This window comes from Athene cunicularia (assembly GCF_003259725.1).
Source record: "Athene cunicularia isolate RWA chromosome 11 unlocalized genomic scaffold, athCun1 chr11_part1, whole genome shotgun sequence".
NCBI classification, from domain to species: Eukaryota; Metazoa; Chordata; class Aves; order Strigiformes; family Strigidae; genus Athene; species Athene cunicularia.
In genome coordinates this window covers 8,708,024-8,780,112 of record NW_020799113.1, presented here as the reverse complement: position 1 = coordinate 8,780,112, position 72,089 = coordinate 8,708,024, and the positions used below count along the sequence as shown (strand labels likewise).

General features: G+C 45.2%; 1 long non-coding RNA gene across 1 annotated transcript; it reads left to right on the top strand.

Moving 5' to 3' along the window:
* Positions 1 to 29,473: 29,473 nt before the first annotated feature.
* LOC113484426 lies at positions 29,474 to 47,412 on the top strand. The gene is made up of 5 exons (XR_003399216.1): positions 29,474 to 29,560; positions 31,818 to 31,949; positions 32,163 to 32,419; positions 41,716 to 41,958; positions 47,268 to 47,412. It is a non-coding gene; the product is annotated as an uncharacterized LOC113484426 (long non-coding RNA).
* The last annotated feature ends 24,677 nt before the right edge of the window (positions 47,413 to 72,089 follow it).

Sequence of the window (72,089 nt, the reverse complement as noted above, 5' to 3'; positions counted from 1 at the left end):
CCAAGACCTCATTTCAGGAAAGCACTTCTCCATCCAGATAGCACTAAAGTAAATTCCTGATTTTAAGCAACCACCCAAACGCCATTGGCTTTTTATCTCTTAAGAAAATTGTTTAGTCAAGTGGATGAAACAGGTCAGAAGCAAATATGAAGCTGAAAAAAACAATCAATTTACATTGCTTATAACCAGAGAACAACACAAATGCTTACTAAGGAAGAGAGCAAGTGTTGAAAGTTAAACTGGTCCTTTTTTTCAGCAAAACTCTTTAATTTAAATAACCTCAAAGTTACAATTAGTATAAGAAGTATGGATGTGATATTATTCATGTTCCTTTATGAATATCTCCTCATATCACACTTGTGTGCATAAAGAATACTGAAAGTGAGTTATTCAGTGAAGACTCTTAAAGAATACCTTACTTGACAAGGGTTCTCATTTTCTTGCAACTTTAATAATTAATCCAGCTATTGTATGAAAAGGGAAACTGTCTATACAGGTTCTACACAACATGATTTCCATGCCTATGTTTTGTAACTTTTTAATTAATTTGTGTTCTTGAAGTACCAATATTAACATAATTTGTTGCCGAGATTTAATCACATATGACACTTTAGCTACCCAGACATTTGTATTTGAATAACTGTATAAGGTTACTCATTAGAGCAAGATCTCCAAATATAACAGACTAGTTTTCCTTCACAGACGTCTGTCCTCGAGTAGCCTTTTGTGATTGTTCGGCAGTGTGTTGAATTTATAGAATTATGACCATATGAAATACAACAGCATTTCTGAAGGAATAATGGAGAAATTGCCTTCTGTGCCTGATTTTTCAATAGGACACTGGCAGCTCAAACATGCCTTTTTTTCCCTAAGGTGTTGTGGCTCTGAGTGACCCTGGGCAGGGGTTGAGTGTGCAGCTTAGATGGGCTCAGACAAGCAGTTGTGCCAGGGCATGACATGGGCGCCAGCACTCCGTGCTTCACACAAAGCTATGTCTTGTCTGCAGACCTCTGGCTTTAGAAATAAAGTTTGTGGCCACCAGATCCCATTCATGAACAACACAAGAGCAGAGAGTTGATGGCCGAGACTCCTTACCACTGCCAATGACTTAGGCATGGTTCTGGCCAAGTTAGCTGGATTTATACAGCTCCATTTGTAAAAGAAAAGTAAATACAGCCCAAAGTATTTTACTGAGCTCGGCTGAAGTGTGGTGATGTGCTGACATTAGAGAACATGGTGCATAATGCAATGAAATAAAGTGTGCAAGTGCCCAGAATCATGACGATAGGCTTTCTCTGAATAAATGACGTAGAGATATCAGTGTTGAATTTTGATTTGGTTTTGTTCAAAGTACACTTATTCAATGAATTTTGTACAAATGCTTTTGCAGGCATTCTGGCTGTTGTCAGCATTTACATCTGTAAATGTGAAAGTCCAAGGCATAATTCAGTGCGGCTAATTCTCATTTCATTTCATGGGAAAAAGAAACAGAACAAGGAGTTAAGTGCGCTTTTTTTTTTTTTTTTTTTTCCCCTTGTGTCAATAATCCAACCGGTTTAAATGTATATTTATACTATGTTTGAAATAATGCAAACTATTCAGAATGCTATGAGAGCTATGAAAAACACAGGGCTTGGAAAACTGGCAGTTTTTGTGGTTTTGGGGTTTTGAGTAAAGTTTCACAACCAATCAGCCCAGAATAATGTCCGGTAAAGGCATTTCTGCTTGTTAGTCTATTTATTTATTTACTTTGGCTTTGTGAGGCAAGGCAAGACACATTTAGAGGAAGGTCAGTGAAAATACTCCAGATCTGTCAGAGGGTCTGATCCTGCAAACTGCTGAGGACCTGCTGTCATTGGGGAGGTGCTCAGCACCCCTCGGAGGCAGTGCTGCTTGCTCAGGAGCAGGCTGGAATGCAACCTGCTAGCTCACGCAGCGTGGGTGCTCACAGCCTTCCTGAGGAATTTGCGCAGAAAGTAAAATCAATATTGGATCCATTTGATGCTTTACTTTGGCGGCCACTGGTTTCTGTGTGTCTCTTTCTCTGCTGGTGGCCCTGATCTCATCTGCCTCACTGGAGATCTACCCTTTGGTTGATACTGTGTGTCTTCCAGCAGCCTTCCCACCCCAGCACCCAGCCTGCCAGTGGCGATGCCTGAACTACTAACTGAGCACTGGCAGTGGCTTCGAAGGGAGTGGATGTAGTCTGTGGTTCCTGTTCCCCCCTCCCCAAAATGTGTTAACGTGTGTCATACAATACTGTGCTCTTGGATTTACATCCCCAGGATATTAGGATGACTCGAGTTCTGGAGGGGAGATTTCTCTGGGGGAATGTTTGCTCAGATCATTCTGGGGACTTTCAACAGGAGAGGTTATCCCCGCTCAGCTGTCACCAAGGGGCTGCCCAGGGAGGGCTGGAGGATGGCTCCAAAAGTACTTAGGTGTTTCCTGAGGAGCGTAGGCAGTCCTGGGGCTCAGGGTTAGTTGTGCCACTGTGCTTCAGCCCCTCTTGTCCACGGTGGTGCCAAGGCCCCAGCACCACAGGGAGCGGAGTTGCTCTTCTGCCAGCGGAGCCCACCGAGAGCCTCCCTGCACAGCCTGTGCTTCAGCGTGTGAGCAGGGGGCCTTGTGTGCAAGGTCCAAATCAGGGGTGCTCTGCGCCTTGTGTTTGTGTCCCTGAGCGTGACAGACAGGTTGCAAATAGCTACCACCAGGAGGTCTCTGGAGAGGAACAAACAGTTTTGAAAAGTAAAGGCTGCTTCTCCATCCTGCACAGTCCCCCAGCCACTGCCCCACTGGCTGGGTCACTGAGGGCACCCCCACAGCCATAGGCCAAGGGAACAGTCACATCCCGGTGAAGATTTGTCATTTCCTTGCGCCAGCCCCCAGCCTTGCCAGCTGGCCTTGTGGTGCACCCGTGCACCAAGAGGGACACATGGGTGTAGGGGCCTGGCCCCGCTGTGGCCATGGCATGGCCGTGCCATGCCAAGGTGACAAGCAGCAGCAGCCTCTCTGGCTCTGGGAGATCCCGGAGGAGAAGCTGTGGCAAGTTTCTGAGAGCACTGCCACCTTGTGTCAGTCCATCCCACTCTGCGGTAATGCCACGTCCTGGCACAGACTAGCAGATGTGCTGTCTACAAGATCAAGAGCTCGTTTCATGGCCCGAGGTAGCTGTTTGACACTGCTGACTGTCCTCTGTAGTGGCGTTGTCTCATAGCTGCAGGAGCAGAGCCTGCCTGGGCAGCACTGTACACGACACTCCCATGCGTGACCCAAGGGTGACGGGGCGAAGCAGCTGTTTCCCTTTAGATCCTAAATGTCCACAGCACAGGCTTGTTGTCCAGACAACAAAAGTAGCCTGGAATACCATCAGCAGTCCCATCTAATAGCTAATTGCTCTGTGCAATATGGGAAGAGAGGCCGAAGGAATTTTTTGTTGGTTTGTTTTTCTTTTTTAACCTGAAAGGTCAATTCTAGTTCTCCCCATCCTTTCCTCTGTGCCCAAACAGATTGTTCAGAGCTGCATGCTTCCATCGCGCACATTCTGCACTACATTAGTTTAATGGCACTGTCACTATGAATTGCAAACTTTCTCAGCTCCCCCCTGTGCTGGTGAAACATGGCAACATAAGGAACATCTGTTCTCTTACCCTTTGCTGGAAATGGGAAACATCATATTGCATTTTTGTTATTAGCCTTATTTGGATGCCAGTGGTTTTGTTTCTAAACACATCAAGGCAGCTGAATAACCTTAATTGAGTACTACAGAAAAAGCATGGTTTCATGCAAATACAGCTGCCAGCGTAATTATTAGGACAATACTGAACTTCTATTCCTGAGATCGGTTCCAGTTCCTTGGTTTTTATATTGCTCCCTTGCTGCTGAATTTCATTATAAACATCTCCACACAAACCGATCTATAGTTAGGCAGTAAACAAGCTAAGTCCTTAATTTTTGACGTTAAAAAGCCAAACCTAATGATTACAATGTGCATTTGAGCCTTTATTTATACACAAAATTAATTACCTAATCTTCACTAGGAATACCTACCACAGGTAAATCTCTGTCTTACATGACTTCAAACAGTCCCCAAGATTTCTAGTGCAATTTCATTAAAGATAAGAGATTCCTGCAGCTTCTATGGAAGATGACAGTATGTGTAAATGGAATCAATTAATAATTCCCATATTTAATTATAATAGATTCATTGTTATTGCATGATCGACCACAGCATGCAACAGGCAATTAAGCAAAGCACATATATGCAATTCTCTAGTCCACCCATTATGTAGAATCACTTCATTATTGAGCTTGAGGGCAAGTCAGAGACCAAGAATATAGCAAGGGCACAAAAAGTGGCAGAGCCTTTTCCAGCAATTCTGTAGGTGTTCTTCTGCGTTGCAAGATACATGCATTCTTCATGATTGGCACACTTTTAATGAGCCTTCATGAAAATATTTCACTTTAATCTTTTCTCCTTTACCAGCTTACTGGAGCATTCCAGAAAACTGTTAGCCAGGTGTGGCTTGCTCAGTTTTTGGTAGGTTTGCCTAGGTTTGGAGAAGTCTTTGGTGAAGCCTGAAAATCAGGCTTCTGGTGGGAGTGTTGGGGGGTCTTTTTACCCTGCAGATTTAATTAGGTTTTATTTTCTTTTAGACCCACAGCAGAATTCAAGGCTGCTTTGGATCGCCCATGAAGTATGTTTGGTCTAATTCCTAGGAGAGATGTGCTCATTGTCACAGAACAATTGGATCTAGTGTCACATTAGTAACAGTTTCTCTTTAAGAAAGGCAGACTGTAAGACCAGCAGAGGTTTTGCAGGTCAGGATTGTGTTGTATCAGCAGAACTTTTGTGGGGAAGCTTGCACAGCACGTGCCTGCCCTGTCTGGCTCAGTCTGTTGTCTTCACAACTAATAACATTTACTCCAAATTTAAAGAGGCGCAAAGGTCAGAAAACCAAATTTAGTCTGGGGGTATCTTTACTGAAGTCAGTAGAGCTGATAAACTTGGCCTGATATTTGCTGTTGGGAGAGTGAATATGAGAACAATTCTTCAAGTGTTTATTTTAATTTTTACAATCACAGAACAAGGAAATTTGAATCAAAATGTTGCATGCAACTCTGCTCTGAGAGCGTAAGTCACAAAGGATGCCAGACTCAGTTTTTAGTTTAATTAATACTAGAAGTTTCTACCATGTTTGTGCTCATTTCTGTCTCCCCCAGTACCTCCTCTTTGAGAAACAGACTCCCTGGTCTGATCATCTGAAGTGGGAAATCTGTACTGATGGTATGTACCAAGGTAGTGGTGGTACATACTTAGCTTTTGTTTTCTAAAACTCATTTTCCACTAAGATTTATCATATTCCCTGGTATTACTGCCCAGTTAGTATAGTGTAATTAAACACGTGCCTGAACCCCAATGCAGTCTTGCCTATACCTCTAGCAAATAAAACAAAGGGAAAACTGCCTGTGAATTTTTGGATGGGCTGATATTAGCCAGGATAAAAGTTACACGTGCAACTGAAAAGACACAAAGACTGTGAAAACAAAGAATGAGCGCCATCCTGTTGAGAGAAGATTGGTATGGCAGAGCTTGTTCAGTGCTTTGCTTGACCTATTTTATTCTATTTTAACAAATCTGCATTAGTAATTTTGCAGTGGTTTGTAGTTTGAGTACAGTGTGTGCTATGCTATATTTGTGATTTGTTATTAGTAAACAGTCCTGAATGCACTATTCGCAGAGCCTGAGCTGTTTGTTTTCCACGCAGTCCAGCATAGTATGTTCGCCATCATCACATTTGGAGCTCTGATGAAGAGAACACAGAAGCAAGTCCTCTTGGAGTTAAAGTCTGCAGCCATCTGTTTTATGAATCAAAGAGGAACACTTCAATGCAAGAAAAGCACTCCAGTGTTCTGAGACACCGAATTGTTGGAGAATCCCCATTTTTTTAAATCTTTCCAAGAAGATTCATGTCTCGGGGATGGATCTGAGACCCTTCTTCTCCTCTGACCAAGCCAGTTTCTGGGAGTTTGCTTGGGTGGTGACTCATGTGCTTCCAGGCCAGCGTCACTGCTTGCTGTACGTGACAGCCGGGACACCTCTGACTTCCCCAAGCCAAGCAGGGGTGACAGGAATCTCACAGAGCAGCTCCCCCACATTGTGACAGGGCGGTACCCTGGCACCACATGCTCCCTTCCCCTTTGCAGCCCAGACCAGGGGTGCCAGGATGAGACACTGACTGCCCCAGCAAGGGTAGCTGGCACAGCCAGCACAAGTTGCTCCATCGCAGAGTGGGGAGAGAACAGGAAACAAGTGGTGACTCACAGTCCGCACTCTCCCCAGTTGGCTTTTGAGACAGCAGAGCCATGCACAGCCCCTCACTTGGCACAGGCTGCTCAGGCACAGGCTAGTCCTCAGTAAAATTCACTGCATCTGGTGCTGTTCATTTCCTTTCAGTTTTTATCTAGTCTTTGTGGGCTTCCTGTTAGCACCTAATGCCAGGCGGGACAGCACAGTGACTGCTGCCTGCTGTGAGTTTGCTGTGCAGAAACCAGTAGGAGCTAGTGGTTACAGCAAGGGGCTGTGATTCAACTGGTATGAGTTTGGGTGCATCCTTCCTGTGCTTTTCCATGTTCTTGCTCTCCCAGGAGGTGTGGTGCTGGGGATGAAGAAGAGCTGGGACACTGAGGGAAGTCTCACACACTCGGTGAAGTCTATGAAATGGATCCTTTGTTTCTCCCAGAAAGGGCTATGGGAGGCAAGCAGCAAAGACAAGAAAGTAATCTGTAAAATGTGGATTCTAATTTTTCCTTCTCACTTGTCTCTCCCTTTGATTATCTTTCACGCATGCTGATATAGCCATTCACTTCAATATTTTCAGATTTTCTCAGGCCTGTGAACTTTTGTTTTTATAGGGTGAACTTGTTTGCCAGGCAGGTTTTCCTCAAACTCTGCTGGTGCCAGTAATTAAGGGATTATCATAATTACCTCACTGGTGCAGATATTGAGTATTAGTGCTTAGGCTGAATGTGCCCACTTTGATTTCTCTATGGTGACGCTAGGTAGGCTGTGGCTGAACTCTGCTCTAAATGAGTACAGTGTCATTAATGACAGCACTCTTACAATGGGCACTTTTGTGCTTAAGAAGCTTTCTATACCTTAATCCAACCTGATGCAAGCTACACATGCAAATGTATTACAGGTACAATTTACTTCATGGCATTAACAAAACATAAAAAGAGATTCAGACTGCACTGTGAAGCGTTTAATGAGCTGTGGGTCAGATTCTTGGAGCTGGCTGAACTCCACCAGCTGCAAGTCAGGGCGTAATGCTTTCTTTTCCCTATCCTGTGCCTGGCACTAGCCAGAATGCTTTGCTCCTCCTAGGCTTGAGAGTTCTTCTTATTTACATGGGCCTTCAGGGGTCACAAGGAGTTGAAAATGCAGACTCTGTGTGGGTCCCTTTCCTCCACACATCTGCAGCAAGCATGGAGTGGCATGTTGTTGACTGCCACTGTGCTGTGGTCCAGGTGCAGAAGAGGCCACAGCCAAAGCACACGCATCTGCCGCTCTGAATGGACACAACACACCAGCAAATGTACTTCTGTGAATCCTGAGCAGAGGCCTCACCTCGGACTGAGTGCTGGGAGGGAATGAAGCAGCTCTGCTGAAACTGCTGCTCGTGTGGTTCAGTGCATCCAGCACGCCTGCCTTTCCAGGCCTGTTCTCAGGGACTGCTGTGCTTTCCCACATCTGGCTCTTTCATGTTTGGCCTGAAATGGCCTTTCTCCTAATGGCAGCTTTTCCATTGCACGCAGGCTCCTGAGGTGATGATAACGTTATGTTTCCCTGCAAGCTGTGTATGAGAAGTCGTGTCTTATTTTGCATTTCGTCTGCTATAATTAAACTGGCGATGAAACCATTCAGGACCTGAATACCCTTCCCCTGTGGTCGATACGAAGCTCTGACATTCATGGGAATGAAGTCTGATCCTCAAGTTCCCTTGCAGATCATTATTCTTCATTCTGCGCTTTGCCCTGCTCCCTTTCTAAACAAGCTATAAAAGCATTTGTGCTGTAAGGCAAACTGTGCCTCATCTGCGTCAGGAGAGAGCCCATGCTCTAAGTGTGTGCTCGTTGTTTACAGATGACCAGCCCAAAGCAAAATGATGCCCAGAGAGAAATAATCTCTAACATTTCTACAGCCTTTAATTTTTGTTTGTCTTTCTGCCATAGAGGCTCTATGTTATGTATGCCATCTCCGCTTGCTTCCTGTTCCTGGCCAGCTGTGGATTGATGATAGCATCTTCAAGTTGTTGGACTTCCTCTTCTTGTCTTTAATCTCTTTTGGTTTCAAAATGCCCCCCCCCATTTACAGTTACCAACCACAGCAGGCAGATAGCAGCAGCTGGTAGCCAAGCAGACAACTCTTGACTACATTTTAAAAACAAAAAGAGATCTGTTCTTTAGGTTATATAACAGGATTTACTGCTAAGATTTAGTGAAACTCAGACTAATTTCTGAAATGTTTGGCAGTTAATATCTTAATTGTGCTAATTCTTGACATTTTCAAATTCACATTTGTTACCATTTGACTCAGCTGTACCTGTAGGAACAATGATAGCCAGTTACACATTTATGCTGCATAGTGTATAAATTCAAAATGTAGCGACTTAAGGAGAATTTTATACTGCATAATCTTACTTGACTTGCTTGCAATAGACTCCTATCTGACCATGCATTTCTTACCCTAAATCTATAGGCTGCAGATCAGAAAACCCACACATTTTCTTTAGTTAACACCTGTATTCAAAGCCAGGCTAAACCAAGCCTAATGTAACCATCCAGTTCTTCAGAAGCAAAGCCACAGGTGATTTTGCTTCCTCTTCCTTTCCTTCTTCATTAAAATCTGGTTTCACAGGGCACAGAGCCTGACTGAGCTGCAGAGCAGATGTTTTGAAGTCCTGGCCAGAAGCCACTTTGTGTTTGTTTCTGGTTGGTTTTGTTTTAAGATAGAGAGGGACGTGTACCTTATTATGTGTAGGTGTTTCTTCCAAGATGTATGAAAAGTAAAAACAAGTCAGGAAATGCAGAATTTCTTGTCAGGTGCTACAGACCTCCCCAGCTAGGAGTACAGCCAATGTACAACTTATATAGCTGGAGCATCCTCATGTGTCAAGGTCATGAAGATAAGAGGAATTGATCAGTTTGCTGTTAGTATGCACTATTAATTACAAGTTGGTTTTGAACTGATTTTTATGTTACAAAAACCTGATTTTTATGTTATGTTATTATTTTATAATTCTACATCAGAGTCTAAACCTGGGCTGGTGGTAGCAACTTTTGCTTCTGAGATTTCTTTAACCATTACCCTATCAGTGTGCCTTCAAGACACTGCAAGTTCTCACTTTCCTCACTCCAGTAACAATTCCAAATTGCAAGCTGTTCTACTTAAGTGTTTTACTGTAAAAGTTTTATTTAAGGCTGTTATTATCTGCTCAATGTATTTCATTGGGAGGGAAGTTGTGTTTATCATTTGGTAACTGTGTCCACAACCAGGAGACTTATATTCAGTTCATGATGTTTCCCCAGACATTTTACCTTAAGCCTCAACGCTGTAGGGTCTGAGTGCCTTGGGCTAAAGCCGGTTGGAGGTTGCTATGATCAGTATCATGGACTGGTGGAGGACGGTAGAGGGTTTATCTCCTCTAATCTGTTATCTCCTCTTATCTCTTGCTTCATTTATAAAATGGGGACTCTGTCGTAAAAGTTCCTCTATCATCTTGGCTTTAGGGTTGTTAGAGCAGCTTTGGTCCTAACCATCTTCTGTTGAAACCCTCATACCTTCTGGACTTGATCCAAATTCCAAACAGGACAAATCAGGCCATACTCCCTCAGGCTCTGGGGAGAGGCTGGGAAAGATTATGCTGTGCAAATCTGATGGCCAAAATGTCCTCAGTTTGCCCCAGAGCTAACCAGCAGCTGTAGCGGGACTTCCTGCCCCGGTGTGCTTGCAGCATAGCCAGGCTCCCAGGCTGAGGATATGAGATTCATCCTGTGTAACTCTCATCTAACTCCTCTTTTGACTCCAAGAGCCATATATTGCATCAGTAGGTGCCTCTTGTCTGATGCTGCCTTCTGACAAAATAGTTCCTGCATCCATTTCAGCCGATTTTGCAGACCAGCCCACCCAGCAGGGAGAACTCTCAGCCAGGCCGGTGTGTGTGCTGAGCCCACACCAGTCACCTGAAGCAAGGTCAGCCACTCCAGTGCAGTGCATCACAATGACACCCACCTCCCCGGCAGGTTGCCGAGTGTCCTTTGCTGCTGGGGCCTCTGTCCTTAGACCTTTTGTAGAATCAGCACATCAGGACAGTAATCCAGGAGGCGAGAGGCCAGTGCCTGAGCGGCTGTGCCCTGCAATAGCAGCGAGGAGATCAATGCGGTATTGTTAGCATGGGCATCACAACCACTATCTCATCTGTCTAGCCTTTAGTAAACACCCTGTGTGTTACACAGTCATTTTGTCTCCTGGCTTTACAGAATCTCCTGACTGTCCAGGAAGCACCACAGCTGCCAGCCAGGAGTGGCCAGCAGCTGCCTTTGAGTGCATCTGGGATTTGTTTTTCAAAGGGTTACTTCCGTCCCACACCCCCAAACTCAGGACAGGGAGACGCCAACCAAAGGGGAAGGAGACCGTGGACAGAGAGCTCAGCCTTTTCTTATTGGGCTGACACATACACTCCCTCTGCCCCAACCTGATCTCTGTGACCTGCTGATGCAGAAATCAAATTGTCATTGGCAACAACCCATGCTGGCCCAAAAGCCACAGATTAGCTTCTGAGAAAGCCTGACGTAACTTTTCATTCTCATTACCAAGTCTAGAGGGAAGACACCCCCCATACGCCTTCTCCCTCCCCTTGGTTCAAGGATTTCAATTTCCACGTAGTAGGTGGTGATGGTGGACATGATACATATGCTTGAATGGACACATTTAGACATGAGCCAGGGAAGAGCTAGTCTCTCCAGGATGCCTCATCCTTGCTTCCCCATTGAGATTCTGCATTTGCACAGCGCTGATTTTTCAGAGATGCTGAACCAATGGGAGCTGTAAAACCTCAGCTTGCATTTCAGCCCATATGTACTTTGGTTGCCACTGAATATTGCATCAGAAAAATATTTAATGGTAGGGAAAAAAAGAATATCCCTTCTCTGATATGAGCAATGTATTCTCAAGAGCTCAAATCTGCTACCTTTGCTTAAGCTAAACAGTACTGTGTTGTGTTATGTTATGTTGTTATGTTATGTTATGTTATCAGAGGCTGAATACTGATTTTTGCCAAACTGGTTTAAGTCCAGCCTTTCTCTACTGGCTTCAGGAAAGACAATCTGGATTTATCCCATTGATTGAGAGTTTCAAAACAATCACAGCTTCACACTTCCAAAGCCGTTACATTTAATCTCATCAATATGAACACGCAAGCAATGTATGAACACTAACAAATGGGGAAAGTCTGCCCTGAAAGCCCAGCAAGACCTGCCCTTATCAGCCCAGGACATATAAATCACTTTCTTTTCCAGCTCATTTAACCTTGGCCAGTGGCTTTATGCCTCAGTTTGCTCTGTTTCCAAAAATGTGTCCAGTTCCTCTATTGATGCATGGCTAAGGCTCTCTTCTATCGCTGACTCTGTCAACTGGGTAGTATCCCAGCCCCTCCTAATTGTGTAATTCTGCCTCAGTTTAAATATATTATTCCCCTTTTGCTTTCAAATGAGTTATCTCAGAAACGGCACTGGCACTGTGAGGTCCCTTTAGCTTTCTGGTTTCTGTGTACCTTTCCTAGTGGAGTTCTAACTTTTTACTAATTTATATCTCCCTTATACTCCCCACCATCACATGTGCAGCTGCTGTTAGAGTCCACAAAACACACATGCCAGAGGGAAGGAGAGACCCTGTTGCTCTTCAATGTGAAAAAATCAGAGCTCAGTCCAGTGAATGGTGCCAACACTGAGAGAAACTGCAGAGATGCCTATGGTTTAGCCTTATGGGTTGGGGTGGGCTGTGGATGCGAAGCACCTGTGGACTCTTGCAGCCCATACCCCAGCTGTGGTTGAGGTTTGGGATTAAAGTGTAGCAGAGGCTCTGCCACAGATGGAAGCCACAGGAGGATGAGCAACAGGAGGGAAAGGTCTGTGACTGAAGGGACTTCCAAGACAGGCTGCTGGCATTGACACTGTAACGACAGCTCGACTGAGCTAGGCTGGTCCAGGGTTGTGAATGTTTCAGTAAAGAACTCTTAAAAGGACTAATTACCATTAAACAAGCTAGATTGCTGAAAATTAAATTAATGCACTGTGTATAGGGATGTTACCTCCATAAGGAGATAACCTATGTCATGCTGAGTCTCAGGTCTGCTGTGAGCGGGACACGGTGCTGCTGTATAGTCTCCACATGTGCGTGGTGGGGAGGGCAGAGCAATGCATTCCTCCTGGTGTTTATTCTTGCATAGGAAGTGTGAGAAGATGCTATGATTAGTACTAATGTGTTTTAAATGGATCCCAGCGTACCTTAGGTGATCAGCGCACATATTCCAGCACAGTGGGCTGTACGGAGTAGATGGCATCATGTAGAGTGCAATTATGCAGATGCGTAGTGTTTCCATAATATATTGCTGTTCTCAAAGACATCATATAAATCTCTGGGTTTGCTGCAAAAATGTCCATTTTTGCTGTCACTTCCAGCTTGCCAGTCTGTTTCGTCGTCTGTTCGAAGCTTGTTAGGGCTTTGGAGTGCTGTGCAGGAAAATCTCTTGGTGAGATGTGTGTTATGAATTACAGCCCTGACAACTGTCAGAGGGTGCATGCTGAGGTGTAGCATTAATATTTGTTTGGGAACAGATGTCTTGGCTATTAGCCACAGCAAAACCTTGTTGTGTTAGTAGTTGGGGGAAAAAAAAATTCATCCCTGCCCCTAAGAATTCAGTGTCTCTATATAGCAGCTATTAAAAATATTGAATATCATTTTAAACACACAAATGATTTAAAGGAATAGGTAGAATAAAAGTGAAGGGTAGCTGGGTTTTAAGTATCCTTTTTTATTCCAATTTTTTACACAGATAAACCTTAGCTGTAAAATAATCTTATTTTGCTTATACATCGATAAAGATGTTAAGTAAGAATTCTTAAAACATTTTCCTGCTCTGTAGAGACATGGGGATGTAGCAATACCATATTTAAAAATATTCCTTTCTCTTCCTGGCAAGATTTCTAATTCCAGTGGAGCATGACAACATCAACTTCTGCTTTGATAATGTCATGCATGCATGCGCCTGCTGTTAGTTGCAGGACAATGACTTCACACCAGACACAAATGGGCAACAACTGGCAAAGCCAAAATACGGCTCTGGTTATGTTGATAATAGCTTTCCTCTCTGCTTTGTGTGCTCCTTCTAGTGGAGGAGCTAATTCCAGCTTTGGACCAGTTTGCAGCTGATCACCTGCTGGGGATGGCTTTTGAAGTCATGGTGTGCTGTGGAGTTAGAATATGTACAGATTCTCCCAGTGCTGTTTACAGAGGTGAGCAATAGCTGGCTTGGCAGAGTTTGACACTCCTGAAGTGCTGTGTCACAAATCATTGTGACGAGCATCCAAGGGTTAAGCTACACACTTTTCTACATCCTCTCTTTGCATGTGCAGCAAGACGAAGCTTGCCTATTTGCTTTTCTAAATTAAGGTATCTTCTAGCAGGGCACCTCTCAGGAGCTCACAAAAATACCACTTGATATCAAACACACTGGCTGTGAGAAGCCAGAGACTGACGGGTGTTAACACATGTTCCCTAAAGATATGTAGACATGGTCTCTACATCTAGGGTGAGGGGAATGTGGAGGTGCTTACAAGAACCCTGCCCAGTGTCCCTTTTCTATGAGCAACGACTTTAACGTTTAGAATTAGAGGCCAGACAAGAAAATAACTCTTTATAATAAGTATCTGCAGAGCATGTGAATGGGGAAGAAATTTGCCCAGAGCCCATGAGGCTCAGTCTTTCACTGTGATTACTGGTGAGGAGAGAGTGAGGAAAAATCATATGACCTTCCCTGACGTCCTCCCTTTCCACCAGGAATGAGGGGTGAGAGGAATAACAGCCTTCCTTTGATTCACCAGGTTAGTTCATCCTCCCCAGAAGAAGAAGTAAAGTGCCATTTCAAACCTTGTAGCCCTAGTAAGGAAGCTCTGGTAGTTTTTTCCCCAGGCAGAGCTGCATTGAGCTCTGTGTGTCAATGTTGATGACAATCCAACAGAAAGCATAGAGAGCAGAGGCTTGACTCATTGCCATGGGTGCAAGAGCTTTTTCTTTGAACCCACTGCACTCATGGGAACAGCTTTCTTGGAGAGGTGATTCATCACTGGGGAAGTCCAGGATGAAGTATGGACATCGCCTTCCCAAAAGGGACAGCTGTGATCTCTTACACGGACTCCTCCCCTGATTGTCGTAGCACTGAAAATGACTTGCTGCTTCTGGGAATGAGCCACGTGGTGCAGATCTCAGGGACTTGTCTCCTCACTGTCAGTTCTGAATTACTAAGACTGGGCCACTACATGTATGTCCCCTCAGAATGAGGTCTTTGCCAATAAGGGCTTGCAGGCAGTTTAATGTGTCTTTCTCAGGAGCCAAAAAAGATTGCACGGGGATTTCCAGGAAGACCTATAGGATTTTGTCTTTTTCACATTTTGCAGGAATCCGATGTACATTTAATCCACATACTTCAGGAGTGTCACACACTCTGTGGCCTAACATGGGTTACACAAGATGACAGAATCAGAAGATTGGTCCATCACTTCTCATCAACAGTTCTGCTACAAATAAATCAAAAAATTTCGGGAAATTCAGATAATCCACGGAGATTTTGGGGGGAGCACAAGTAAACCTCAGAGAAGGGCACCAGCCCTGGACGTAGAACCACAAAATGAAGGTTCAGAAAGAACTGGTGGGGGTAAGGAAACATGGAACAATATGTGTATCCTGGGACAAAAAGGTTTTGAGAATTTGTAGCATGGAAGAATCAACTTTCAAGTGATGGACAGTCCCAGCAGGTGACTTTGAGCTTTAGGCATCTTCATCAGTTGTGGTAAAGTTTGAAGGATGGGGAAGAAAGGAGGAGCATGTAAGACTAAGGGTAGAAAATTCAGATGAACATTATGGAGGGGCATACATCCAGTGTGAAGGGGGTGAAGAGTATCTGGAGGGCAAATAAATAAAAGATCAGAAAAAATAAGTCCTGAAAGAGCTCAAGGATTAGGGGAAGCACAAGGACTGTTGAAGGATGCAACCCAGGGCAGCTTACAGGGCTCTAAGTACATAAAAACATACTCCGCTCCAGAAATTTCTAATCTGGAGATGGTTGGCATCTGGGAGAGCACTCAGGGGAAATATTGTATGTGCTTACCCTGTGCTCATACTTTTCCCCAGGCATTTTGCTTTTGCCCACTGTTGGAGACAGAAGCTAGATGGACCTTTGGCCTGGCCCAGTGTGGCTGCTCTTATGTTCTTGTGCGCTCATGTTGTGAAAGAGTTGGAGTCCTTGTGGTAAGTCTTGCGTTCTTTAACACAAACTGCAGGACAAACTGCGCTTATCACGGCGCCATTGCTCAGTCACAGAAGGGATCTTGCTGACATTCCTCATTGCTTTGCGCATGACATGCTGAACATATCATGAGGAGAAGACTCTGTTTCCTCTGAACAACTGGGCTCTTGACCAAAATAACTTTTGTAGGTACAGCAAATTGCTGCTAGTGTTCCTATCTCCTTCAGCTGGGCTGCTCCAGCCCTAGGCTACGGAAGGGTGGCAGCAGCAGCTTTCTGTTTTGTTGCTGTTTGGGTTTAGCAGCCAGGCTGTTGGGCTGCTGGGGCTGCCTGGGGAGCCTCTCCTGACGCATTCCTCTCACCTCTGGCCCACTGTGGCCAAGTAGGTTGCCCACAATGTGTTTGTGAGGCTGCTTTTGTTCCCCGAGGGGATGGAGGGGTCGGTGAATCCCATCGTTCCCCTCTCTTTGCTAGCATCGACAGGAGAGCTTTCTGAGCTTCGTTTCTGGACCTTTTGGCTGTCTCACTCCTCCCCCACTTCTTTGGCTTGGTACTCCCAACTCTCTTGAGATTGTAATTATCTCCCATGAGTAGTGCTGTCCTGTTTTGTCTATTAGGGTTGGCATTATCAAGAGGGATCTCCTTTCTTCCAAGAATACTGTGGCACTTTTTAAAAATAAGTATCTCTCCCAAGGAGGTGAAGATAGTGTTAGAATCTCCTGATAGCTGCGCTCACCTTTTCCTTTCTGCTTTTCCTTGTTTATTCATTCTTATTGTGAGAATGAAAATATTTCTGTCTATTAACAGGTAGGAAGAAGGGGAATCTGCTTCCAGAGTAAATGGGAGGATAAGGAGGGTCAGAGGGTCAGAGCAATGTTTATACACATATACAGTAATTTCTTGCTCTATGTATGTGTACGTATGCATGTGAACTCCATATATCAACAGTACATTTTTCCTAAGGTCAATGTTTTTCTCTATAAAGCCCAGACCCCACTTAGGGGAGAAACAAGCCTTGCCAATAACTGGATTCAATTTATAAGAAACTAGGTGGAAATAACGATGAGGAAATGAGAAAAATAAGCTTTTGATGAAATAATTAATGACTAGTTGTGACACAATCTCACAGCAGCAATCCAAGGCTCAGGGAGATCAGAGGAGCCCATCCGCTGCCAGACAATGCTTACCATGCAAAGCCAAGTAGCCTCCTGTTTGCAATTTAAAATCATAACCATATACATGAACTGCAGTTGGTGGCGGCTTGTTTGTTTTAAGTTCTCTCCTAACAAAGTAAGAGAACTCCCTTTGCGTTGCATCTGAAGGAGGAATGGACCAGCGGGCTCCAAGCAGTTATGTAGCGTGTAAGACAGGTCCAGCTCTAAAGCAGCTAAAGCCAGGAAATGAACGTTTCAACATGTGTGAATTATTCTACTGCCACTAAACTGAACAGAGCTCTGCTGCTTGCAGATCTGGTCCAAAAGACTGAAACCAGTGATTCTTAGCTGGGGATGTCTAGGGAAGGGAGGGACTTCTGAAGAGTCTGCAAAAGGTGCAAAGGAAAAACAAACTTTTGGCAGCAGGCTTGCATTTGCTGTCACCAAGTCCTCACCCCCACTGGTGATATTTTTATGAACCCACAGGTGGACAAAGTTGAAAACCACTTGGCCCAAACTATTTTGCGAAGGCTCAATTCTACCCTCAGAGCCAATGTTCCTTACTTCCACCATGTAGAGCTGCAGGAGAGCCTGTGGCAGTGGGTTGGCTCAGCTCAGGAGCCACTTTCAAAGGAAATCTCCTGTTGTTCCCACTCACCTGGTTCTGTTTGCACTGCAGAGTGGTCTCAGCTGTGCAAACGGGATTGATCTGCCTGAGAGCAAACGGGCAGAGGCGCTCCAGGGGTGCACCAAATGGGCTCCGACTGCTAGTGGGGGTGTTGAGTCCACTCAGCCAGGCTACAGTTACTGGGAAACCCCTGAAATCACTGGATACAGACACCAAGATGGCCACACCATGTATTTCACATCACAGTCTGCTTCTTTGCAAGGCTCTACATGTCAGTGCCAGCAGTCACTGCCACCATCCTTTGCTCTGCTCCTGAGCCAAAGGCAGGCTGATTGAGGAGGTGCAGAGCCACCATCTCCCTGCTCAGCTCTGGGTTTAGCTCCTTTCACTGGCCTGCTCTGCCTATCTATCGTCCCAAACAGATTAGTGGGAGAAGGCATGATGGGAGACAGTCCACTCCTAATCGCTTCCAGAGGTCCTGTTTCCAGCTCGGTCAAGGCACTGCTGAGTCATTTTCATGCAGAATGAGTTATGGATGTGTTTAAAACCTTTTTATTACCCTTCAGTAATCCAGACCTCAATCTTGCGTTTTTAATGTTGCTCTTCTAAAGGGCAGATTTATATGTAAAACACTTTACACTTTGGTTTCCTCCTAAATAATAACTAACGTTGTTCTTCTGAGTGCTTTATGACATTAGCTAACTAGTCCTGACAACACCCTGGTTTTCCATATGCACAGCAGAAAGCTTGGATGAGCTTCTTAAGTCTGGTGTTTTCAATTCTCATGATTTTATTGTGAGTCTGGGGTGGGCTTTTTCTTCAAGTCTCAGCTCCTGGAAGCACATGATCACATGACTCTCTCACTTTTTTTTTTTTTTAACAATAAATTTCTAATTCTTCCAGTTGCAAGGAAAAGCCTGAAAATGTGATCCAAATGAATCCAAAAAAAGCAAGGCTCAAGAAACCAGATGCCAAACAAGAAGCCAAACTGTGTTGCCATTTTTAAATCTCTGAAGTTTTAAGGCAATCTAAGCATTCTCTGGGTCTTCACCCATGTTTTCTGAGTGTGGAGGCGCTTGGCAGTAAATAAAACTTCACATTACAAAGAGGAAAAGGCAAATAAAGTCTTCAGGGATGCTAATACTCCCCATCTCCCCTCTCTTGCTTGCTTGTTTCTGATTCTTGTCCTGCATGTGCTTTGCTTTCCACATTGTGAGTAGTCACGTTCCTCACAGTGGTAAAGAAAAGCACACCAATAAATCTTTGCTGGAACAGAGCAAATTTTAAATAAAATCAAAATTTTACAAACAAATAGGATCAAGGTTTTAAACTCTTCCATCTGTTTTTGTGTACTTGTAGAGTGCAACGTGCAGCAGGCCAGGGCATGTGACTCCCAAGGCTACTGTAACACAACAACCATTACTGCTGCTGCTGCTGCTGATAATAATAATAATAATAATAATAATAATAATAATAATAATAATAATAAAAAATAGAATTGTTATTGTTAAGTAGAATTTGTAATTGTGATCATCTGCTTAGAAAGGTGCAAGAAAGTGTGAAGCAGGCTTTTCTTACACTGTAGTACTACAAAGCAGCTATTTCCACATTGTAAAAAGAGCTGGACAACAAAAAGTGATCAACACATTGATTTTGTGTCACAGATTTTTGTGTTTCTTCTACTTCCTTACTGGTTTTATACTGACCCATTTAATTTCTTCCATCTGGTCACAGATCAGAGACCGTAGCTGGCTGACTACGGGACTGCAGTTCAGATTTGTCTCACTAGTTTTCAGTCCTGTATAATTGTTGCTCTAAAAGTGCCGTTGCTATTTCATGTATACATTCTGCATGGGAATCTAATACTATTTTATTTATTCTATGCATGTATTTATTCTTTAGCTTTTAGAAAATCTCTGTGAGACTTCAAAGTCCAGAGCTTCCCTGAAGGAAATATTTCCCAGCCTGCTAGATCTTAGTGATACAAGATCATCCTGATATTTATTATAAGGCATACTTTTCTTCATTTTTGCCCGTGGCTTCCAGACAAATATTTCTGTGGCTCCCTGAACAAACCCCTTGTCCCTCCAAGTTGGATAGTTGCCTCCCTCTCACTTCTGCTCAGCTGAACAGTATCTTCTCCTTTAAGCATTTTAATAATGGTTGCTGCTTTTTAAACCATTCTCCCTGCTTGCTCACATGTTTACATGCTGAGTAGAAAAAAAAAGTATTCCAGGTAGAATCAAAAGAAGCAGTGGTTTCCATCTTGTGGCACACAGTTAATATATTACCGCACCTTCACATGACAGACTGCCAGCAGAAGCCACGGAGGAGCTCTCCGTGCCAGCCGCGTGGAGCTCTGCCATAATCAGTCTGTTGTAAGAGCTGATGGGAGGGCCAATTGCTTGTTTCAAGTGTTGACCACAAACTCATTTAGACAGGTTTTGTCTAGGAATCTAGGGATTCCTGTATTGCAGTCTTCCTGGGACCAATTCTCTGCCCACTTCCCTTAGAATAAATCTGCATAAGTAAGGTTACTTTAATTTTGCAAATCTTTATTTTTGTTTCAGTTTGGAGCGTTCAAAAGCAGACAACCCTGGTTTATGTTTGCTCTTGTGAAAGGCAGTCCATGCTACGGGCAGAGCAGAGCAAGACCAACACAAAGTGCTTCTGACAGTCCCCTTCAGAAATGTAAGAGAGCAACCACAGGAGCAGAGTCATACTGGAAAGAGAAGAGCCTTAATATGTGAGTAAAAATTAATGAATGATTCTAAAATGGCTGTACTGAAATTTTGCACTGAGGAAAGTGACCAAGACTCCAGATGATGAATTTGCTCATCAAACAAGAGAATTACTAACAAGCCCATAAGAACTACTAATGGGTCCTTCCCATCAGGGAACTGACTCCCTGCTAGACCCTTTCCTCTCCACTTCCAACAGTAACAACTCCCTTCTAAGAGGGCAAGAGTTGCTGTTGAGCTGAGCTGAGTCATTGGCGTGGCTACCTGGTAGCAGTGTGATGGGTGCCTTGGCAGTGCCTTTGCAAAGTCAGCCTCTGAGCAGGAAGCAGGATAACGTGTTTCTTGGACAATACAAAGCAAGGAGGAAGTCAATTTACATAGAGATTGTTTAACATTAAAATTAGGCATCTCTTCCGGTGGGCATTTTTTTTACACGCATTCTAGCATAGGAAAGATGGGATATTAAGTCAAAAGGGTGTGTGATGGTTACATCATGTGGTCTGATAACAAATTTGTGAACCGATAGATACATGTTGATATGCATCAGATGACTGACTGCTCATTTTTATGTGTGTATGCTCAGTAAGGGGTACACAGGTTGAAAGACCTGTGGATGGCAATGTTCTTCTCCAGACCCAGACAAGCATTCAGTCTTTCAAGAAGGAAATACAAAGGGGAAGGCTCAACTGGAGACAGGGCTGGTGTTTAGATGCCTGTTATTTTGACAGCTTCCTAAATTAAGGCCTCAGCTGCCGGTATAAAATGGGGATAACGTCAGTTCTGTACCTCACAGGGTTTCTAAAGAGAACTATGTTAAGGGGTGTGAGATGCATGGGCAATCTAGTAAAGAAAGTGGCTTGTATATATAAGGTAAACAGCTAACGCAATAGGGTAATGATTCCAGAAAATATCTTGCATGGGAAAGGGACACATACAATCCTGATTCAACGGGCTGTGCTCTTCTGTGTCATTTCTTGATAGATTTACCATGCAAATTTGGTTTGTTTTCCCCTCTCCAGTCCTTCAAAGAATGATTCCTGTTGTGATGATTTAACACACGCTTTACAGTATAGCAACTCAAGACAGTGGATTGAAATTATGTTGTGGATTCTGCAACAAATGCATCAACGTGCTTTCAATGACTTCCTGTGTTATGCCAAAATGGTTGGTCAGAGGTGTCTTAGTGAAAGACAAAGGCAACTCAGAGTCATACCTGGGCATGAGTTTGATCCACTGTGTGTTGCATGCCCTTGTCTTTACTGCAGAGGCAGTTTGTTTCACTTACAGCTTTGCTCCTCCAACAGCTATTGAAGCAGTTTAAATAAGCTGCACTGCAGTATTTGGACATTGACCTGCTTTTTACTTGTTTGTTTAGTGAAACTGCCGCCTAACTGACCCAGCAGAGGCAGGAGTTATAAACAAACTTTGACTGCAGAGTGTGTGTTTAGTTCAGCTTTCACCTTGACACAAAGCCTTTGCTTTCTGGAGGAGCAGAGACGCTCTCCACAGTACATCGGCACAGTTCATAGCAACTCCCTTCCAGTACAACGCAACTAGAAAAAGACAGCAAACCCCCCCATGTCATGCAGGGTTTTTTAAAACAGAGTGTGTAATTAACTTGCAATCTATTTGTTAATTCATTTCAATATTAGGCTTATTCATACCTTTGTGAGATATAAAGCTGCTGTGAACAGATTGGCCTATGATCTCATTTATGTCACTGTAAATCCAAAGTAACTCACTTGAAAACAGCACTTACAGTAGGTCTCCATCAGCGTCCCTAATAATTAATTTGTCCTACCAAAAACGGTAGGTATTTGTTCTTTACAAATGAAAGTGAAGATTGTCTTGTTCGTAATGTGTGATTTTTTTTTTTTTTTTTGTGGCAGAATTATTTGCAAAGACTTTAAATATTTAAATCCATCTAAATATTATAGAATATAAATTCTGCTCTATCAGATATTATAATCTGGACAGTACCTACCTTGAAAATGTAATATAAAGTTTATAATCTCTAGTTTAAACTATTAAAAGTAGTCCAACTAAAGATGGACAAGAAAATAGTTATGGTATCAATTCTGTGGTCTATGGCAAATAAGTGACAACTGTAACTGAATGACTAATATCAATACCAGGAAATGGCCACCATCAACCATACAAAGTTAGCAATGCCTTTCAGAAATAAGTCTTTCAGGAACTTGTGGAGGCTTCTTGTGACTTGGAGGAGCTTTCAGTGGTGAGATGTCTGCTTGGACAAATAGATAAATCTTTAAAACTGTATGTTTGCAGCAGTAAATTCATTCAGAGACGTTTTTCCTTAAGGGATTCCCTGCAGGGGAGCTATTATACATGTTCTAGCCTGAAACTTGAGATGGCCAGAGAATGGAAATTGTGTTTCACAGACAATTTTGAGATTTTGAAATTTGTTTTCATTCCAATTCAGAACAAAACCTCAAAATGTTGAAATTCTCCACAAAGGAAAATTCCACAAAAATAAATAGTTTGGGCTTATTTAAATCATTATAACTTTTAAAAACACATATATTATATAAAATTAAAAAATTTAAATGTTTCATTCCAAAAATTGTTGGCATTTTTTTTCCTAAAAAAAAAAAAAAGTGGGTAAAAATAAGTTTCACAAAGCATTTTGATTGTGACAGAATGACATTTTTGAAGGAAAGCTACTCCATTAAATAATTTTCCATCTGAAGTTCATTACAATTCCTATTGCCATGTTGTCCAGACCTTCTGCTCTAATGCAAAAACTCTACAAATAATCTAGTGCCAGAACCATGGTCTAGAATGCTGCTACCTGTGGACTTCTTATTGCATGTTTGTGCTATGGCAAGACCTAGAATGTACACACAGATGTCTCTTTCTCCTTGGCAAGGTGTGAGCAGGAAGGAAAGAGCACTCTTTCTCAAGAAAGCTCTCAAGCTGTGACAGAAGTGCCTTGAAGCTGCTCTTGCTGCCCCCAAGCCCCCTGACACAAGAAATCCTCCCCCTGGCAAGGGAGCTAGCAAAAAACCCAGCGATTGACACCAACACTGGCTCCTTCCACTCAAATGACCCACACAAGGAAATGTGCTGCTTCTCCATCACTAACAATCAAGTCCATGGTGAACAGACTCTAGGACACTTTAACAAATAGCAGTGTCAACAGCCTGTATCCCAGAGCTCAGAAGAGGCAGTGGTGATGTGCTTTCAATGCCTCTGCTCAGTTTTGGAAGTCTTGTGCTGTTCTGGGGTTATCTGAATGGAAGGGAGTTTCATTTTTCATCCAAGTCCAAGTATGAACTATTTGACACCATGAACAGATGGAGGATGTATCTCTAACTGAAGACTACCCAAAGAGGAGCTTTTGATAGTATCATAAACATCGGCCATACAGCACTGCATCAGTACAGCAGCAAGGGAAAGAGAAGCAATGAGGATTGCACTGTATTAAGTGCAAATGCAGTGAAGGCAAATACCCCATTGTGCTGGCTGCCCTCCCACCCCTCCTTAGAGACTGGGACAAAACGGATGGAGCTGAAAGACTTTATGGGTGCTGCTGCCTCTTTGCTCCTGATAAGTGAAACATATTTGGTGTGTGTCATGGGCAGTGACAGTGGCAGGTGATGAGGTTATTGGATGACAAACCTGGTCACACAGGTCTAGTGAGATTCTTGCCCTGCATGCTGTGCCCAACGAGGAGGAGCAGCATTTGGGTCCCTATTGTGTATGTACACAAAGCCAGCATGTTGTCTGCAAGTGGGACGTTTGGGCTTGGAGTGTAATTCTGGAATATGTTTTTCTCCTTGGGATATTTCTGAACTGCAGTCAGCGTGCTCCCCACTAGAAAGTGACATGTAGGAGCCACCCTCTCTTGTTGAAAACTTGGTAGAACGTCTGTACAATATTATGGTCACCAAACTATGTCTAAACCTAATTGGTTGCATGTGGGATTGATTGCTTTAATATAAAGAACTGAATGCACTGAAGACCTGCCAGAGGTTGTGGAAAAGATCAAAGAAGGTCAGATAAAAGGCCAAATGCAGCTCTAGTGAGAGCAATTGTAATTGCAGCGCTTCAGTGGAAGGGCTCCTTCCAGCTCTGAGCTGTAGCTGTGATCCTTTGTTGGCTGTGTGGAGATAGACCTTGATAGGGCCCGCACTTGACAGCCATGTCCATCCTCTCATGGAAACATTATGGTCCAGGCAGCTGCATGGCTTCATCTTCAGCTGGAGCCAATAACTCAGTGTAAAGAGCTCAAAATGTTTCAGTCCTCTGGGAAGTAAAAATATCTCTAGAGAAATTTATAAATTAAATGTCTTAAACAAATGTCAGAAACTCCATAAGAGCATCAGGAGAGGCACCAACCTTCCTGGTAACACCGCCATCCTCCCATTTCCCCAAAGACTGTAACCACTGCAGAGCTGTTGCCATCACGTTGTGCCCCTGCACAATGGCCCCACTTGAAGGCCAGGAATTCACTGTATTGCAAAGAGAAACCATTACAGTTCAAAAACAAGACCCCAGGGTGCAGAGCCCTCAGGGTTTTGCAGAGGACCTCACTTACCTCCAGAGCCTGCTAGCACATAACTGCATGATGCATCTCCAGCACTGCTCTGTCAGGTGTAGATCTGTTTGGGGAACAGACTCAGTGGAATCCTGATGGAATATTTGCTTTAATGTGAGATAGGTTTCTTGGCCAAAAAAATGCCATGAACTTATTTTTCCATCAGCTAATTGTATCAGCTGTTCTTTGTTGGTTTGCTGCCATCTCAGAGATGTAAAACTGTTTGGTGTTCAAAAGCAGTGAGTGTTGATGAGTCTGGAACAAGGATGGTTTCAGGGTTTCAGTGAAGAACTTCAACAAATGTCATGAATGAAAAGCAAAACCTCAGCCCCTGCCAGGGACACAGCCAAAAGAAGCTGCCCTCTCTGCAGGGCTGCACATTACCTGGCCAAGGGCTTACACAAGATCCAATAAGCTTTTACGAGGCTCAATCTGTGCAGTGAGAGATGCAAGATGGAGCTTATTAGACAACATAAGATACTGCCAGTAGGCACACACAAAGCAAAGGATCAATTTCCTCACAGACTTGGTCTCCATTTAAATTTTTGCATCCATAGCTACAATGTTCAGGAAAGAGGAAGGTAGCGCACCTCTAAGCAATGTAGCTACGCTGGCAAGAAGCCTTGTGTAAATAGCCAAGTCTCCTTTGTGTTGTGTTGTGCACCCCCCTAGCAGACTGGGGACAGTTGCCCAGGAGTCCTCCCCAGCATGGCTGACTAAGCCTGTCCATTTCAGGTTGGCACCTTCAAGCTTGCCAGGATATCCCTAACTGGGCAAGGCAAGGAATTGGGGCCACACTGAAAGCTGGAGTGGCACTGGGCACCCTTGTGAGGGAGCTTGCCTGCATCTCTACTCCCACCTCATTAGCAGTCACCAGTGAGGCAGCAAAGAGGCAAGGGCAAGGTGCAGAAGCAGAATCTTGCCAGACATCAGGTTTGATGTAAAGGCTTTTGGGGGATCTTCCCATCTGTCCAAATGACTCTGTGCCTGGTCCTGGACAGTTTAGGGCTGGTCTTCTCTGATGGGCTCTGGGTGAATTATGCTCTCCTATTACTTGTACAAGGAACTCTTGAGATATGCCTAAACACAAGCTCTGTAATTATGGTGTGTGTGTTAGCAAATTAGACCAAACTGAGCCAAAAGGCCTTACCAAGGTATTAGATGACGCTGTGTTGCATGCTTGCTTTCTGCAGCTGCCTGGTCCGAGGGGACACTGCAACAGTGAAAAGCCTGGCAGTGTGCGGGGAGGGCAGCTGGCTGGTCACAGTGTCTACATCCCTGCACAAAGCCACTAGAAGTCTAGGGAGATAAAAGTTGGATGGACTAAGGTAATTTGAACACAAGCACCCCTAACTGAATTCATGAGCACCTTTTAAAGCCTTTTATTTCCTCAAAATAACAGTGTGTATTTAGACACCTGTAAAAGTGCTATGCCTACTTGGCACTTGCCAGCCTGCTGCAGCTCATTAAGAGCCTGCCTGGACTCCTGGCAGAGGCCAGGGCTGGTGCCAAGCACTCCAGAAATTCCTCTCTAGCTCCAATTCTGTTTGATTTATCATCTTTGCAGAGCAAGCCATCTAAAAGCTGCCTTCTGAAGGGCCCCATGTTAAAAAACACCAAACACTCCATGGTGCTAAGTGGTGACTCAAACCAGTGTTATTTTTCCCCCGTGAGATACTCGGGGAAGCCGAGGCAGCGAGGCTAGAGTGTCCCTGTGACCTGTGCTTGTGACTTTGAATGGCTTCGACCTTCTCAGCACAGGACAGAGATGCCAGTGCCTCCAAAGTGCTGAGAGAGAAGTCCATTATGAACAGAAGCCATGAATTTGTTAGCCCTTTTTTTAATTAGTGTTTCATTAATTAGTATTAATCAAGCAAATGAGTGCCATGATTAGCTTGATTAAGAGTAGAATGGGGGGGAAGGTGTGGGATATTGAAGGGTCTGCTCTGGTTGAAGTGGGGCTGGGTAGCAGCTGTCCTGCAGGGAAGGAAGATGGAGCCATGGGGCTGGCCAGGACTGGTCAGCCAGCTGCTACTGTCTCTGCAGCATGTAGCCACTCTGATCAAATCCCCAAAGGCAGTGCACTTCAGGCTGCCAGCCCTCTGCTATGAGCAGGGCGGCCACGATGGATTGGTGTTCATATACAGCCTGTTGTAGAGGCTGGCAGAAACCTGCTGGAGAGAAGACTCTTGTTTTTTATGGTGGGGCTAGGGGAGCCTGAGGAGCTTTTGACTGTGGTGTCCCCTTGCAAACAAGTAGTGTGCAAGTCAGACACCTTTAGAGACTGTTGTGGCAGCTGCAGTGTCCGAGTGACATTCCTCATCCCCAGTTTCTACCTGCTGCCATCAAATCCCTGCACCCAGCCTTCCTGTGCCCTTGACACAAACACCAGGATCCCCCCTAACTCCCAGGGTAGAAATTTAAGTACAATAAGCAATTTTGCCATGGCCTGTTTCCACTGTGGTGCTGCCTGATTAGAAAAGAGGGCAAAATCTCTGTGTGGGAGCTTGGACACATCCCCTCCAAAACTGAGTCATGGAAACCTGCCCCTGTGGCTGGGGCGCTCCAGGCATCAAGCAAGATTGCTGAGCACCCTGGTACTGCTGCCCATAGGGTGGCCCAGGCCCCTCCAAGAGATACAGCTCCTCCAGTGCCACTAAACCACGTCAACTTCCCTTGAGCAAATTTTCCTGGTTTTAGCACAAAACATTGTCGCAACTAAAAGCTGCTCAGTTGATGCTTGCATGTATCTCATGGACTGCTGCAAAGTCCAGTTAAACTAAGAAATTCCTAGCTGAAGTAGTGGTCCAGGGGAAGCAGCAATTGTATCTATTGTCTGATTGCTGCTTTTTTGCAGCAGGGATGACTCCCTGACATTAGGCCTATGGAGTCTGCCCGTTAATAGTAGTTTTAAATGGTCAAGAGGTTACAGCAGTAAGGAATGTTAGTAAAAAATGTCTCTGTGGAGTTTAAACAACCAGTATTTTAGGCAGGGCTTGGTGGGTTACTGTCCCTGCACAAACAACTAGAATGTGAGAGTCTGGGCTGGGAAATACTTAAACTGTTTGGAAAAACTTGTTTTGTGCAGCTTGAGAGTGTCCCTGGAGGCTGTGGCCCAATGCCATGACTCCTGGTAAAGGCTGGGCTGCAGTAACAATGAAGCTTTTATGGGGAAGCTGGAGTACAATCAGAAACTTTTCGGTCCTGAGGGATTATGGGGAGGGGAGTTCCTGGGTTCAAGATGTCTGGCACATTATGCACATTTCCACCAGGATTTGGGGGTGTTCTATGGCATGCAAGGTATGCAAATTGCTAAATGTGTTTTCAATTTTGCTGTGTTGTGCTGCCTTTGTTGGGTGATCATTTTCTCTTCAGTGTAGCCAGAAGACAAGATGGGTTCATAGCACGAGAGGAAAAGTAGTTGTGTCACAAGTAGTATTGACCTATGAGGAGCTTGTATTTTTGGTTCTTCAGCACGCTTCTAACTAGGTGACTGCGGATTATTCACCGATTAAACCTCCTCTAGTAAGAAGAGTCCTGAACATCTTTGATGGACCACTCCTTACCAAAGTGATCAGAAGCGTGTGCATAGAAGCTATCTTGTTCTTGTTGCTGTTACTTAATCATTTGTGTGCTGTATATAGCCGAGGTCAACAGGAGGCCTAGCAAGTTACTGGAGTATCTGTTCACTCAGTGTTATAGCACCAATTCAGATTTTCTTTGAAGGCATCACATCACACTGCTGCTAATTAATTTGAGGGCTTTGTTACAGGGGAGAAGGCATTTCCTATTAGATGTAGATTTCCGTTACTGATGGTGTTAACTGCTGGAACAAAAAGGCCAGGATGGGCCCTACAAACCAAAAGAGAAGATAAGGGGCCATTCCTGACCACTGAACTATCACTGCCACCATACATCTGTTCCAGCATCTGGTTTGGGAACATTAAATCTGATCCAATGCCCATTGAAAGAAGTGAAAAGCTTCCTGCAGATTTTGGTAGGCTGTGGAAGGGACCGTTCAGGGGCTGAGGAGCAGCTAACCCAGCATCGCAACCACAGTTGTCTTCTTGTCAGCCTGCAGCGTGGGACGATGGCCATCCCTGTGCCCCGCACACACGTGCCACACATGCCAGGGAGCGCAGGGCTGGCCAAACCCTTGTTCGCGCTGTCAAGGGAAACAGGCCTCTCACAAACAGACCCTGGGAGAGGAGAGGTTGGAAGTAAATCTCTTTTTGTAGGCTACAGAAATGTAGCTACCAAGCTGAGACTGCCCATTGGATTAAATGGTATTTATTGCTGCTGTCTTTCTTTATTCTGGAGTCTCAAGGAAGTGAACCAGTGACAAGGGGGCTGGTTTGCTGGTAGGGTTCCCCTGCCAGGGCCCCCTTTTCCCCATTTTGTGCATCTTCCCCCTTCACTTGCTGAGGTTTAACCTCGGGCCTGCCTCCAGTTTGGAAACACTGAATGGCCCTTAATGACAGCAGCACAAACAAAACCCTATAAAGGCAGGATTTGTGATTTACATGGGGTTAATTACCACAACAAGCATGTTTATTCACTTCTCTAATAAATCCTTAAGACAGGAACAAGTATGAGCTTGACCAGATTCATCCTGTGCATGTATTTTTCTTGTAGCCATTTTTGCAAATCTGTATGCGCAGGACAGAAAAAGACAAAATATCTCCCATCACTTAAGCAATAACTCATGAGCTGTGTGTTTTTCTGCCCGTAATGGGTTCAGCATTTTCTTCATATCTGATACAAAAGAGACTTTATCATGACCTTTGCTGTCTTGTCTTTTTTTTAAAGGAAATGAGTTCATCATACATGCATATTAACTACAGCAGTGTCATCCATTGTTCTGACACCTGCTTGCCACAGGAGGAACATGAGGTCTACGTTTGTTTCTGCTAAACTAATAAGACCTGATCATTATATTCATGAGGTTAAAAACCTTCAGTGACAGGTGCTGGTGCATGTCCCGGCTCTGTGGTGTGAAGCTCTGCTTCAGCAAGGGTCCTACAAAGTCCATAATTTGCATAAATATTACTGATGACAGCAAAGTGAAGATTCACACCATCGAATAGAATGGATAGCTTGGTTTCACTGATCTGATTTACAGAAGTGGTAACTGATGACTAGTGGCTTTGGGAACCTCTGGGTTTAGGTGATGGATCACTTGAATGACTTTATGGGGACCAATATTATTAAACACTGCCCCAATTCAATTGCATTCCGATATATGCAGGTTGCAGGAAGGTTTTCTTCAGCTGTTGATTCAGCTTAACTTTAGCTGTCTTCTAGGTTTTCAGTGGCCACACATGTGTAGGGTTGACTGCAGTGTCCCTGATTTGCCAGAAAATTATTTGCAATGGCTCAGCACCGTACCAGACAGGCCCCCCTGCCATTCTTTAGGAATTTATGTCAGACAGAACATTTTGTACAATGCAGAAGATTTTGTCACCTTGATTTGAAGGAAGTTGTTTGTGCTAATGCTTAAAGGTAATGTGAGACAAGGCAAGCTCTTTACTTTAGAACACACGTTGTGCCATTGATGTACACAGTACAGTAAATATAACAAACAAAGAATCCACTGTATTTACACTGACCACAAATGCATTTGCAAAATAGGATTATTTGCAATCCAATAAAATAGTACTGCTTTTAGGCAGAAACCCTGTGTGTTCAGTGAAGTGCGCTCCTCAACTTTTCTTACCATTTATCAACCCAACACATTCCTCTCCATTTTTTTTAATGCCTTCCATTAATAGTTAAGAAAAACCTAGGGAAAACAAACACTCTATTCCTGATTGTTTATTCACCAGTCTCTTAGGAACCATAATTACGTCTCGCAGGAATTGTGTGTTTTATCATACTGTATATCTTAAAGAGCCACTTTAGGTAAAATAACAAGGAGTGCCTTATGAAGGAAAATTGGATTCATTTTAAGACTTTTTTTAACCCTCCAAAGAATGGCTCTTTGTTTACTTCTTTAGTGCATGTGGCAACTTGCCCAAGTAAATACTATGCTGCATAAATACCAGAGATTGGTATTTATGATATTACATAAACATACTCTGAATAATGACTCATTGTTGCAGTGAAGAAGAACACAAGCAACATACATTGCAGTCAATGCATTATTTCTCATCACAGTATGAAGTGGCGCTGAATCGTTGTAGTACAAAATGATACTGAGATTAGAGAGGAAAAGTCCTATAGCATTGTTTAGCACATCAGAGTTTACTAAACAATATGGAAAACAGCCAAAACAGGAAGGTGATGAGGATAAGAAACACAGCAGGTTAGTCATCAATATGCAGGGGTGAGGAATCAGTGGTTTAGTATATTTTGGGGTTGACTGGCAAAAGGTTTATTGCTCTTTAAACTAAAATCTCATCCAGTACACCACAGTTACAACAAGGAGCTGAGCCCTCAGGGTTCATACTCCCAGCCTGCAGTGATACTCAGGTCCACTTATGGCAATAGGATGTTGATACCAGTTTTCCACTCATGGAGGCACACTTTCAGGTGGCTTTATTTCTCAGAGTCTTAGTTTATCCATCTACAGTTTCATTAAACATTTACCTGCATCTCACCAAAATTCTGTGTGTGCAAGGATTTGTGTGAACAAAAATGTCACCATGTCACAACTGACAAATGTTGGCTCCCCTGCTACATGGGGTTCAGATCTGAGAAATCAAAATCCCCGAGGGAAAATGTGTATGCCAAACCTTCTCTTTGAAAACCAGTGGGGTATTAACAAACTGTTTTTCAGATCCATGGTTGTAGTCTGTCTTGTCCAAACAGCAAAAATAAAATAGCTCAAATCCTCAAAGGTCCACTGAACCACCCCTTTAAAAAGGATGATTAAAATTGTCACCCATAATAATGCACTAGCCTAAAAGTGTGACTTTTTGAAATTTTTCCCTTTCCCTGAAGCAGCCACAGCCCTTCAGGAACAGCAGAGGAATCCCAAAGGCAGAGTATGTCCACAAAACGGGTGGTTGATCCTCCTAAAATGCAGAAGTTTGGGAGGTGCTCTGTGCTGTGTTCACCTTACCTCATGAATGCAGGTTTGCGTGTTGTGACAGAGGGGTGGCTTCTTGTATTTACTGTGGTTTATCATCATCAGACATTTCCTCCCTAGGTGTAAATAAAGGGATGAATTAAGGAGTACCACTTCTTTGTTCCTGCTCTCTCACCTGAGAAGATAGCACTGGATGTTCCCAGCAGCCTCGCAAAATTCATGGGTTTACAGAAACCTCTGCACTACCGCATGGTTTGTAGCTGTTTATTGTGGTTATTAAACTGTACCTTATTCCTCTAATTTTTACTAGTTCCTCCTTTTGCTTCTTTAGTCAAAACCCACTGTGTTTAAGCAGAGCTGTGTTTTGATATCCTGGGTGCCATCTCTTACGCATCCCATCTCCTATGCAAGGTCTTACTGGGTAAATGGAACACTCACTGGCTTTTTCATCCTTGCACTTCACAGTTTTTATATGGAATAGGAGGGAACACAGACGATGGGAGAATAGAAGGCTGCTGGTCTGCAAGGAGCAATGTTTAGAGGATGTGTCCTGGGCCACAACCGAAATGCATGGCCGTAGTTAGCTGAGGTTCTGCTAGCGAGCCTGGGAATGGCTGTGGTGCCCTCTGTGCTGTTTTGGATGACAGAAGATTTATGCCTGGGCCACTTGCAGAGAGCTGCCTAAAGCACTGCAGGTCCAGGCAGAAAGCTACACCTTCAAGGTTTGTCCTTGTTTCCTGTTTTCCCAGAAAAAAAAAAAAAAAAGAGCAGTAAAGTATATCAGCAAAGTTGAAAAAACAAGAAATATGGTCAAATTACAAATTCAATCATGCTCCTGTTTTTTTGTTAGTATTATTATTAATTCAGTGGCTCTGGCCAAAGCCTCCAGTTTTATGGTGTTTGGTGCTCTTCAAACACATGCTAGGATATCATGCTGAGACATCATTCCTTTATTTCAAGATTTCACTTATCTCAAAACACGTATAGAAACCTGTCCTGGGCAGTTTTAACCTGAATTCTTTCCTCACGTTTGGGATCTGCCATTCTCTCCTCCTGGGAGCCTGGGAGATGAGATGGCAGACTAAGGTCAGCACCAAAGCCTGATAACAAGCAAGCCCCATCCAAGCCCCACAGAAGTCAGTGGGAAGGCTTGGGTGGACAGCTGTGGTTTTGACTCAGGCCCAGAGATACTAGAAAATAACAAAGGGGACAGAAGGAAAAAGCTTGGTCAGCTCTGGGGGTTATTCCTCATGTCTTTTAAAAGGAATAAATATATGTTTTTTGTTACGAATTTCTCTGAGAAGTTGTTTGTGCTCCCAGTCAGCCATGTCATAGCAATGTGCCTGTGTGATGGAGGCAGAGAAATGCTGAGCTTACAGGTTTAAACATCCTTTTTTCAGTATAGTTCATTGCAAGGAACTGTGAGTCACCACTCTTCTCTCTAACACACTGGTCTGCTCTGCGTAAAAGCACACATACAGTTTGCATAAGCAGGAGGATCACGCTAACAAAGAATGATAGCACTGCTTAAGTAGTTAAGTTGGTTATATATCCATTTAAATGTATGTGGATCAAGACATTTTTCTGTGATCTAAAGCGGCTGCCAAACCTCTGATTAGTTTGTAACTCTTATTGTGTCTTGTCTCATTCTTTTGTTTCACACAAAAGGATGCAGACACAGTTTCACTGACAGTTGCTTTGAAAAGGGCAGCCGTCTGTAGCACCTCCCAAAGAAGAAAACAGGCAAGAGACTGCAACTGCATTTCATTCCTTTATTTCTGCATAAGTAAACTGCACGCCCATGATCTCAGCACTCACTGTGCCTGTAGAAATGCACAAACCCTCCCCGTTCTAGTCAAAATGTACATATGTGGGCCTAGTCCACAGGCAGCACTTAGAAATCAGGCTAGGTTTTATGCTTTTCAGAAGTTCAGCTATCTAAACAAGGCAATGATGTTCTGGCTCCTTCCCCTAACTATTGCTGCACAAGTGAGTACCCACATGATTGCAGAAGGTAGAGAAGGATGAGGCAAACTCAGCATATAACATTTACTGAAACGGCTTAGAAAAGGATCTTAATAACTTGGAGATGATATCACAGCCATTCAGTGGTGCTGCTTCCTTCTGCCACTCCCCACATACGCAAACAAAGCAAATTCTGTCTCCCAATTTCACTCATTGTGGTTTGTACAACGATTGACATTTTTCAGATATCTTTTCTGTTATTTTTCAAATACCTTTTCTATTATTTTTCTTGATCAGAAAGCAAAAAGATAAATAAACCTGCAAACCAGACAAGGTCAAGGGTTAACTAAAGTTATCTGACAGGCAGGAAGTTGACATCCAAATGAAGAGACTGGCCTCTTTTCTTGGCCAGTTCAATGTCAGATTTTTTGGAGTCCTGAAAAATATTAACTGCTGTGTGGAAGAAGATATGTCTTCCCTGCGCCTCAACTATCCTGAGGGGTAAGAATGGTTCGTAGTAAGGATTGTCTGCTCCACAGATAATGTTTGTTTGTTTTTAAAATGTTTCAAGATTCTCAAATCAAAGGGATATATGGATCATATCCACAAATACATTACGTTAAGACAAGACACACAGCTTTAGATGTATGTAGACAGGAAAAAAATGCAAAATTATTTCATTGAACTTTGTACAGTTCTGCGCAGTGTTAAACGGCATTAAAATCCAAAATTGCATTTTAATTCTCCAGTTCAGTATATCACCAGCGAGGCACACTCTGCCAGCACTGTAGTGTCACCAGAGGAGCTGAGAATTATCCCAGACAAAGTGGTGGCTGCAAAGGAAGTGCTGTCAAGTCAGATGGCACTGAGACTGGAAGGTGTGCATGGGCCCAAACAGGACCCTGAGCCAAACACATGGGAACTGCATCTTTCTTGCCATATGCCTCAAGAGTCAGAGGACAGGAGCATCACCATTCCTGCCACCCACTGTCTGAGAGCAAGGAGGGGCAGGGATGGCATCCATCAACATTCAGGTTTTGTAGTGGTTGTCACCTGCCCTGTTCCAGCTGTGACAGGAGCCATTGAGCCACAACGACTTACATGCTCAGCATGCCCCTGTTCTAGCTGGTCCCCTCCAGCCCACAGTTCAGGTACCCCACACCCCCCACAGCTCGCTGAGAACACTTGGCCTTGGCTTCACATCTCTGTGGTCTCTTGGCCCCTTTTCTCTCAGCCAGATCTCTGTCTGGATGTAGGGATCAAAGTGTCTTTGACTGACTGTAGCTGAAAGAAAAATGCACAAGAGAAGCTCCCTGAGAAAAGGCAGACTGATGACTATGTTATCTGTTCTATGTATATATATATATAGCTTTTCCTGACATTCCTTCTAATTGCTGTGTTGTGGTAGGATTGTGCTCTTGAATTTCTAGACAGAAATATGCTGAAAAAATCGCTTTTTCACACAGCGCTGTGCAGCCTGTCCTTTCTGATGCAGATGTCTGTGAAACGACTTACGTACATTTGAGCATAAGACCACATAAAGGTATATCACTGTATACTTCCCCACTCTACAGAAGCTCCTGTTGCTCTGCACCGTTCAGGGTTTGCCTCATCTCTATGGTGCAGCTCACCTGTCCAACTTCAGACCATGATAAGGAATTTACTGGAGATTATCTGAAGAAAAGCTTAGTACCAGTGTGAAAGGTACTCAGTAGCTCTACAAGAGATGTGGCGTCAGAGATGTCAAAGAGCAGTCACAGCTGGATAATGAACTACAACAATGGCCTGGATTCCCCCATAGGTGATAAGTTGATAATCCTGAAAATACCAGAACCTACAACCTCTGGGCAGCTATACTCAGCAGTTAGATGCCACATCATATAAAGCCACAAGTATCAGTGGATATAAGGATAACATGTTTAGTGTACTTAAGTGTGTTATCCACATAATATTTTCATTAAAATCAATAGTATAGAAGAGTTTATCTTAAAAAATAAATAAATCTCAATGTTCTTGTCAGATGCCTCCAAGTGAATCACTAGTCATTCCTGCTCACTGAAGAAGTGAACTGATTTTTTTTTCCTATCTGCAAATGCTCTAAACTCAACCTGTGATCTAAAGAAAACAGGCAGCGTACTTTCTTTCGTTTGCATCAGTGTGTTAATGAAGATTCTGCAATCGGATTTTATCTGAACAGGTGATTAATTGCATTGCTGCACGAGTGCAAGTGGAATTCAGGTCCACCTCCCATCCCTGTGTTTGGCTCTCTGTGTAGTAAAGGGGTTCAGTTTGGGTTTTTTTTTAAAAAAAAAGCTTGACTTCTGTCAAGCATGCAGCTTTGACTTGAAACTGGGTCTGTTGTTCAAGTTCAATTTTTTACCACTTTGCTCCTATAACCTTAACTACCTTTTTTTGAGAAAACTGAGATCAGCCTCATTGATGATACTATGTGAGTCAGAGATGTGTCAGAGACTAGAAGTGTGATAGCTGTTCTCCTGCAACCACAGGCATCCAACTGTTATTATTTATGTACCATCGACAACGGGACATGCTCAGACTTGAAGGACTAGTGCTGACCTTCCCTTGCTAATCATTTATACACTCCTTGTTTTGAGTGCTCCACCTTAAGTTTTCTCATGACTCACTTTCTCTCTGGAGTGAACAAATAAATCCTGAAGGACTCTGTACACTTCCAAGTGTGTAACCGTTCCCCTCATACTCACCTTGTTCTCAGCAACAGAAGCTCTCCAGGTAGTAGTGCTATTCATTATGGTGTGACCTCAGAGCTGTAGGACATAGAGAGCTGAGAGGATGGTGGTGTTCAGGTTGTTTTAGGCTTCTCCTGCTGAATGTCAACCCAACAGGTTGCTACAAGGAAGTCATAAAGCTCCTCTGCTCTCTGGAGATAGTGAAGTTGGACATTTATAGTTCACCCTCCAAACAGGGAACCTCTTATCATATCATGAAGTCATAGAATGGTTTGGGCTGGAAAGGACCTTAAAGACCATCTAGTCCCAACCCCCTGCCCTGGGCAGGGACACCTTCCACCAGCCCAGGTTGCTCACAGCCCCGTCCAGCCTGGCCTTGAACCCTGCCAGGGAGGGGGCAGCCACAGCTGCTCTGGGAAACCTCTGCCAGTGTCTCACTGCCCTCACAGTGAAGAATTTCTTCCTAGTACCTAACCTAAATCTACCCTCCTTCAGTTGAAAACCGTTACCCCTCATCCTATCCCTACACCCCCTGACCAAGAGTCCCTCCCCACCTTTCCTGCAGCCCCTTTCAGTACTGGGAGGCTGCTCTAAGGTCTCTCTGGAGCCTTCTCTTCTCCAGGCTGAACACCCCCAACTCTCTCAGCCTGTCCTCACAGGGGAGCTGCTCCAGCCCCTGAGCATCTTCATGGCCTATTCTGGACTCACTCGAGCAGGTCCATCTCCTTCTTCTGTTGGTGCCCCAGAGCTGGACACAGCACTGCAGGGGGGGTCTGATGGGAGCGGAGTAGAGAGGGAGAATCCCCTCCCTCGCCCTGCTGCCCACACTGCTCTTGCTGCAGCCCAGGACACGGTTGGCTTTCTGGGCTGCGAGTGCATGTGGCTGGCTCATAGTTTTCCATTCACTCATATCCCCAAGCCCCTCCTTGCAGGGCTATTCAGGTATAGATACCTTGACCATAGTCAAAGGCTTACTGAAGCAAAATGAAACCTGATTATATCTCATAGGGATGTATATATTTTATAATATATATAATATATATGATACATAATATACAATATAATATACTTTATGTTATTATATATTTTCCCTTCTACCTTGGATATATAGCCATATATATCCATGTGCATATATACATATATAACCATGCATATGTATATACATAAATGTGTGTGTTTATAAATACACATGCATTTTTTAAACCATTTTTGCTCATTGTGCATAGCTGAGAACTCTTAAGGTGACTCACTGAATGAGCACTTGAAGACTTTTTTATCTGAAGGGAACAGTAGATTGAGGAGACCTATTTCTGGGCTGTTCAGATTGGAAGACCTCATGCTGGACACTCAAATGATGAGGCTGCTGCTGATAATTCTTACCTTATTTGTATTGACTGGTAGATCTGCTAAGTGGGGCTTAGTGCTGAGATCTCCACTTCCCTTGCACTGCTTTTGTGAGAAATAAGCAGTAAATAGTTGCCAATTTTTTGAACATACAATGAGTGTACAGGAGTGAATATTATGAATAGTACAAATATTATGGAATGTAGCAATAATGGAAAAGCACTGATTTTGTCATTAATGAGACATGCAGCAGTTCACAAACAAGACCATGAGTTTGAGAAACTTTGCAGAAGCCAAGATGACAGGAGAGAATATGGGTACAAGAGGGTGCAAGGAAATAGCATCTTGCCTTTGTCCTTTCCTTGTGTAGCTCTTCCCCAAGCGGCATTGAAGGGAAGTGGCGGGGGAAGGACCTCCTCACTGCAGGTTTGTGGGGAGCTTTGGAGAGAGCCAGTCTGCCTTGGGCAGGGTTGACTTGGCTGTGGGGTCAGAGGTGGAGGGAGGGCAGAAACATCTTTTGGCTTATGTTCAGCAGAGGCTGTGGGGCTGAGGCTTAATTGTAGGGCCTTGGGATAGGCCAGCAAGGGTGTGGGACACATCAAAATGTAATTGGAAAAGAGAGAGGCTTGATCTAACATGTTCAGAGCATTGCTGCCCTAATGGTCCCTGGTCGAGACACATCTAATGGGATGGAGCTTCACCACAGCAGTCACAGTGGAGCAATGTTAGAAGTAGGGCACTAGGGGTTGGTCCAGTGTGAGGGAGTAACTGCAGGGCTATGATGCAGAGCAGGATGTGGTTCTTCTAATTCCTTCCCCTTGTCCCATTGTTTCCTTCCCAGGCGCGCACAAAATCTTCCTCTGCCCCTCCCTCCCAGCTCAGCTTTTCTCCTCTCTCTGGCTTTTTGTCCTTCCCTGTTGTAGAGCCAAGCTCACCAGTATATACCCACACCCAGTGCAGGGGGGACTTTCCCACATGGAGTTAAATTTGCCTTCTTTTGACTATTTCTCCCTATCTGGGACCCATATGTCAAGCAAAACAATTGTTAATGGGGTTAGTTCATTACTTTGGCATGGGGTAGCAGGAGGCAGGGTCACAAATAAGTTCTTCAGAAAAGGTTGTATTTCACATCTGTGCCCATTAGTTGTGCTGGGAGGGAGGGGGAGGGCTCATTTTTGTGAATTCACAGGTCCTGGTCACACCTCAATGCCCAGGCTATGGGTCTCCTCCCTATCAGAAGATGCTAGAAAGGTCCAGGAGTTATGAGCACAGGCAAATCTTGCCTGCCTGGGACATAAAGGACATGACCTGTCCTGCCATTAGCTTTTAGAGCCAAACTCTCCCTGGCTTCAGAGGATGTTTTATGTGTGTGTAAGAAATGGTGGCAAGGTCAGGGCTAGATTGCTTCACATCACCAAAATACGAATTTATACTTTCATCCTAGAGCAAGGCTTGTGCAACAAGACAAAATGGAATAACATAAAAGCTGGGAGCCAGAGCACGCTGCAACATCACTGGAGAAAATACCCCAACAGCCCCACAGGAAGGTGACGCTGAACCTGCTGTCAGTTTAATCAGGGGTTTCTCTTATTACCACAGACATGACCTTAAAGCTTTCCTTTGCGTGCTACAGGTGCCACCTTTGACACTGAGAGGTGCAGTGCAGTAGAACTACTTCTTTTAATGGAAGTTCCCGGGCAACATACCAGTACTCTACAAACAGGTGTATTTATGGTCTTTCAGGTACAAACAGGCATGGTTTGTGATCCAGAGGAGGATGTGGTTCTTTCCATTCGCTCTCCCTGTCCACTTCTTAACCTTCCAAAGCATACGTGAAATGGCCCAGCAATGTAATCTTCCCAGGGCTGGTAAACAATATTCCTGTTCTAAATTACTTGAGTAACTTCACTAAAAATTACTGAAATACCTACAAGCATGGGCTATTAATCATTCTGCAAAATACTAGGCTAGCTTCACTAGTATAACTCAAGTCCAGCAATTGTAAGGTTTAGTCAAATCTCTGCTGCTGAATTTGTGCTCTTTTGTTACCAACTCCATTTTAAAACATTGTAAACGTTGAACAGTTTGTAAACTGGGAAAAATTCCTTTCTCCAAATTTGAAATTCATTTTCCCATACTGATCTTGCACCAAAACAGGCAGCATTCACACTGGAAGAGGACCTTATGCTAAATTCTTGTGCTGTGCTGAAAAAATACATCTCTCCAGACAGGTGCAGACAGCCCTGAACTTGCTTTGCTCACGCTCTGCGATGTTTGGATGCGTGCCGGCCCTGCAGCCGTGTTACACAGCACAGCGCCTGAGCCTTGCCATGTGCTCTCAGTGAGACCAGACAACTGGAGAACAACATTTTTCAGAAACCTCCTTGGGTCTGACACTGAAGAGCATGACTGCTCTGTGGTCTTGTGGTACATCTGACAGTATGACCATGCTCACATGTGCAAAGCCAGCTGCCATCTGGGTTGCAATATTAAAAACATTAAAAAATTAAAGGCGCATTATGTCCAGCAACAGCCCCAAGGTGTACTGGAACAGGTGTGCCAAATGCAGCAATTTATAATGAAGCAGCAAGTTACAGCCCTATTCTTTTGACTGTTTTCTGTCAGCTAGCTCAGGAAGAAGTATATGTGGCATTCTCGTTGGGCTCATAGTTCCTGGCCTTATTTCTTAGGGACTGTAAACAGGGGAGTGCTTTTCATATGAGCTTGGCTACTGTCGAGGTTTTTTTTCCTGTAGTAAAGTGTATCAGGAAGGGAGAGAGGGAGATGCAGAAACTGCTGTATGCACAATAATATTTATGAAGTCTCGTATTTAGCTATTTCTCCACCTGCCCGGTAATATATTGTATGGTTTTGTTTGCTTCCTCCATTCAAGGCTCTTAAAATGCCTTGTAGACAAAACTGGTGGTGAGCAGTAGGTTTTTTAATTAGATCAACAGGTAAACAAGCAAACTGATAGATAAACAAACAAACATGTTTGGGGGCACAAAGGTCTGTTTCCATTCTAAAGTGATATTCAGCAGAAGCAGCAATTTTCAGTGGTAAATACAGGCTAAGAAGTTCTGTGAGGTCAGGTACCAATGTCCTTTGGTTCTCCCAGGCCACTGGGGAGGCAGCCAGTGTCTCACTGCTGCTACAGCGAGGCAGACTGAAGCACGGAGAGGTGGGCTGGCTTTCTCAAGGCTATGTGCCAGTTCTGGGAGATTGAGAAAGTCCTGATCCAGGACTCCCAGTCTTTAGTAAGCCCATAAAACCACATTTTCTCCTCTTGTGGCCAGTATTGTCTCAATAATATTTTCGATTGCTCTCATATAAAGCCCTTTTTTTCCCTGGGATGTTAACATTGGCATATAGGTGTTTTCTATCAACCTTCTACAGCAGATTCAAGTTGTTCTGAAAAAGAAATTAAGTAAGGAAGTTTTACTACAAAAAAGCCATCACTTCAAGGCACATCCCTAAAGGAATACTTTGTGATCCAAAGTATCATTGCATTGGCAATTTGTCCTTAGTTAAAGCCCTTCCATGTTTCTTCCTAGAACATTGACATGGATTTAATCATCGGTTCAAACATCTAGTGAGATAAAACTTGCTTCTAAAAATGGGTTGAGTGAAAGGGACATTAGGTTATTTATCTTGCATTTTTAATGGTATTTTTGAAGCATTTAATGGTAGTTTTGAAGCATTGATAATTATGAAGGTTATTGGTTTTGCCTCCCCTCCAGTGACAAGGACAAAATTTGGAAGAGTTTCACACTGGTCTTGGGAGAACAAGAACAGGATGTCTTGTTCCCTGCGTGGGATTTATTCTAGATTCATTATTATTTCCAGGTAACCTCTTCATCTGGCTGTTTGTCCTGCTGTCCCCCTGGCTGTATGTTGTTAACCTAAAGATCCTTAGAGGCAGTTGCAAGGTGGCTCAGACTTTACCATCCTAAAGCTCAGGTAATGGAAGTAAATGACATTTTTTCCAACTTTCTCAACAGGAGCACTGCTTGCCATTACCACAGCTAGCTGTGTCCTTAAACTGCAACCCAAAGCATTTTGAGAGCCTGGCATCCTTCTCCGAGGTCTCCAGAGCTATAGCTGTGATGGCAAGAGCCGTTGCTTGGTGGTACCAAGCTGATGAAGAGCTCCCAGTTGTTATGCTGCTGTACAGATACACCAGAAGTTGCCTGTGAACATGGGTGACTGTCTCCGTGAGCCCAGCGAGAAACCCGGTGAGTTTTGTGCAAGTGCATGCCTCGGCACCAGCCACACGTCAGAGGTCTGCAGCCCCCTTCCTAGCAGGGCACAGGCTGCCCTCTAAATTCAGAGGAGTCTTGCAATCCTGGCCAAGACGAGGCTTTAGAGTGGTATTTTAGAAGTACAGGTTTCAAATGATTGGTTATCCCAAAGTTACTGCCTACTACGGACAGTCCTAAAGGCTAGGTAGGGCTCCTCTGGCACTGCCCTCTCTGTGTACAGAGAGCAGTCACCTGGCAGGAGCAAGCCTGGGTCACACACAGCACTGCCCTTGTCACAGCGTCCAAAGCTCTCCCCGGCGGTGGAGCGGGGCTCCTCTGGCCAAGCTTGCACCAAAGCTGTGCAGCAGGGTGAGTCCAAATGTCATTTCAAGGGACATTTTTATTTCTAACCACCTGCTGTGGCAGCAGCTCTTACTTCCAAAGCAAGCTTTTTCTGTTATGGATTTTTTTTTCCTTTCTTTGTAGTTTAGTTAAAGTAATTGTGGATTTAAGTGTACAGCTGGCTTCTGTATAAGAAAAAACACACACGGCTGCAAGCAGGAGGCTGCCCTGTCAGCACTGCTACCCAGAGCAGCCAGGGCTGGCTCGCCCGCAGACCCGCATGTCCCCATCCTCAGCCTCGCAGCGGCGGAGCTGTCTGGGGTGCTTTGTGCCAATGCCAACTCCCTTCTGCCGCTGCCAAAACCCTTGCAGGCCCAGTGTTGTCCTGGTATGGTGGCAAGAGCCCTTGGGGAGGTGGTCTAGTGGCTCCCGGTGAGCGTCCCGGCCGAGGCAGGCATCACCTGGCCACCCGCCTTGGCCGCTGGGCGATTCCTGGCAGAGGTGACTCACAGGCAGGGAACCCTGCGAGGGCCCTGGCACATGCCTGCACTGAAACACTGCCTACAGCCTCCTGCCTCTGCCCAGCTCGCCCTTCCTGCCGCCTTTCCCCCGGGGTCCTAACTCCCGACTTTGTTGCTCTATAAACATAATAACAATAATTATTCTCTCATTGGACACATAGCCATCTTCTTTGTTTGCAGGCTTAGATAAATATCATTCAAATCATGGAGTCTGATTCATGAGTCAGGACGATGGCAGCCCTCCAAAACCTCCTTGCCCATGGAGAGTGTGTTTGTGTGAGAGAGATAGAGAGTTTCACTGTACGAAGAGTAAGAAACTGGAAGCCAAGTGAATTAAATACAAAGCAGATAATTATGTGTAATTCATTTACTGACTAATGATTGCACCTGGTACGGAGGTTTATGAATTCATTTGACTCTGCATAGGTTCTCAAAAACAATCTCCCTGCTACAAGATAAAAACTAGGCTGACATTTCTTAACAGACCAGTGTTTACATTAGTGTTATTGTAAGATTCTACCTTTTTGGCTTATTTTCTATTTTATCTCATGAAATTTCACTTTTCCAGGTTCCTCTGGTGCCTCTTTGACAGTGACAATTGCTCAGTGCTGGTCGGGGCTGGGTGCCACTGCAGAATGAAGCCATCAGGCTGCTCCTGAAAGCTTTGCAGTGCAATTAGACGTGGCACTTATCTCCCCTGTGCTGCAGCCAAACATTGTCATGGAGACTGTGCCTTTGGCAGGGGAATGGCAGGTCATGGCCCCCTTCCCCCTCTGCTGCGATCACTGGCAAATTGGCATCTTCCCATGGTGTCACCCATGGTTGTCACCGCAGCCTGATGCCATCAGCTCCTTCCAGCGGAACACCAGCAGGCAGTACCAACCTTCACCAGCTCACGCCTGGGGGGATTTCAGGTTGGAGACCCAAAGACAAAGCCTTTAACGGGGTGAAAAAGCTTATGCTAGCCTAGTGAAACCCAGCAGTGATGTCTCAGTGTCGATGTCAGCCTGAAGACTGCAGCCTGTGTGACACCGCTCACGCCTGGCGCTCAGCCCCGGCGAGCTGGGCGAGCGGTGCTGGGGCACGGCTGCTGTGCTGCCAGAGGGGAGGTATGAGCCATGCTGGGCAGAGCAACCTGCCCGAGGCCTCGCTCAGTGCCTGCAGCAGCAGAGGTGCTACCTGAGGTGATGTTCGTACAAGTGGTGGAAGCGAAAGAGCTTTTCCAGTTGTGTTCCCTGTTCAGTCACTAGGCATAAGCTGCCGTCCCTCTCCCAGGTGGTTAAAGTGCTAGAGGCAGCTCACCTTAGCCATCCCCTCTGCCCGCCCCAACTAAACTATACACTCAGTTAATTGCTCGTGTCCCCTGTGATGGTGGTTCATCAAATCAACAGACAATTGCCTGTGTTTCCTGCTGAGACTGTCTGGACCATGATATAACTGGGATTCATTTTTTTTATTAGTTTTAAGCTGAGGGTGCATGAGCGGTAAATGTACAGGTTTATGCACAGGGAAGAGGGCTACGTCTGCAGGCATGGGATGAACACACATGTCTATGCTATGTCCTTTAAGACTGACTTTGAGAAGGGCACAAACCAAGAATGACATGTAAGGGAAAGGGGAAGTTATTTGGCAGTTTGAATAGAGACTATTCAGTAAATCATGAGGTGATCACACTGAAGGAAGAAAACCCAATAAGCTGATTGCATGTACATACACTTTCTAGCGTTATTTGTCATCGCGTGTTTACCAAAGTGTAACATGGTGCAGCTGAGCTCAGGGCTGCCAATAAAATAGCTGTAGTATCAGGTGTAACTCGCATTGCTGCAAGAACACACACTCGGAGGTTTCTCCTTGGAGCTGTCACCAGCCTTGGTGCGTGGTGATGGGGCGCAGCCAGCAGTCCCTCCGCACGGCGCCCAGGCTGCACCGCCGGGTCCCTGCGGGGGGATGGCCCCGGCCCCGCAGCCCTCTTGGGCAAGTGCTGCTCTCTCCATCTGTGGCAGCCAGGTAATGAAAACATCAGCAACAAAAAAAAGTACCCCATGCTCTGCTATTTTTGATCTGAGCTATTTGTAATGAGAAAAGCCCAAACCAGCTCATCTTGTTCACACAAATATTCCCATTGACTAAAGTGCAGTCAGCATGCGCTTTAATTTTGAGCCTATGCAATCCTTTTCCGATGAAGATCTGGCAAGCCAGAACAGATTACAGTCTGTGAGATACTTGCAGTACGATAGTATTTTACCTGTAGGTGGATCCTCATTTTAGATAGTGAGATGCAGAGCCAACGAGCCTGATTCACTGCTGTGTTACTCCAGCTTTTCAGCAGAATAACACCGCTGAATCATCAGCAAAGTTGAAATAACAAACTTAAAATGGGAGCATTGTGTCTAAGTTTGCAGCATGTGTATGGAAATGACGAGCTCCTTCTTGCAGAACCATTAACCAATATGGATTTTTTTCTCAGATCAAAACGTATCAGGAATATGACAATGTGTGCAGGATAAAGTTTTACATGTCAAAATTAAAATGCAACAGCTAGCATGGGACTCTGATGTGGTGATCAATTTTTTTTTAATTCAGAAAAAGAGGATTTTTGAGAAAAGAGCTTAAACACCTTTTAAAAAGATGAATTTTTGATGCAGTTCAATTCTGTGCACCAGAGGGTCACCATGTAAAGCTTAGAAATGAGTTAAAAACCTAGTCCTGGTTTCATTACAGTTTATGAAAATACCAAGCAATTGGGAAGATCTGAGCAATTGTGATCTTTTGTGCAGGTAGTGCTCTGGAAAAGCCAACTAAAGGCAGTAAGCAAGCTTGCAATTAGTAGTTCTAATTATAAAGTATATACATAAAACAATGTAGCATCATAAATAAAGGCCAAATTCAAATGATGCAACAGGAACAGTAGAACATCATATAAAGATGGACAAAGAGAAATGCTTCTAAATTATCTGTATTTTTTCTAATAACAGCAACAACAACAACAACAACAACAACAACAAAATAATAGCAGTGCTTTGTTCTACTGTATGTAACTTTTACAATAACCCTGTCTCAGTGCCACCTATTGCACATGCTTCTGTTGTAGACCAGAGTCTTCCGTGGATGACGTTCAGTCACGGTGTCAGGCTCCGTAATGAGAGACTGTCACCAGCACAGGCTGGAGTGGGAGCCTGTGGCCCAGGCAGCGGGGTCAGGTCACCTGTGTCATTTGTCTTTATCAGGGGACTGCCTCACGACTCACTTCCATCTCCATCACTGAGAACAGCTACCAAATGCCACAGCTGCTTTTTTTTTTTTTTGAGTTTGATCCCATATGCTTTCTAGGTAAACCAGATTTATGTCAAATGCAGGCTGTGGAGCTTGAACAAGGACTGACTGAAGTACAACGCAGCGGACTGTGCTCAATAGCCTGCGGGCCGTTTAGGTATGTGCACACCCTAAGCTCCACCGAACTGACACCGCTTTCTGCACAACCATGGAAAAGTGAAACGCCGGCGTCCTGGAGCAGCCTCTCCGCAGCTCTCCTCTGAACAAAGCGTGTGCAAGAGCAGCGCGGGATTACCTGCTGCACTGCTTCCAGAACTGCTCTCAAAACAAAGTCCTGGATGCAACTAGAGAAGGTGAAGAGACATAATACCTTAGGGAAATGTTTTTATTTATTCTCCTTGGGTGCATACATGGCAATCACCCATGCAGCATGATCCAGGATGTTGAAAACCATTTCATTATGTTCTATAAATAAAGGACTGATGTGGTTCAATTGTATCAATTATGCAACTCTTCTAAGTGGTGTAGTCAAGGGTAAATGCAGGCGAAGGACACTCCCTTTGTACCCACTCCGACTCTTGGGTATTTCTAGTATTTGCCTGCTCCTTATATACCACAGACAGATGAATCTACCCACTTTTATTTACCACTGTACCACTGACTCCTCTTTGGTCAAGAGCTTTTCCTATGCACAGATGACACAACGAAATAGAAAATGGAAGTCAAGACACTGCTATGTGTTAGTCTGTTGTGCAAGATGTAAGTGTGGCTGTACAGTAATTTCGAGCAAAGCATCGGTTTTAAACAATGTTTAAACTGACACCATTATTATGCAATATAGTTAATTATGGCTAGAAGGGCATTTGAGGTTAGTTGGCGCTACCTTTGTCCATTTTATAATTACACTAAGAAGAGGATGACTAAGTTGTGCCTAAGCTAATTGTATCCATTTGGGTTTATCCCTCCTCTTCACCATTGTAAGTCACTTGCATTCTGAACTGTAAGTTTTTTTGAGGGGTTTGGGTGCATTTGTGCTGAATACAATGGAGCTCAGTGCTGAGTGGGCAGCCTCAGGTAATATTGCAATAGTAGCATTAACAATAGCAATAATAATTACAGCTAGTCTAAGCGTTAAGCACAAAACAAATGTCACTTTTTTTCCTGCCACTACTACAGTTACCTGCACGAGATTTACCCTTATCTGCTCCCGCTCTGTGTTCGAGGACGCGTTTGTGCAGCGAGAAGAGAAAGCTGCGCAGCATGACGTGTGTCCTCCAGCCGTGCCGTGAGGCCAGCAGACACCTCCAGGGACCGGGGACAGGCTGACACGGCAGCAGGGCTGGGGCTGGGGCCACCCCCCTGCCGGGGGTGCCGGGGTTCGGGGCTCACGGGGCGCCCCCACAGCTAAAAACTCAGTTTGCTCCTTCGGTGGTAATATAAAATGATTCAACATGGCTTCAGTCAGAAGAGATACCTTTGCCTGTTACATATCATTACCTACATTTTTAGAGTGGTTTAATATGACAATTCAGATTTTGAAATGTATGTTTTCCAACACTAACTAGAGGGCCAGCTGCCTTCTGAGCAATCACAGTACTGGTGATACAACCTGGCCTGTTTATCGTAACATGGTGTTACTGACCCAGTCCCGCTCCCACAGCAGCCAAGGTGCTTTTGCCACTGATGGTGTTTCAAGGTTTCTGTAACAGGCAGATATGTTCATGTGAGCGTGAGCAGCTCTGTGTGGAGCACTTCCCTTCTGGTGTGTACAGCATCACTCAGAGAATTCATTCACATTTTTGGTAACAAACTCTCCAAGTCCGACTGGAGAATACAGGTAGCTCTGAGATAACATGCTCTGCTCATGTTATGCCACTGGTATATCACCTAAGAACATTTTCACAACACTGCAATAGTGACTGAGAGGTTATTTCTCAAACCTTGTCACCCAGAAGGTAACAGCTGAAAAGTTTCTGTTTGATTGCTAAAGAGTAGAAAGCAACAAATGAATATTGGCAAATCTTAGATGAGGCATGATGTGGATGTTGCACACCTCAGCCTAACACCCACCTTCACTTCAGGGAAAGGAGAAACCAGACCTGCAGACACACTAATCGCCTCCTGGTCTGAGAGTTCCCACTCACCTGTTTGGAAATGAACTCCAGAACCTCACTGCTTTCTATTTACGACAGCCAGTAATCATGTAGTGCTTCCAGAGTCATTAACTGCACCCCTATTACAGCATTTTGTGATGCCTTTTAATGTATAGAGTTAGAAGAAAAGGCAGTCTGGGTGGAGATTGACCTTCCTGATATAAGAAGGGAGGTAAAGCCCTCTCCCTGTTCAGCTGGAAGTGGCACAAAGGTGAGGCTCCACTGATGTGTGGAGGGCTCGACAGCGTGGGTGTCTGACCCTCCAAAGCAGCTCCAGCTGCAGCCCTGTGCTCTCGAGGCAAGGCTGGGGCAGTCAGTGTCAGGCCAAACTAGAGCTCCCAAAGCCTGGTTTCTGGCTGCAGCCACTGCCGAGTTTAAGCACAAAGACTCTGTGCATCCTTTCAAGGGCAAGAGGCGATGCCCTTGTGATGTTTCTGAAGGCGGGCACATGGGCATAGACACTCAGCGATGGGCAACAACTTTCAGACATGGCTGAAGTAAGCAAGACAGGGGTGCAGGCAGCACCAGGGGGTTTTGGGTACCCCACTGGCCTTCAGTAGCACTGACTATGAGAAGCCCTTGGAGAACCCTGTGAAACCCAGCCCACCGTCCAACGCAGGTTACAGCCCCCTAAGCTGAAATGCTGGTTAACGCGTATGTAAGCGGCATGGCACCTGCAACCACTGCTCTGCAGCGATCCCAGGCAGCAGAGCTCAGCAACCTCCCCGAGCCCCTTTTGCAGACCCACGTACTGGCCTGCATATGGCCTCAGCGAGGAGCAGAGCCTCAGGAGAGGAAGGCTGGCCCCAAAACACACCCCCGGGTCTGGAGGCTGGGGGGTGCTAGCGCCGGGGTCAGAAATGAAACTGATGGCAGTAAACTTGCGGGTGTGTGGCAGGGCTGCTGTTAGCCTTATCCATGAGCCTCCTCCTCAGCAACTGTCCCATTAGCTGACATGTCACCTGCCTGATTCAGGTAACACTGATACTACAGTATCAGCTCATAAAGGTGGTGAAGCTGGTGTATTAACAAGTAACACTGCGTGAATTGCTTTCCCCTTCATGCATTGCTGTCTCTGCTGTATTCACTCCATTGATCTAGGCACTAAAAGACAATTTATTCCCTTGTCCAGTCCCCATCCATCATTCTAGCAGGAGAATTCTTGTCCACCGGCTACAAACAGTGAGGATGTGAATGCACCTTCTCTTTTGAAATGCTACTCCATCCTCCCACACCTATTTCTCCTTTGCTAACTCCATCCAACCATGCCCAGGACCTACACCCACACTGATCCCAACTCACTGATGAACATACATGAAAACAGACCTTGCTAAATAGATTGCAGCTCCTGTTCCACAGCTGTGTTTATACGGAATCTACACCTGCTCCACGACCGAGAGCCCCCGTAACTGGGTGGATAAGGACTCCGGGGTTTAGCGCTCTCTCCACAGAAGAGGTTACTCACCACTGCACTCGGCACCTCAGCTCTGAGGTGCTCCAGGGCTGAGCCACATGGAGACTACAGCCGGTCCTGATGAGGTGTTTGGGACCATCCCCCGTGGGGGGGTGGGTGTCACACAACCTGAACGAGGAGACAAGGAGATGGCTGAACGCCCCGGGAACCCCTGACTGTTCCAGAGGGCTCCCATGGGCCTTCCTGCAGACTGTGTTACAGCTGGAGCATCCCTGTGTGGCTGATGGTGCACTAGAGCCCCTCGCCTGGCGCCTCCTGCCCTCCCTGCCAGGGAGAGCCCCGTGTGCTGCTGCCTGGGGCCTGATAGGCTCGGCCTCACTTCACTGAAAAGTTTTCCACTTTGTACCAACAACCTCCTGCAAAGATGGAGGCAGTGAGCAAACAGAAAGCTCGGCTCACCCTTCAAAAGCTGAAGGGAGGAGAAGTTACCTCGTGCTGGTACTGTAGTGGCTCAGCACTGATGCCATAAATAAAAGGAAGTGTGTTGGACTTTTTAGTTTTCTTGTTTGGTAAGCTGTACAGTTAGAGTCTGTAAACCTCTTTTGTCAATTTTATTACCTTTCTGATATGAAAATAAATAAACAAAGAAGGAGTGGAGACCTGCCAAGCCAGCCTGGCTCAGTAAGAACTACAGTGACGAGGGAATAATTTTGTCCTAAAGCTGAGAGGACAAAATTGTAAGCTTTCAGGAAGGCAAAGCCCCTCCAGAAGGAGCTGTGTTTTACAAAGGAGGATCTAAAATAAAAGAATTAAAAAGGGGACTCTTCCAAACAGAAAGGAAAAGCCAGAAGTGCCATAAAACTTTTGCTACCAGAACCGCTTTCTAGTTTGATGGGAAGGCTGCATGCAAATAGCTGCTGAGAAATAGGAGCGTGGCAAGGTAATATCAATTAGGAATTTTAACGATCATTAAAAAAAAAAAAAATCACAAGTAAATGATACAGTGTACTAAGCAACTTTTACTAAGCTTAATATAAAACAGACATCAAGAAGACATGCTTTTACTTTGCAATGAATCTCAAGGCTTACCACTCCAATGCCAACATAGGAACTTCCAGCAGGCAGCAACACATAATTACCGCTGGGCAGAGGCGAATCAACCACTTTCCATCACGAAGCCAAGGAGAGACCCTCAGACCATCGGCTAAAGGTGGGTGGTGGGTGAATAAGAGTGTTACTTTCTGCTAGACTCCAATCAGGACACCACACCTTGTGATAGTATCTCTGTAATAAGCAAACAGCTCTAAACGATATTGTGTCAGTGCAGGAGGGTGACCCAGCCAGTCAGGTTTCAGTAATGCACGAGGGACCGCAACGCGCAGGTACCTGCACTCTCCTTGGGACCCCGGGGGCCTCAGCCTGCCGTCAGAGGAATCCACACCCTGAGACTGTGTCTCCTTCGTTAGAAGTGTACATGGCTCCACAGCAGTGCTGTCACTACACAAATGTCCTATTTGCTCTTCTGTGCATCGCTGTAAAAGTCTTCTAATGTGCTAGTAAGGAGATTACAAATGTAAGTTCATCCCAGAAATACAGTCACATTAGTATGGGCACAGCAAAAGTTGACAGGTTTATGTATGTTTCTTCTAATTAGCTGCCATGCCCGATCCTGCATGCCCAAGTGTTCCCACGGGGTCGTTTCCCCCCACCACTGCACCCGCCTCTTTCCTCAGACACAAATTACATGGCCCCGTCCCAGTCGGAGGGGTCGTGTCCGCTCTGCCAAGCCTGGCCAGCTGGGCAGGCCCCATGAGGCCCGCGAGGCCCTCCGTGAGGCTGGCCCATGGCTTTACCAACCAGCCTGTCCAGGAGTTTTGTTTCCCACAGACAGGCAGCGATGCAGGGGATGTGGCAGATGCTGTGGCTGCAGCCGGGCCGCTGCGGCAGGAGGGAGCCCCCCGCCCCTCAAGGGCCCCCAGCTTGGCAAAGCAGCGTTTGTCCTGCTCTGGCTCCACAGTCAGATCTGGTGGCTTTCCAAACATTTTGTTTCTTACTTTCTATAGCAATTCTTCCCTCAGTACTGTACATGAGACCCCAGTGAGCCAAAGTTATACCTAGTGGAACTCAACTGTCTTCTGTGAATTCAAACCACTACAGGCCACTGTGCAAATGTCTACTCTGGTGGGTGCCTGGCCCTTCCTGCTGACTGAACTGCTCACGCTCTCTAGAAACAGCCATGCCTGTCCCTTGTGCTCCATGCAGATGACCTCACCCCTTCTTCCTTAGTTTTTGCTTTTACTCAAACTGAATCCTGGCCAGGTGCCGGGAACTGACAGCACCATACTCTACTGTCCATTGGCTCAGTAACCACCTTCCTCCTCTTTTCCCATTTCCTCCCCTTAGGGCTCCTGCCCTGAGGTAACACAAAGGCCATGGAAACAACAGCTGGGAGATCATCCTTGGTGGCAAGGCTGGGAAAAAAGGGATTCCCAACAGAGGAGAAATAGGCGTGTCCTGGTTAGGTTGCTTCTGAGTTTGCCCTGCTCAGCCTCTCCCTTGCTCAACCAACACTGCAGACTCATGCTGAAGGTCTCACAAACTCAACACATGTAACCAACAGGCTTCTTCTGAAAAGGGATTAGCCAAAACATTAGCAAAGATGAAGATGTCTTATATAAGATATCAGTACATTTTTCCTGGGAATATTATGGAGCAAGTGCACATAGAAGCCATGTCCAGATACAAGAATGTTGCTAGGAAGAGCCAGCATGGAAATACTACAGACAAATTGTACCCAGCCAACATGGTTGTCACCTGTGCTGGAGTGATGGGCTGGACAGACGAGGCGGGGGAAGCCGTGGATGTCACTTACTTTGGTTTTAGCACGGCCTTTGACGCCATCTCCCATATGGGTCAAACTGGGTGGTATCACCTGAAGGGAGAGACCACAACCTGGCTCAAAAAAGCTCATGGCTGGGCCATGAAGCTCAAAGGATAATAATGGTCAACAATTAGACATTTAATTGGCGTTAACAGATGGCATTCATCAAGTGACAACGCTAGGAACACTCTTCACTGGAAACCTGGGTGACAGAGCAGAATGGCTCCTCAGCAAGCTTGCGTGTGACATCACTGACCTGAGGCTGTAGGTCGTTATGCTGAAGAACAAGGCAGCCATTTAGGCAGTCTTCAGCAACCTGGAAGACAAGCCTGGAAGAAATCGTCTGAAATTCAGCAAGGACAAATGGAAAGTCTGCACCTGACATAGAATAAACCAGAGCAACAGCACAGGCTGGGAACCGAGTGGCTAGAAAGCAGCTTTGCTCAGAAAAGGACCTGGGGTCTCGGTGGACAAGCAGCTGAAGAGGAGGCAGCAGTGTGCTTTTGCAGTGTTGACATTAATCGCACCCTGGGCTGCGTGAGCGAGAACAGAGCCACGCTCTCTGCAGAGGTGCATGGCACATGAGCAGTGACCACGCGTTGCAGAAGGAGGAATTCCACTGGACATCACAGAACTAAGTTTTCAAAATAAGAGTGGTTAAACTGGAGCAGGTGCCCAGAGAGGTTTGTGAAATCCCCATGCTTGGAGATTACAAAAATTTAATGGAAAAAGCCCCGAGCAACCTAAGCTAATGTTGAAGTTGGCCCTGCTCTGAGGGTGCTGGAGTGCAGCCCTCCAGACACCCCTTCCAACTCATATTATTTTGCGGGCTCTTTTGTTGTTTGCGTTTTTTAGAGCTGTTGATCAGGGAGACCTGGCTGGAGTTAATGAGTCCTCGAAAAGAATGGAAGCTGTTCTCTCTATAGCAACACCTGCCAATTATTTATAATATGAACAAATTCTGAGTATGCATCACAAGTCCAGACAGTCAAGAAATTTCACTTTAGAGATTTTATGTTTAAGAACTGAACTTTCTCTGTCCAATCTTCAAATTGAGCAGAAAAGAGGTCCTGCCATTAACACACAGGAGTCAAATTTGCAAAGAACTCCTCAGTTCAGACCTAACATGAGAAAGACTGTTTCTTGGCTTTGTTTTGGATATATGCAAGCTCTCACACACTCTTATGATGACAACTTAAGGTGCTGAGAGGCTTTCTGTCGAAACCATTGGTTTGGCCTCAAATGTGAAAGCAACACCTGAGATACGGCCTTCAAACCCAGTTCCTGCCTCAGTATTCGCCTCCCACCATGATCTGTTTGGTTCAGATAGAAAACCACATCCCATCTCCAGTCCTGGCTCTCCCCTGGCACAGAGGTGTGCAGAGCCTGTGTGCTCGGGCATGCAGGGGACAACCTGCCAGGGCCTGACACAGTGCTGGGGGGGAACCCTACAGAACAGCACAGATGAAAAGTGTGTACATGCATGGTGCAACCCCACAGCACACACAGGTTGCTACACCACACATGCTCGAGTCCCATCCAACATGCTGTGCTGTACACTATGTGCAGCCATTTGTCCAGCAGCCCAGCTTGCCAAAAGTTCAGAAAAATAGCTAGCTGCCATGAAAAAAAAAACAAAACAAAGCTGGTTGCTGAGTCTCAGCAGAGCCACAGGGCAAATGCCGGGCATTGGCCCGTGAGACCACGACTCCAAACTGCAATGCCAGGTGTCAGCACAGCAGGAGAAGTGAAGGACACGGCACCCCCTGGGACTGGCTGGGATGTTTTTAATTGCCAGTCTCTGGAGAGACACAGGTCACTCCTGTAAGTCACAGCCCCAGACAACCCAGCCCTTCTGCAAGCTTCCTGTCAGAACAACAGCGAATGCTCAGAAAAGGCACCAGATTTGTCCCCTATCTCTGCATCAGTTAGATTCTGTGACACCAACACAAAACCTGGGCCAAGAAGGAAAAAATAAATAAATAAAGTTTAAAACCCAAACATATTTGAAAGTATGTTCAGAAACAAACAAGCAAAACCTCTTATCCAAACAAATCATAGTTAGATCTTGGGTGAGACCGTGTTTATGAAGGTTTAGCCAAGAAGCTTGGTTGGAGATACTTCTCCAGCCTTAACATAACACTACCAGCCTGGACAAGTGCTACTAGAAAACACTTCATTAAAATGCTGTTGTGGTATTTATTTATAGATAGTAATTTATATCACACCCATCATCACACTGATCTGGCAGCCATTATCAGCAAACTGGAGTGCTTCTCCCACAGCACTCCCTGCCCCAAATCCACCCCCCAGTGCCCCCCACTCCCTTACCAACACAACTGCTTCCCACTTGGTATCTGGCGTGTGTTCAGCATGACAGCAGTGTTGCTCTGAATAAGCCTCTCTGTCTGCATGTATCCAGCCCTGCCGCACTCTCCAAACAGGCAGGTGGGGTATCAAAGATGCAACAGCCCCATCAAGAGCCAGACACACATCTGTGGTGCTTTGTAGCCAGGTATTCTTGGGTACAATCACAGCCACTACAGCGCTCATCCCTCAAGTGGGCAGGCAGCTGAAGTCTGCACTTGCTGGAGGGTCCAGGGGTCCAAGTGGCTTTATTATCCACAAGGATAATACCAGAGGAGATCATATGCAGGTCCTAGGCACCAGTGCAACATCCAGTGTGATAAACTATCTTATAAGAAAGCATAGGATGTGTCTTCAGTGGAGGAAAAAAAAGGAAAAGGAAAAAAGAAAAAAAAGACTGGCAAAAAAAGGAGGTTAGATGAGGTAGCTGGGACTGCCAGGGGCAATCTGAAATCAGTTTACATTAGAGCAGGTTGCTCTTGATTTCGCTACAGCAGTTGTCACGCTTGGTAAGAATAACAAGCTATTCATACTCCAGCCACCATTGTGCAGCTCAGCACATGCAGCCTAGTGGAAACAAACCCAAGCAAAGGTAGTGGCTAGGATGGGACTTCTTTTTTTAAAAAGCACATAAAATGGTTATGTAAATAAGTTTCCACTTCAGGAATCTGCAAGAACAATTGCTTCCCTGTAAGAGGACTTTGTTACTGAAGTACCTGATGTCTTACCCTAAATCTGCACTTTAGATTGAATACATCCCACTGCAACTCCTAGTCCTTCCCACTATCTGGCCCCTTCAATCTCCAGCTTTTTTTTAATACTTTCAAGCTCATCAGCTATCTAGAGTTCCACCTTCGTGCATGCCCAGAACTGCCCCAGTCCTGACAGGGCTAAGCCGCTCAGCCCAATTCACACCTAAGTCTGATCAGGATCCAGAAACTGGGCGTTGCTTTGCCTAAATCCCCTGAGGGTTTTGATCGGGGATTATATGTTACCTGGTGACTGTTTCATGTAAAATGCATAAACAGTCCTGGGAGCAGAGTCCAGAATCTCAAACTCCCATGTGAATGCTTGAACCAGTGGGTAAAGACAGCCATGCTCCCCCACGTGCACTTGCTTTCTGGCCCAATGATTCAACCGCACGTTGCTGTAGAGCAGTGGATTCTCATCAGCAGAGAGCGGGCTAGGAGTGTCCTGCTCCCTGCCTTGTGATTTGGGTGCTCTGCTAGGGGTGGTGGATGGGAACAGCCCGAGGAGAACAGTGACCCTGTTTGTCATTCCTGGCTGCTGGTGATCTGTGTTTCAGAATAGACACCTTTGCTGTGACAGAAAGGCTGCCAGTACTCACCTTCCAGAGGAGCTGCTGGGCTGGGGCACTACAGCAGTAGCATTCAAGTCTTAAAATTTCCCTATTAGTCTCTCTGGCTGTCACACTGAATGTTTTGTTCCCTGTGTGGATGTGACAGGCTTGCCTCGGGCACACTGCAGGGATTGCTGGCTCTGAAGTCAGAAACTGGGCAATAGAAATAAAGAAACACAGAGCTTAATACTGAGACATCAAAGTACTGTTGGGTATAACTTAAAAAATTTGTATCTGTAAATGGCTACACCACATAACTGTGTACTCAGCTTGGGCGCTCAGGTCTTAGTGCATAACATGAGCGGTTTCTTCATGGATTAGCATGTGCTAAGGAGAAAGCCATTGGGAAAATCTGTGCTGCTGCTATCTCTGCAGAGCCACAAACTCTTCCCCTACCCTGGGAGCACAGCAATTCCCTCTCTGATAATGCTCTCTCCCTAACATGCACAGATGCATTTGTCTCATCCAATACCATTTGGGGGAGAAAGGAAACAGCTTTGTTTCTTCTAGAAAAGGGCAAAATTGTATTTAGATCATTAAATAGCAAAATGTTTTCTGTATCTGTTTGCATTGCTCATAGACATTAGAAACATTTTTTCATAAGTAGCATAATTATTTTACCATAAAAATGCAAAAACAATGACCTTTCTCCGAGGAAACATCCAACTGGACAAGCTTCCATTGGGACCAAATTCATGACAGTGTGCAGCTTGGTCTGGTTGTTTTCCATTTTTACTACACAAATCATATTTGCGACAGAGAAATTGATAATTCTGTCTGCGACCAAATACTCAGTCATGCTTTGGAAAATGCTGCGTTTTGCTCACAAACGCAAAGCAAAAGTTGTTTCTAAATTTCATTTGCTGCAGCAACTGTTCCACAGTGAATTTCCCCATTTGCTGCAGCACTCAGCAAGTTCCTTTGGAAACCACTCAGCAGACCGAGTACACACAGAGAAAACACCAGGAGAGACCTAGGCCAAGTCAGTTCCAATAAACACTCTCAGGCTTCCTTCTGTCTGAAATGCCAGCATAAAGAGCAAAGCTGTTCACGTTGCCCCCATGCCACAATATGGGGGCAATACCTCCTTCTGATACCTCAGAAGAATGAAAAAAAAAAGAAAGAAAAAGCTGGGAAAATGTTTCTGAATTGTGTGCTTCAGACATAACGAGCCCCACCAGGTTTTTACCACTAACGCCACAGCTCCTCTTTGGATTTTCATTGTGTTTGCCATCATGGACATTAGGGACTCTCCAGCTAAAAGTAGGGGCAGCTACCAAGGGCGCTGTTAGGGCATTCAGCTCTCTTCCACAACTCAGCACAAAGCAGAAACACAGTCACTGGTGAGTCCAACCGCAAGACCACCGTTAGCTACAGAGGGCTACGGATACCCCAGGGCACATACTGAAGGCTGACAATCGGTGCCATGAAGGTTGGCTGGTATTTTTATTGTCACACATGTGTATGCATTGGTCAAATTGTAAGGGCCAAAGGGGACAGCAGACAAGGAGCAGTCTTAGCACTTGACCCCTACAGCAGCATAGTCTTTGCGTGGTGATCTTGAACTGCTCCTGAACCATAGCTAGATACACGAATGTCTCTAAATGTTTGTAAATATGGCAGTTTATGAGCAAGACCTCTCTTTATTAGAAGGGCTATAGGCTATACAAACTCCACAGAACAAGAGGGAGTCACCACAGGCTGAGGTGCAGTGAAGCAGTGTTTGTGGGCAAACAGAACTTTCTCTGAGGCTGATGATCACCAGGTGCATGAAGCTCCGAGGTGCAAGGTGAGGAACCATGTCACCATGCTATTTCCCATCAGTAGAGCTTGCCTGGTCCAGCAGCAGCAGTGCAGAGCTGTGATTCACAGCACTGTTTGCAGGGCATTAGTGTGCCACCTCGTGCAAATCAATAATGGCTTCAGGGGAAAATTAACAGATGGTCACAGAGAAAAACTCCCCAGGGTTTTTTTCACCTCTCCTCTGTGATAACAGGCTACTTACAATTTTCTGAAGCCACCTGTGTATCTTCCCAGGCATCCTGGCTACCAGTTAGAACAGAGTGGTGTTTGCAGCCCTGGGCGCGCTTTTCATTAAATGCCTCTCATTTGTGTGCAAAAGACTGTACAGTCCAGAAGTTCACTCTCATGATGCCACTGAGGGGTGACATGGCAGTGATGACTAATGCTCAAGCTTGTGTTCAGTGAATACTTAATTTTTTCTAGCTAATCCCACTGCAGCAGAGTCACCTGACAACCTGGTCCCTGTTTTCCCATTCCTGTAAGGGGTAAATCCTCACTGGTCTTCAGCCGAAGAGTTCAGTGTATCAGTGTTGTTAAAGGTTGCTGCAACTCACTAGGAAACTCAGAAACAACAGATGTCACCCAGACAAAGCACAACAAGAGGAAATAGCACAACATCCAGGGACAGGAGCAGAAAGCTCCACCACCCTGGGTGTATACTACTGCAGAAAGGCGGAGATGGGCGGTAAACCTGTATCTCATGAGTAACGAACACGTGCATTTTCACGTGCCATCACCATTCTGCAAAGGCTGCCAGCTAGTAACACTTACTGCTCTCCCCGCCACAGTGTGATGTGTGGCATGGCCACGTGCTCCTTCAGAGTAGCACAGAGGCACGGGAGCTAGCACTTTATGCCACCATCCTCTTAACACCTTGCTTAAGCTACAGGATATTTGCCCAGATCCCCAGCTCAGGCAGATTTCATAAAAGTGAGGATCAATCCCACCGCTCGCCCTGCTGCCCACACCAGGTGTTCTGGGATGAACATCCCGCATACACCAGAAACCATCAGTTTGAGGCTCTCTGTGAACTGCACTGCCGGCCAACCACCCAGCTGCAGCCCACCGTGCCGGTGCAGGCACACAGGGCAGCACCAGCCATGCCTGCTTCCCCAGGACACCATGTGTCCTCCCCTCCTCCCCACCCCTCCTCCCCTTCTCTTGTGTCAATAACACAGAACAGTACAGCAAACACGAGGGCTCTGGGGCATCCAAAACACCGCCTTCCTGGCAGCTAGGAGCCACTGGTGCTGCCTTCTGATGTGTGGGAGCACTCAGTTGGATGAATCTTCTTCCCATCCCACTACAAAGACCCTACAACAGCTCCCACATGTGTTGTCCCCTGTATATTCTACTGTTTCCTCACATCAGCATCTGCTGCTCAGCTTCACTGTCTTCTGCTTGGTGCCAGAGGGGCAGTTCTGTAGAAAGCCATTCCTCCCCTTCCCTTCCCTGCTCGTGTGGCCCTGCCTTGGGTGGAGGCAGGCCTTGGTGCCCTCTAGGACTACAGAGCTCAAGAACAGTCTTTGTTAAGGCTCTGGCACTGGAAAGGTGCTCTGAGCTCACAGCTAAACGTGACCTGCTCTGCAGGGAAAATCTTTTCCTCACCAACCTCTTTCCCTCCTCCTGGGTTAACACAGGCAGTTGCGACTGCCCGAGCAGGGGTTGTTCATTTGTTAAAGGATCGTTGCCTTTCAGAATTGCATTTCAGGAAGCTAGGAACTGTAGTTTGCAGTCTGCATGGTTTCTGTTTCCAAAAGTCACCTCGTGCATACGTGTGTGTGTGTGTGTACCCCAATGCCTTCCTTCAAAAAGTAACTATGCATAAGGCAAAACACCCTCAAAAACAGGTGTTGCGGGTGCGTGCCAACAGTGCCATGCTGCCTGTGCTTTGGCTACATCTGCTCTAGCACTGGGCACATCGCATTCCCTACTCTGAGGACTAGATGTGTGCCTCGGGCCAGTACAGTTGAAGGGCATGGACGCCAAGGGTTACAAATGAGAAGCTGTGGTTAGCTGGCAGCTGGCACAAGTATTGCTTTTTCGATAAGCACTTTTAAGTGGGTCATTAATGGCAAAACCCCTTCTAGTGAATCCTACCTGCAGCCAGTAGGTGAACCACAAAGGACAGACTCCAGCCCTTTTCCAGAATACTGCTCAGTGACTAAAGACAAGTGTTGCTCGGAAAATGACCATTTGGGTTTGGTTTTTTTCAAAAGACAGTGACAGGGCAGGGGTCACAATGCATAAAGTGTACCTATGCTCAGTCACTTGGAGGAAGGATGCTCTCCAGCACCCATGTTTGAATTTTAACTGTTGACTGTGAGCCAGACTCAGAGGTGACGTAGGTGGTTTTGTCAGTTACATCAGTAACTTGGTGGGGTGGCTGTAAGCACGTCAGCCACACCACAGCTCTTGACTGGCACAACTCCATAGAGAAGATGCACAGGTCTGAGCCTAAAGGAGAATTTCCCAGGAGACAAATAATGCCCTACCTGATAGTACAACCTTGGTTGCCTAAAGTGTCCTGAGACAAACACTGGCAAAAATACGGAAAGGGTTTTTTTTATGTTATTGTTGCTGCTGTTCCCCAGTTAGAAATCCTCCCCATAGATCTGGAGATGTTGAAAATAATCTATGAGAATGTAGATTATTTTTGAATTGGCATTTTAATCCAGAATTTATTGGAAATAATGGTGGTGGAAGAAAACCTAAGCCAGGCTGGTTTGTTACAGTAAAGCTGTGTTGTACCTTAGATTACTTATTAACAAACAGCAACTGGGCCTCTGCCTTGACCTTTTTTCATTTGAGCAAATACACTCTTCCTGCCCCTTGTAAACAGCAGTTACTAGTAACTGAGTCACGTACCCCCTCACATCACTGGAGTTAGTTTTTTTCATCTGTGGCAAGGATTTTAGTCAAATTGAATTTTGTCAGGCTCACTAATGTTATTAACAGTATTATTAGTCTTAATAATACCAACAGTAATAATACTACTCTGGATCACCATAAACCTGAAAACATCTAAGTACTCCACAAATATTAATTAACAAAACTCAATAGGAGGTCTGAGAAACCAGCAAAAATTGTCAGCCTCGATTCAGAGCCAAGAGCTGAAAACAGAGTCACAGCAAGCAGAAGTGGCTGTTTGCTTGATGAGTTTCAATTAATGGCTGTTCCTTTGGTGTCATGAAATGCCAGGCACCAGGGTCTCTGAGAGCACTGCCACGTTAAAAGCAGCAGCCCACAGCACGTCTGGAGCAGCAGAAGGTGGCATTGGTTTGGGAAGTGGAGTCAAAAGGATAGGTTCTTGCACTGAAAGCTGGGCTTTCCAAAGCTGTGCTGCTTAGAACGGGACTACTGGATGCGCCCCAGGTGTCTTGTGCCATGGGATCCATGACCAATGAATGGTTCCTTGGGAACTTTGGAAAATCTCACTCCTGCTGATCTCCAATGAAGCTGAAGACCAAGAACATGCCTAGAACCTGCACGTGTCCCAACAAACTGGATACCTCCTCCTTCATCAGCCTTTATATTAAACAGTTTTGAGTGGAGGTGGCAAACTCTAATAACCACAAGGAGCCCCTCTGCAACAGCTGATGACTGTTTCTCCTACCTAATGATTTCCCTGAGTCTCCTAGTATTAAAGCTCCAGTGGTGGCCAAATCATGACAATGGCACCAAGGAGTCTGCAGTATTCCTCTTGGTTGCAAGTTAATTTATCCTGCAGATATCACCCAAATCCATTCTGAATCACACAACATCAGGCACTCAGTAAACACGGTAAAAGTGTCATCCAGATTCTTAACCAGGGATGTCTAAGAGTCTTTGCAGCAAGGGGTAATTACTTGTATTAATTGTGGACTCCTCTGAGGCACATTATGCCACAGCGTACAGAGGATTGGACGTGTAAATTGGAGGACTGATTTTTTCGTTTCTTTGATTTGTTCAAAAAACTCACCATCTGTAGGCAGAGAAGGGACACAGGCAAAGTCAGTCTGGATGTGGTTTGCAGTTGGAAGGTTGCAGTGCCAGGAGCAACGGCCTCGCAACTGAGAGATCCAGGGGCAGTTTCTCACTCTGACACAGACTGTTCAGGGGATCTTGAGCATGTGACGTAACCTGTCTGTCCCCATCTGTAAAACCAGGATAATAGCAGTTAGTTCATGTTAAAGCCTGAAAGATGTCAAAATGGTAAGTAAAGGGGAGTCTGTCCACACTGAGTTTTCATCCATTGGTGTCTTCTAAGAGTTACAGAAAGCACTGTGACCAGACTGACTCCATTTCCCTGTCTATGATACAACCACTGGTCTTTGCCTGGTGGGCAACTTTTCACTCCATGTCTGTGCTCACTCCCTGTGCTCTATGCCTTGTGTAGACATGCTCTGAGAACCTTTTCTCTTCTCTGGAAAGGTGGATGGCAACCAAATGCTCTAACTTAACAGTCATATTCATCCAAATCACTTAACTCCCTCAAGTTCTTTACAGAGTTAGAAGTTCTCCAACTCTGCAATGAATTTGAAGCATCTCATTTGCTGACAATAAATCCTAATGTCTCACATGTTCTTTTACATCTCCTGTGATCCCCACTATAATTACTCCTTACAAAAAAACCCAAACAAACAAACAAACAACCCACAACCAAAGCCCTACAGCTGAAATTTTGTGAGGGGTTGCTTCTGAGGGCATGGTGGAGTTCATTTCCCTCCACTTCCCTTTGTTTCAGCAGCCCCAGCCCCAGTCATTCCTCTGCAGAAACATACTGGTGTCACAGAAGCTTTCAGTCATGTGATGCCTAGTAACTGTAATGGGAGTCCCATAGCTGCCATCCCACGTAGTGCTTTGAAGATCCAGGCTCTGTGTTTCATCCCAGATAGACAGTCTATAAAAGTCTCGCAAACAATTTAGGCACAGTCTCCGGCTTGGCCAGCTCTCACCACTGACATGTTATCCTACAGCAGAAGCAGCCCCCAGGCTTACATTTGGGCAGGAATGGAAGCGATGTTGCTTCTCTTTGGGAGCTCTCTTAGCCAGCAGATCCTAGAATACACAACACAAGTGAAACAAGGCAGGGGTCCCCTGCATGGCCCTCTGGTGTTGCATTCTCCAGGCGTAACATTTGGCAGACATCAAAGAGGGGCAGGAAGAATTCCCCCACACCAGCTCGGCAGGAGTTTTGGGGGTTTCCGCAGGGTAAGGCACGCTCCATCCAGGCACACTCCCTTGGCCTGCAGTTGTTCACAGAGCCATGGAATTATACAGTGCTTTCCGAAGAGCTTTTGTGACTGTGATAGAAAAAAAATAATTAAGGGTGAGATGAAGGGAAGGCTGCTTGAGTCTGCCGAGAGCCCGCGAGAACACTTTTGCACTGGAGAACTTCCCGTCCACAGGCTGGGGACTGCTGTGTGTAACCTCCGCTTGCCACGGGCACAGCCCCTCTGGATTCACGCAGACCCCCTTTCCCCTGGCTCTGTCTCACCCAGCTGTGAGCTCTGTGCTCTACAGACAGGGCAGCCTCCACTGCCGCTCCCGTTTCCCTCACACATCAGGGAAGGACAGACAATCCTACAAGCCAGCAGGGAACAGGACCACAGTGCAGGGCTACAGGAAGGAAATCAGTACCCTGCTGGGTCACTGAGGTCCCAGACTCGTGGGCACGTGGATCCAATGCAGGTATCAAAGCAGGATGGCGTCACCAGAGCCTGCTGCATCCCTCTGCCACACCTCCACACATCCATCAGCTGCCGAGAGCAGCCCGGTGAGGCAGGCCTGCTCCATGTAACCCAACTGTTCAGGAGCTGTTCTGCACCTGCAGCGGTGCAATGGTGCAACAGCTTGTGTCCTCACTTCACCCTTCCTTCCTTCCCTTTATCTCAGACACTCAGCTTGTCAGTAGCTGTCTCCTCTACCGAAGAGCACACCCAGGTGTGCTGTCAGGTGAACGGGGACACAGGGAGCAGTGTCTCACCATCACCCTGTTCTCTGGCTCTTGCACAGCTGCAGCAGAAGGTGCAGGATGACAATCCCTGGGACTAGGTCAGTGCCAAGCATCTCAGCGCTCTCCTTCTCTGGGGCTCCTCTGTGGAGGTCCCCCTCAGCAGTGTGAAGGGAACAGGAAGGATCTGGAAAGCTCTGTGGCTCTGTGCTGTTTTCATATCTGTTTACACACATTACTCTCTGAATGGGCAGAGGTCTGTGAAACTGCTGATTCATGAACATCTTTGCCATCTGTGGCCTCTTCAAATGAGAGTTCACCCTGACCCAAGGATGATTTACTTTTCTTGGCTGTTCATCTCAAACTGTCTCCAGTCTCTCAGACTTCGAGGGATTTGGGTAAAAATAAATATTATTGAATCTCTTGTGAAACTGTTGAGTTAACTCTGAGCAGTGAAGCATTCAAGTCTCTGACAGAGAAGAGAAAGATGTCAAGAGTTAGTGCCAGGGAATGACTTCTCACCAACTTCATTCCCAGCCACCTTCTTCAAACCTACCAGTATCAGCATATTTGCAAAGTCTCAGTTTGGAGACCACTGAAGAATGAGCAAGAGTCTCTAACACTCAAGATCCCTGAGTGGGGTCTGAGTGTGGACTAGAAACAGCTGCCAAATACCACACACATCCTTCCCAGACAGGCTACAGCCACCTCCCATCACAAAAAAGCTTCATTTCCTTCTTCCTCATCCCAGCCATCATCAGCACCTGTTTTTTGCAGATTATTTCAGCTTTAGACCTAGTGTCTTTCCTTTGTTTCTTTTCTCACTGTGCTCTCACAATCTGTTGTTGCTGATCTACTTTCCCATGAATGGTCACAGTCTCACCAAGCAGGGCAAAGCTGTGGTCAGTAAGATCTCCTGCCAGGGCATGTTATATGACACAATTGTGGTCAAGCAGCTGCCCCCTTCCTCCCCCCCAGCTACATCTTCCTACTTGTGAAACCATCCCCTCAGAACCAGAAGAACCCGCTCCAGGGTAAGGTGCCTGAATAGGGCTAGCAGGAATTGGCCCTGAAACTTTGTTATTAGAGCTGACACTGGAGTCCAAAGAGATGCTGCTCAGCTGCACCTCACACTAACGTCATCAGCATGGAAGGTGGTTTGCATGCCTCAGTGTTATCACAGGCCAAATCATAACCACCATAATAAAATTTTGCAATAACCTCAGTTTAATTAATAGTAAGGAGAAAAAAGTCTTGCCAGGCCAGATGGCAAACTCTTAGTTTCTCACGTGATGACTGTCAAATTACCATCTCCACAAAAGAACGTCATAGAGCACATTTAATAAACCTTGGAAATGTTTATCAAAGCAGCAGTAAAGGTCCTGGCTGATCCACAAGGATCTGTCCACATGAAGGAGCCGAAAGCAGAGTTGGGCTTCAAGAGTTACCACCAGTATAGCACTTAAGTGCATAAAACTAGACTTTAACTGAACTCAGGCACTGAAATCCAGAGTTACCTGGGTCACCATCTCTCAGGCATCTGTGCTCTGTGGTCTCTCCTTGGTTCACATTCAGGTTTTCTGCTTCTGCATCTGCCCAGAACAGCACCTCCAAGGAGATGCACTTTACATTATCCTCCACGAGCATCCAGAGACAAGGCATCCCTTCTCTGAACACCCTAAGGCATGGAGTCTTGCAAACCAGCTCCAAGAACACCAAACTGCCTAAGGCTCCTCACACCATGAATCTCAGAGCACTTCACTCTAAAACCCAACACCAGGATGCGGAGAGCAAACATCCCATTAGTGGAAAGCATGGTTTCACTCTGAAGAGCTTCACCCGGAATAGCCGATCGGCCGGCAGTTAGACAGTCTCATGGGAAGTGAGAGACGAGCACTCTCAGATTGAGGAACGCATTGAACCCAGGTCTCCCACTTCCTCAGTGAATGCTCTAAAATAAAAGGTAGTGACTTAGAAGACAGACACCAGCCAGGCGGAAGGAGCACTACTCTCTTACTTCCAAGGTATGGCTGGCACTGTCCTTGGGGAGAAGCATGTCATCAAGTCCTTGCAGGACACAAGCATGAAATCCTGAGTGAGGTTTCTGTGCTCTGACGGGATGGCAGGGGTATGAGAGTGGAAGAAGATTTCAGAAACACCTGTATTTTCAGTCTGTCCTCTAGACATCAAACATGGTCTCTGTTTGGGCGGGAGATGTCTCAAATGTCTAGGTTGGGTCTGGAGATAGTCCTGCTGTGGATAGGGAGAATAAAGAGGAAGGGCGGGCCATGCCGTTGTACAGCATTTCTGCTCCAGTCCCTGGGAACACACACTCATCCCAGCTACAGTCTCCTCAGCCCGTGCAGGCAGCCTGGCCTGCTGACTCCTCCCTGTGCCTTGGCACAACAAGGCTGCTTTTGGCTCCAGGGTCTGGCTCTGGAGGCTGGAGGAGGCAGCACCTCCCGTTCAGATACCTGTGCCCTGTCCTGAGCCTCATGCACCCTGGCCCGCAGTCAGTTCGCACTTCTCCTACGGCTCAGGGGACTGGGGTGCCTGCGGGGCTCTATCAGCACAAGGGTCTTTCATCTGCACTCTGCATGAAAGGATGTGGTTCACTCGAGCTTTATAGGTCTTTTGGCTAGTGAATGGACTTGTTCTATGGGAATTTGCTTTGGCTCTTCTATGTTTTTGTCTTCTGGTAGGACAGAACACTTTGAACATTGCTTTCCCCCATTTGTAGACAATAGGAGGAAAAAATGACTCGATACTTTCACAGTGCTGTAAAACACTGTTTAAAGTGTACTAAGTTCTGCCTCATCTGGCTAAAAGTGCATTGTACTTTCATGGCTTTATGTGTTATCTTGCAATAATAACAACAAGAAAACAAACCTTCCATATAAAACAAAATAATAAAAGCACATCAGTTTCAAGTGTTGGCTGGTAATTCCACATAGAGTATTGTTAGGCCTGTCAATGAAAAAAGGCAACGTAACACAATTTTTGCAAGCTGTTTCTCCTGGCAGATGGTATTTCCATTTTCATTGTAACTCAGAAGGCTGAAGGGACTGACACCACTCTTTAGTTAAACCCTACCATAGCTGCTGCAGCCACTGCAGAGTTCTGCTTTCATGTTGCTGGTAGTGCAGGGAGTTTTGGATTGGCTTGGATACAAGTCTAGTGGGGTGCTACAAATAGAAATAGCAGAAGAAGGTAGCAGAGTAAAAATAGGCAGTGTTAGATCATGGGTAGAGAAGTAGCACAGACAGGAAGTCAATGAAAGGGATGGGCAAGCTGCTGCTTTCTGCCACTTGCTAGGACTCCAAATGCACTCCATTTCCAAATCCCTGACAAAATTCCCACGTGCATTAACTTTGTCTCCCACCTTCACATCAACATTGATAGCCATTCTGGATAAAAGGGCAGCCACACTAGGAAGAAGGACTGCTTTTAAACCTGCCCGTTCAAAGCCTCCTGTGCATTGCATAACAGTTCACACGGTCATCACACTATAAAGTTTCATCTCACAACAGGTACAGTGGGGCTGAACAAAGAACCCTGCACTTGAACCTTTCTGACCTTTGGGGGTACATCTTTGTAGTCTGGATTCAATCCATTCATATGATGGCCCACATCTGAAAATCTGGGTGCCTGCAGCCAGGCTTTGTTGATGCACCTAATGGCCTGGCTTGTTTCCCAAGGTGCAGACCACGTCCAGTTCCTACTGACTCGCGCGAGATTTGTCCGTCACGTTAAGGAATCTGAATATGGATTTAGGAGCCTAACTTTTGGCACTTGGGGTGGAAAACTTTAGCCAATAAGACTGCACAATCATATTACCATGACAGCTCGGGAATGTGAGAACTCAGCAGTTTGGAATAAGGCGCCACATTAAAAATAGATTAAACTGAAAACAGCCCTTACGGCCTACGGCGCCTAGGACAAGTGTCTGCCAGCTGAAATGCCTTGTAGGTAACTGTTTGCTAGTGAATCAGGTGCTGGCTGAAGGTGCCCACAGTTGCCTCAAGACACAGACAGATTTTTATTCCAGAGACACTTTTTTTTTTTTTTTTTTTAACACCATATGAAACTCAGCAGCTCCAACCCTAAGGGGATCCATGCAAACCTCCTGCTTGCTCTGGTTCCCATGGCACTCACATCCACTGAGTTTCACTTTGAATTTCAGTCTCACAAACCTCCAAACTCAGCCTAGAGTAATAAACTGTGCCAAGCCTAGGATTCAGCTGTGGAGCAGGACTGTTCCCCTTTCTTTTAACACTACTGTATGAAACAATGGAGAAACCAAGTTGCCCCACTGTGACACAGGAAAAATATGATCAGCATCCAGTGCAAGGTGTTGGGAGGACTGACTTCCTGGTCTGTTTGCAGCCTGAGGGTGAAACAAAGGGTGAGCTTGTTTCCCTGGCTGGCGTCTTCCTGCTAGCCAGGGACAAAGTCACTTGTCCCTTGGTTCTCTTAGATCTGTCCAGCAATGACCACAGAGATTTGCTGACCTGCTGGTGGGCACTTCTGACAGTTGATGGGGTTGCATTTCAGTGGTTCTGCGTTTTCTTCTCCGACAGCTCCCAGGGGACAGTGATGCTTTTATGCTTAATACATACTGTTATTTTGTATTATATCTTTTCTTTGGAAGTAACTTCATAAATGACCAAAACAAAACACAACCCCAAACCCCAAAATCCAAACCCCAAAGAAAGCTGAGGAGTGCTGCAGACATCACAAATGAATTACTGTTCCTTCAGCTGACATGGAGTCAAAAGAAGCCATAGCCCTGCCTGCTTTACAAGAGTGATCTGCCATAGAGTGGTGGTTACTGGTCACTAACATTACTTCCCTGGATTTCTGCTCTTTTTCTTCTCCAGTCCCATGATGTGGTGAGGCCCTTGATAGAGGCTTTTGCTGCTGTATCAGCATTTGTGGCATAAAATAAATGTGACAATAGAGCAAACCTTTGGATTCCGCAGCTGGGTTGCTTCAAGACATAAATGACCAAGCACAACCCCAGTGCCTAACTGTCCTCCTCCTCCTCCTCAATCCATCCTCCCATGCCTGATTCATGCAGCAGTCACAGAGTGACAGCAAGGGTTACAGTCTTACATAAAGAACTGACAAATGACTTGCTCAAAGCAGACTGGATGTATTCACATGTAATGGCTCAGTGTGCTGGAATAGTATTACAAGCACACTCAGTCCAATTTAATCTTCATCTGAGTATAGTAACTCACTGAATATTGCAATACACTTGACAGATTAAGAAACCTTTTTATTTTATTAGGTTTAATTCCCTGCATATCTCTCCTTATTTTCCCTGCAGAACTGGCTGGGAATGCCTTACAGTAACAGGATCAAGAAAAGAACAGTATATACCAGGTATGCGAACAACTAACTCTGCCTCATGATAAAAACAATGCCAAAACTTTGGGGGGATTTCAGAGTAATTCTATTTCTGTACATACAGGTTGCCTGAAAACATCACTGACTAGGTTCTGGTGGAATAAATAAAAACAGGTAAACAGTAGATGGAAATATATCTGCCCCAAACTCTGCGTTTTTCAAAGACGTCTCCCAGTCCCTATACTCTACACACAACCTATACATTTTAAGATCCAGAAGGCACCTTTTTTCATACGTAACTTCAAAAATTTACACTAGGCTTTATAATCCTAAAATGCCTCTGTGGCACAAAGCCACATATGCAATACGTGGGTGGAAAAGCTGTCAGCATAGCGGAAAAAATATTCTGCTGAAACTCAAAACTTTGCAGAAACAGCTGAGTCACTCTTTCACAGTTAAGGTAGTCTGGGCTTGTTACCTTCTTCTATGCCTCTGGATGGTGTCTGGCACACACACCCATCCTCTGACTACCAGTGATTCCCGTATACCTCTAAACAAGAACTGCCTTGGAAGTATCAGGCTGACTTTCCTCACACAGGTGTGTCTTGTCATCCACACAAACGGAATGAATGCTGACCCTCCTGGAGACTCAAAGCCCGTGGGTACGTACAGCAGTGCAGGTAGATTTGCACTGGCCAGTTCATATGGATCAGCTCTACTCTGGTATGCAAGATGATACTCAGCAATATTGCCAACTTACAATTTGATCACAGTTCTCAAGGCAAACAATGTTTTCCTGACCTCCTGAGAATTAATGCTTTTTTATTAAAAAGCATGAACATAGCGAACGTTTGAAAACCCAGCTCAAGTGCACTAAGCTAAAGAAGTGAGACAAAAATTGAAAAAAGATCTCCTCATTTATCATTCTCTTTTCTTTTCCTTTTTTTTTTTTTTCTTTTTAAGTCTCCTGATTCTTCAGTCAGCATTATTGCTTTGGCTGGGAAGAGGGAGCTGCCTATGAGCCATTTATTAGCACATAAAATTACTGAAATTGCAAAGGTCCAAAAGTCATAACTGCCAACAGATTATAGACTGTACTAAAGCAGTCACATATGAAATCTATAAAGCTAATTTTAAAAGGAACTCCAATACAGCCTATACATTTTGATCTCCAGAAAATGTAGTTTGGCTTGAAAATCTTTTGATCCTTTGACCTGCATTTTAATCGGAATGCAAGATTTTCCTGAAAACTTGTATTTATGTGTCCAAATCAGAAAAGTCTACATACATGTGAACAACAGTTTAATTTGTAGGTGCAACAATGTGCCAGATTTTCAGCATGTAAGAATAATTCTCATATGAACTTCAGAAACAATAATTAATTTTAGCTGCACCATACACTCACAGCCATGCTAATGCTATCACTGGGATTCAGAGTTGCTTATGGGGTGTTTGCCACTGAAAAATTGCATTATCAGAAGGTAACTTCTCTATCTTAATTCCTGACAAATATTCCAGAAAAACTTGTTTCCCAGTTTTGTGTTACAAGCTAATACAATAGCTGCTAGCCAGTTCAACTTGCATCCGTGTGTTTCCTCCTCCAGTGGGAGGACATATTCCATATTGTACACCATAAAAGGGTGCCCAGGATGTACACATACCCCGAACTTGGATTGTTCCCTTACCCTGCTCTCCCATCACAATGGAGTTATGGGTGGGACACTTGTGACAGAAGAAATGCAGGGAAGGACTCCCCTATGTTTCAAAATTTTCTGAAACTTTTCTCATTCTCATATTTCACAAAACCCAGCATTCCTCCAGCAAGAGCACTTTGCTTTTCACGGGAAATGACTCTGACTGGGCAAAAATATGCTTTTCTAAATAAACAGATTATGTTATATAGCATGAAAGCTAAAAAAAATAAAGTAGCCTCAGCACGCCTACACCCTGCCTGCCATCACCAAGCACGCACACATGCCCAGGCTTTGGCTAGATACCATTTCAAGTGCCAGGCCCTCCAAGAGCAGATGTCGGACAGCTTGTTCTCTCTCGGGCCCTCTCTCTCCTTTTCCTGGATTCCTCTCCTTGAACATTTGCTCCCAATCCAGTTAAACTCAATGCAAATTTTGCCACTGGCAGAATCAAACTCTAAATATCCTCACTTTAACATCCTAACCACAGCTTTTTTTTCCTTCTCCCTCTCTAACCTTTCCTCAGTGTATTCTCCTCCAAATACATCCCTCCTTGTCTCCAACAGCCTTGTTTATGCTTCTGCTGACTGGTGCCTGCCCACAGCTGGCCTGCAATGACCTGTGCTGTAGCACCATGCCGACGAAGGGAAACCCACTCTCCTGTTCACATATGTTTTACATGCACAGCAGCATGGCAGACAGCATTGCTAGACTCATGTTAGAGTCTTGCTGGGCTCGTTTGCTCAGCCCTCTTTCCTCAGTTAGTCCAGAACACAGTGCCTGCTGCAGAGTGAACAAGAGCTAGGACACCAGCTGAGCTTCTATCACCATCAACTGCATGACTTGCAAAGCGAAGAGCAGCCACATCAATATGTAAAATTTCTTGCTGTTAGCAGCATACCTGAGAAAGAAAAGATAGACACAACTTGATGTCCCTCCAGGAAGCTCCCTCCGAGTCAACCAGTAAAGCCCAGTGAAACCAATGAAAAAACACCTGTAACCCATAATGGGCATGGAGCAGGCACCTTGCACACAAGTATGT